The sequence below is a fragment of the Lepidochelys kempii genome, chromosome 3 (assembly GCF_965140285.1).
Source record: "Lepidochelys kempii isolate rLepKem1 chromosome 3, rLepKem1.hap1, whole genome shotgun sequence".
Lineage (NCBI taxonomy): Eukaryota > Metazoa > Chordata > Testudines > Cheloniidae > Lepidochelys > Lepidochelys kempii.
The window spans coordinates 20,559,906-20,631,994 of record NC_136382.1 but is presented as its reverse complement, the minus strand read 5'-3'; positions in this window follow the sequence as shown (position 1 = coordinate 20,631,994).

Below are 72,089 nucleotides of genomic sequence, written 5' to 3'. Positions count from 1 at the left end.
CAGTTTATTTGGGATGTTGTATGATATTCCAAAACTCCTCACTATACCTGAAGAAGACCTACACCAGCAATGCCGGGCACTAGAGACAGTGTTGACACATGATGACATGCGCAATATTGATGTGAGTGATTTAGGTGATGAACTGAAAGTCCCTTCAAGATACATTTCAGCAGGATCAACTCCAAAGGCTGTTCTGTAATACATGTGCACAAATAAGATGACCACCCTCTTTCCAAATGCTTTTGTTGCTCTACGCATACTTCTAACACTTCCTGTAACAGCTGCCAGAGGAGAACACAGCTTCTCCAAGCTGAAGTTAATAAAAACACATCTATGCTCCACAATGACATAGGAGAGGCTGGTTGACCTTCCAACCATCTCAATAGAGCATGAGCTGGCCCAAACTGTTGACCTTCAGCAGGAAGCAGTTCAAATCTTTGCAACCAAGAAAGCATGGAATGCACCACTTTGATTATTCAAACAGATAAAAATGCCAGTATTTACTATGCATACAAGAAAAGTTACATTTGCTGTTCAGGCATTTGAAAGTTAAGTGTTACTTAAAGTTTTTGAATAAGTCATTTTAAGTTGTTAGTTCTCCTTTATCGGGGTAGGTAGCAGAGCAGTATCATGAGAGGAGTAGAACAGGAAGAAGGCAGAATTGAGACCTTTCAAAGTTTTGGCCCAAGCGAGGGGGCATGGGGGCGTCATTTGAGCTCCCTGCCTCAGGTGCCAGAATGTTGTGGGCCAGCCCTGGCCATCAAGTGCACACTCTTATTAAGAATTAAGTGCCTTTTTTCAAGCCTTTGGGTAATGGTGCCCTGCTAATGTACATTCATATAGAGCACAAGACACACTGAATCATGTACTCATGAGGTGAATAACTTGGACAATGCCCTGCCTGCCAAAAGTGTGAGAAGATAATGCTTTCAGAAGTGGTGACTTATGCAAAACATTCTCTTCAAAAGCTTTCTTGCAATGATCATCAAAGGCCGAAAATTATTTGTCTGCAATATGTCTCCTGTTCTTTATCAGTTAGTCATCAATGTTAACCACATCAATGTGTTGTCAGTTTGCATGTGACGTAGACAAACACACAAAAATGGTTATAACAGAATAAAAGAGAAGTTCACATCATGTTACACAATTCCACTGTCCCATTGTTAGCAGTCATAATGTAAACACAAAAAGAAAAGGAGTACTTGTGGCACCTTAGAGACTAACCAATTTATTTGAACATCATGCTCAAATAAATTGGTTAGTCTCTAAGGTGCCACAAGTACTCCTTTTCTTTTTGCGAATACAGACTAACACGGCTGTTACTCTGAAATGTAAACACAGTAAGCCTCAATTGTTCAATTAGGAACATAGAGAAAATTACTTTCACCTACAGTGGGTAAGAGGCCTAATCCAAAGTTAACAGAAACCAGTGGGAGTCTTTCCACTGACTTCACTGGGCACTGGCTCAGACCCAAGGTGAGGAAGCGAAATTAGACAGTTAGAAAGGCACAGTACATGTACAGGGTGAATCAGAGTATAAATGGTGGATGAAGAAATATAGGCCCCTAAACAAGAAGGGTTACAAATTGTCATGTGTTAAAGTAAGCTTGAACTTGTTTACTGCCTTGAAGAAAGAGAAAGAAGCTCTGAAGAAGTATTCTGCTTGGGATCCAAGCCTCAGACCTGAGCAGCAATCATTAACTATCCAGTTCCTTGCTCTCTATTTTATTAATACTGAGTTCTGGTTGGCTGCAAATTCAAACTCCATGACTGGGTCATTGAGTTGCCATGTGGCGCAATAGTAGAGCTGGCTGGAAAATTTCAGTGAAAACAACATTTGGATGGAGAATGTTAATGAACATTTTTGTGATTTTATTTTATTTTTCTGACCAGCTCTACATGGAACCGATCAAGATACTGTGGTGATGAGAGCTTTATAAGATTAAATAGACTGAGTGGATGAGATGGATAGATTCAGTCCAAATGTAGGCACCTAAATAAGTGGTCTTGTTAAGAGAGCAAATCCCTACAGCTATCATAGAAATCCATAGTTGGTGTAGGTCCTTGGTACTTCAGCAAATTAGCCCACTTTTATTTAGGTGTCTGACATTAGGCACCAAGGCCAAGATTTTTGAAGTGATTACTGATTTTGGATGCCTTGATCGTCAGGTGCCCCACTCAAGACATCTTAAAGAAGCTGATTTTCAAAGTTTGGGTGCATAGAATATCCTGAAATTCAGGCCCCTTCCAGGTGTGTCCGAGAAACCATTAGGTCAGAAGGAGTTATGCATGACATCAATAGCACCTGGACATATAGGTTTATAAGACCTTTCGGGACAACAAGTGCTCAGGACTTCTGATTTTACATCTCTTCTGAAAAATCCAGCAGAGGAAGATACACAATAGACACACACCTTTAAAAGCAGCAAAATATGACAGCAGCCATGGCAATTGGAAGTGAAAGTGACAGCAAATGAATGTGTCTAGCAGCTGCTTTGTGTAATGTCAATTATCTTTTTTTCTGTATGAGAGCTGTAAAATGTTCACTATGGCACTACAATAGACTGGTAAGAGATACATGGTGATAGGAAATAGTGTTTCCATGGCTCTGTCTGTTTTCAGTTTAAATGCATGCATATTGACTAGCACCTCTACGTTCCAAGCAATAGCCTGCAGCCAATTTTTGCATTCACATTTAGCTGTGGGTAAAACATCATACAACATTTCTTTGCTAAATGAAGAAATAACCTAGGTTTAGTGATATTTAACCTTTCTAAACCTTCTGCCCTGTGCTTTTAAGCAGAACTACCCAATGAATGAAATGAGCAGTTCTGCTCAAAAAATAATGATATAATGTGATTTTCTATTTCTAACAGCATAATGGGCATCAACAAAAGTGACATTTTCAAAGTGTTACATGGGTAACTTTAGATATGTGGTAGTTATCAATGGGAGTCAGTGCTAAAGGTAAAGGTTTGCTTACCACTGAAAATTTAGCCCTGTTTGTGATAATGGCCAGTTCTTTCCTTTGCAGCTCCTCTTTAGCCTCAGAAGAAGAAACAAATTGTTGTATTTAATAAAGAGCGACGGTTCAGTTCAAAAGTGCTATTTGAATATTTCAACCCATTCCCTGGCTGTTAGGAAAGAAGAAAGAGGTGCTGTGCATTCTCAAATAGACACTGGTGAGCAGATGGACTCCAGCTAAAAAGCCTGGGTGAGAGAAATCACAAGTCTTTCATTTCCATGTGTGCTGCATTGGCAACACAGACCCTGGTTCTGCTCAAACGGGCAGATTACAAGAGTGTAGAGTGGGAGAAGGGAGACCTCAGCACTTACAGTGAAGCTTTACGGAACCCAAGGTATTGTGAAAGTGCAGAATGTATAGAAAGAAAGCTAGAGAAGAAGGGAACATTATCAGGTGCAGGAGTGTAATTACCAACTGGAAATCTGGGTATTCATGCTGGCTGATTTGTTGCCTCTTTGCTCTGAAATAGTCTCATAACCATCCAAGGTCCATCTGTCAAGGTACAGAATAGCCCAAAGCCTGAAGTCAGTACACTGGGTCAGATTTTCTAATCGGATCCAGCTCCTTTGCACCAGCCAAGAGGCACTGAGGGGACAGAAACTGGCAGCAATTTAGCAGCAGAGGATTATTTATTATTAACTATTATTATTATGGCAGTGCCTTGGGACCCCAGTCATGCTGGGTGCTGTACAAACAACAAAGAGACACACTCTGACGTGATGAATTTACTCCCTGCTGGCACAGTTGTGGTAGCTCTGGGCTCTGCACCTTTGATTCCCCACTTCTGACATACAGGGACATGTCAGGTAGGGAATGTTTCAGGGAGCGGGAGAGGCGAGATGTCTGGGGGTGGTGGTGTGCCAGAGCGCCACCCTGACATGGAAATCATGGATAGGTTCAGGGTTTATTGTACAAGTAAAAACTGCAAGTCAGCAGTTTTACGTTGCTCTGGCATGGTGCTTACCCACAGAATCAGGGAGTCAGCTCCCTCACACACACCCCTGCTCGCCACACCATCCCATCTTGGAAATTCTCAGAGCCAGATTACCTGTGCACAGGAGGAAGGCGGAATGAGCCTTCCTCCCCCACCATTCTCATGCTTCAGGCAAGGGCCAGAGACAATTTGGATCCCTGCATTAGTGGGAATATGAAGCCTGCTTATTTTATATCCCACAGGGTATGGCAAGCAGAGAGGAGGAGGAGAAAGGGCCATGGCCCCACATCAGTCCACACTGGACTACAGAGGAGGCCCAGTATACTCCCAGTGTGTAGAGATGAGCACGTGTAACCCACACACCTCCTGGCTGTGGTGTTCTGTCCCATATAGTGGCACTGAGACCACTTAAAGAGAGAGCTTAATGAGTCTGCTCTACAGTCTTACAGTTGGCTTTTAGCTCATGCTGTAGACAGAGGCTCATGCACTAAGTTCCAGAGGTCCCAGGTTCGATCCCGCCCGCCGATGACCGGGGTCTGTTGGTGTTATACATGGAGGCATAAATCATCCCTGAGCTTCCCTTGGGTAGGTGCAGCTTTGTCCCCCTCCCAGCTCAGGGCGCAACTGCGCCCCCAGCAGGAGTTTGCTTGAGTAAAGAACTGCAGGACTTGACCCGCTATCACCACTCACATAATGGATGAAAACAACAGAGTCCGTTGGCACCTTAAAGACTAACAGATTTATTTAGGCATAAGCTTTTGTGGGTAAGAAACCCACTTTTTCAGTTGCATCTGAAGAAGTGGTTTTTTACCCACGAAAGCTTATGCCCAAATAAATGTTAGTCTTGTTGTTGTTTTTGTGGATAGAGATGAACACGGCTACCCCCTGATAATGGATGAAAGCAGATGACATGATCAAGCAATATCTTTATAGGCAGCTTGGGGAAGGAAAAATGCCTGACAATTACCACCAGAAAGACAGCCCCCAGGGAAATGTAAGTCACATACTGGGCCACACATGGCATTTGTCTGCTTATACTCAGAGGCTGAGATAAGTATTTCTCAGTGTACAGATCCTACTCTGATGTACGATAGAGTTCTCATTGTTAAAACATTGCTATTACTTGTGCCATAGCAGCCTGTTAGTGTGATTTACTTTGCCAGGTAGCAATGGGTACTTTATTGTTTGACCCCTTGTGCCCTGGCAATGTAGGTTTATTTTTTTTCCATAGGATCTATTTGATTTAATTATACAACAGGTGTGTAGTGGGGTGGTCACCACGCTCCTGCCCGGAGGGGTTAAAAGCAGCCCCGGGGGAGGGCTATGGCTAGGGAAGTCTGAATGGAGAAGCAGCCTTAGGTGTGGCCATGTCCCAACCAGGACCCAGCTGGCCCTTATAAGGTGGTAGTGGGCCAGGAGCAGACAGTCTCTCTCTATCTCTAGAGGGAGAAGGGTGTGGCTGCTGGGAAGCTGAACAGAGTACCTGAGGGGAGCAGGGCTGGGGAGCTCCTGCCTGGAAAAGCCCCAGGCTGCAGCCTTGTCAAAGGCCAGAAAGGTACTAGGGTGCAAGGTTGCAGCCCAGGGTAGGCAGAGGCAGCTGGTCCAAACCCCCTGTGCCTGTGATGATTGGCTTATACACTTCAGTCTGCCCCAGTGTGCAGGGGCTTGATGGTTACCTGCAGTAGCCAAAGACTGAGGTGAGGTGGGGATAGTGGGTGGGGGTTCCCCTGGGTGGGGAGACCCAGTGAGTGGGTGTACTGCCAGGAGGCAGCACCCAAAGATAAGGGGCAACTGGGGTCCTTGAGGGTCTCAGTGGCAAGTGGGACACTGGCCTGCAGAGGGTGCTCTGGAGGCTGGAAATGCTAATTCCCTGGATGACCAGCAAGAGGCACTGCAGGGGTGAGTCCCACCCTGCTACAAGGTGGTATTGAGTCTCCACCTCATTTTTTTTCTCTTGCTCAGGTACAGGCTTAGAATAAATAATAAAATCCAAATATATTGAGGCTCCCATCTAGGCAGGCAACATTGCATTTAATCAAATCAAGGTGTGGAATATCTTTTAAAATGTACATTTTAAAAACTATTCAAGGCTGCCCACCTTTTCTTCCCAGGTGGAATTGAGCCGAAGCCCAGTGAGTCTTTTCACTGACTTCAATGGTCTTTGGACTGAGCCCTTAAAAAGGCAACTGTAGCAATTGCAGGTTAGACAACCTATGAGTTGGCTATAAAAAAGTCATAAACATAGAAATGTGAGTCTAGAAGGCACCTTGAAAGATCAGCTGGAACAGTGCCCTGTGCTGAGGCAAGATGAAGTATACCTAGATGATCCCTGACAGGTGTACGTACAACCTGTTCTTAAAAACTGCAGTCTGGAAAGCAATGACTGAAAGAGGTTTTAGGGGTCATAGCCACCAACTGAATATGAAGTACCAGTGTGATGCTAAGGCAAAAACACTAATGCATTCCTTGGATGTATAAACAGGGGAGTGGTGGGTAGGAAGGAGCTGGGAGATAATTTTACCTTTAGACAGCACTGGTGAGACAATACTAGAATGCTGTGTACAGTTCTGGTGTCCACATTTTAAAAATGTGGAAAAATTAGAGAGTAAAGAAAAGATCCACAAAACTATTTGAGGGCTGGCAAAAATGCCTTACAGTAAGTCTTAAAGAGCTCAATATGTTTAACTTATCAAAAAGATTCAGAGGTGCCTTGATTACAGTGTGTAAGTACCTCATGGGGAGAAAATACCAGGTATTGAAAGGTTCCTTAACTTAGCAGAAAAGGCATAGCAAAGGACATTGGGGGAAGCTGAACCCAGTCAAATGCAAATAAGAAAAAAATGGCACACATTTTGAACAGTGAGGGTTATTAACCATTGGAAAGTAGTGGATTCTCCACCTTGTGCAATCTTTAAATCAAGACCGGATGCCTTTCTGAAAGTTATGTTTTAGCCAAATGCGAGTTATTGGGCTCAATACACAGGTAACTGGGTAAAATGTAATGGCCTGTGTTATGCAGGAGGCCAGACTAAATGATCTAATGCTCTCTCCTGGCCTCAAACTATGATTGTTGTTCACTGACCACTTGACTATGCCCTCACCATGTCCCAACATACCGCCGTCCCTTTTCAGAATTCCACTGCAGACAGCCTTCCTCTTTACAGTGCAGTGGGTGGGCCCCTCTGTGGGCTGTCTGCTCTGTACAACAGAAACATATTGTTCGCGTTGCACTTTGGGCCCAGGGCTTCTAAGGCTGTGCAAGGTGGGTCTGGATTTGGGCCTACACTTTTTTTTCTCACCACAATGTTCCTTTAAGTATATCTAGTGCAGAGAGGGGGGGAAAAATGGAACATTCAATGAGTAATTCCCCCAGATCAATCATCTGATATGTATGGTCTTGTCAGGTTCAGGTTCAGCTGCTGTTTTCATTGTAGCTCTTTTTAATTTCTATCAGGCCCCTAGTCATCCTTTTAATTGTGCCTTGCATTCAATCTGAATCAATTTAGGCTCATCAGGTCTCAAAGTTTTAATTCAACAGAAAACGTTAATAAGTGGAAGAATTAATTCCAGGACAGAGTAGATCAATCAAAACCTCAGCCTGAGAGCTACTGAGACTTTACTGTCTCCCTCTCGGGTCAAAAAAGTCACCACCCTGCTACTATGGCAACAACTGCAAAAACCAGTTAAGAAAGAACCTGTGACAAGAGAGATGCTGCAATTCTGTTTGCAAACAAAAAGTGTTGAACTTTGCTGTGGTGAGGAAGAAGATTTCTGGGGGGAGAGAGGAAAGTTTGGTTTGACCTAATTAATGTATTCTCTGGTTGTGAGTCACATGATCCTTGAGTGCAGGGTTTTCAGAAAGCAGAAGCACAGTATGTATTTGATCAGATTCCTGTATCCGAGGAAACAGATGGTGCAGGTGCATTCAGTGAGGCAGGTACACTGCGCAAGAAGTGCTTCCCCTCCACACTCTCTCTCACACATGCAAACACACACAGCACATTTGAGCAGCAGCCAAACTCACAGGGGATTTATCTGGCCTAGATGAGAATGGAAAAGCTCCACCTCTACCCCTGACCACCCCATCGAGCTAGCCAAGTTTTTATAAGGTCACCCATCACCATGTTATCTGAGCCCCTTTCCATACTGATTTTCCACAAACTAGTCCCTTGCTCCCTTCAAGCAAATCACTGGAAGAAAAACTTCCTCCAACATCATCACCATCTTGATTTAACAACATTTAGGAAACCCTGGCAATGGCAAAACTCACCTTCTGAGTAAGGGTTAGAGCTTACCTCTAGGCACAGTCCTAAGGCAAGAGTAGCTTTGGAAGGCACTGTGCCTGTGAGATTTTTCTTTGGGCCATAGTTCCTATCTTGCTTCCTTCTTGTTCCAGGGGGAAAGTAATTTGCTGGCCTATGCCAGTAATAAATTATAGCACCATCATATGCTGGCTTGCAGTGCTGGCTGGCTTATTGCTGGGGGAGCCAAGGCTCTGCCCACTCCTCATCCACCTGCTCTGGAGTGGCTGCCACGTTTCCTCTGTGTCCAGCCCCAAGGTCCTGGAGGTCCATACTGGAGTTGAAGGGGAGCTCTTACTGCCCTGTGCAGGCATATAGTCCAAACATAGTCTAGACCTAGACAGTGTTGTAGAAAGGTGGCTACCTTAGACTGAATCTAGAAGAGCATATGTCAGGACAGCCCAGGGACCAGCCACGTCTTCAGTAGGATCAGGCACAGGCTTGAGCAGGACAAGTTTGAGATCTGTGGATCATGACAGATAGATCACCACAAACTGCTCTGGGACATTTCTAAAAAATATCATTGATCAAGTGTTGGGCTGTGACACTGGAGAGATGGGAAGACGTATCGAGGTACTCAAAATGGCCATGAGGAGCGTGAAAGGTGGTTTTCTAATCATTGCCATCCCAAATGTGGACTAGATTGTAAGTGCCACAGAGATGGAGCTTTTTAAGTCCCTTGCCTGAATCACCCTTTTGATCAAAAGCCAAGGATGCTTGTTCCTAATATTGAGTTTGATCAATGCATAATAGACTACACAAAGATGCAAGAAGCCATTTTTTTTAAACAAACAAAATCACAGCTTCAGTGGGAGACATGAACAGACTAATGAAATGTTTTGCTAGATTCTTGTCAAGGTATTCTCGTAAGGCCCCGAGTTCTAGTTCTGATAAGGGATAAATCCATCCAAATGGAATTCTGGTCTCTGGCTGGAGGTCGATGGGGCAATCATAAGATTTATACAGGGGTAAGATGTTGTCATTTATTTTGTGGCAGTGACCTTTCTCTCCCCCTGTACTTCTTGTTTTATGGACTCCTGACTTGTCTAGGCACAGTTGACAGGAGTAGCTCATCTTGAATCCTCTCTCATCTTCCAAGAGATGTCTGGATCAAGCACAGAGAGCCAAGGAATGCTGAGCCTGATCAGGAAATGTGGCGAGTTGATTAAATGAAACTGCAGAGTTTCCTGATGGTCCTGGATTTTGACCTTAAAGGGTGAGGTTTCATCGGTGACTGGAACTCAGGACCGTTCGCTGCCATCAATTGACTCCACTAGGTCTGGGGTGAGGTTCTTCTGCACTGGCAGTTGGTTAGCTTTCGCGAACCCCACTCCATTAAATTACTAGAAGCACCAGAATCTGGATACAGCTCCCCTCAGGTGTAGCTGGGACACAGAGGTGGAGCAAGACCTGCAGGAATGGAGGATGACAGTTTGTGCCTGCCAAAGCCATGATGAAAGAAGGGCCCTGTGTGTGGAGTACTTAATTCCATGGTTACATCCAGCTGCAACCCCTCTGGATGTGGTCGTTTCCCAGATTTGCTAACAGCCAGGATTTACAGGGATACTCAGTAGCAAAGTAGTATATAGGCACAATATAGGCACAGGCCATTCTGCTGCCAATACTGCTGTTCCTAAGCAGTGAGATACTTCATGCTGGATCAGTCTGCATAGTCTCCAGCTCTGGAACAGCCTGTGTGAATGGCTGAAGCTGAGCAGGGCTAGGCTGGGGTTGTGTGTGTGCCCCCTTCTTTCTTGGCATCCTCCAGACAGAGGACTGTCAATACAGCTGCACAATTTGATAATGAGTTCAGAATAGTGAGGAACTCGCCCTGGGCCAATTCATCTTTTATGTTGTTGTCCAGATGCTGGTGGAAATGGGCTGCCTCGTTCCATGCCACATTGGCAACCAGACACTAAAAGTGGGCAATGTGTGCCAAGATAGGATGATGGCCTTGTCTGAGAAACTGCAAGGCAGTTTCTGTAGTCCAAGTACGATTTGGATAATTGAATAGGATGGAAGAAGCATGGCTGAATTGATCAAAATTAGTAAGGGTCGGCTTGCCTGTTCCAGAAATGGTGAGGCTCAGTCTGGGGCTTCACCAGTCAATAAACTGATAAGCCCCGCTTTAATCTGGTCACCAAGATACATCATGGCATTATTTAATAAAACTACAGAACTTCTGGCAGTTCCCATCAAATCTTTCTAGCAGTGGAACCTTTCTGCCATGTTCCAGAGGGACTGTACGCGGCAGTACTGGAAGTGCTGGGATGTGTGAGTGGAAGGGAGCATTCTTCCATTGCAGCTGGACATGTTGATTCTGAAGGTTGTGGACCAACTCTGTCATCTCAATGACAGACATGCCAGGGGTTTCCGTCTTGGTTGCTGGAGCCAAGAATATAGGGACCAGTCTGCTCAAACTACCAGGACAGCTGGATGACTGGCTGTGGCATGAGCAGGAGCAGGCAGAGGCTGGAACAGGAACAGGAGTAGTCTGTCGGAACTACCTTGTAGCATGGCACATTCTCAACAAGGTAGTGACCTTCAGCAGACTGGAGTGGCTGCTTTCATTAAAAGCCTATATACCTTCTTTGAGGTCACCTGCTTAGAGCCTTGCTTCTGGATTGGCTGGGCCCTCAGGTTTCATGGGTAATTATCTCAGATGACTCATCCGGCGCAGAGCACTCAGAACTCTCAGGCTCAGGGATGACTCATCAGGCTCACAACACTCACCACGGGATAGCTCTCCAGCACTCTAGACCACATAGTCATGCTTCATTTTTTGGTTTACTAATTAGTGACATGTAGATAGTAACTGTTAGTTCTTGTTTAGTAAATGTCCTTTTTTTCATATTATTTCTAAGTGTTATTTACACTTTTGATTGATAAGGTTCTCTGGAGTGATCCCACTCTTATTTCTCCTTCTCCCCCCCCACCCCCAAGGTCCTGCATCACAGCAGCCCAGCCCTTACAGCTGAGGAAATCAAGAAGGAAATAGCTGCTGCAAGATTTGATCATTGTCACTGTTAATGTCAGTCAGAGGTGCTCACTGAAGGGCAGCGCAAGGTGTTTACTCCTTAAGCAAGTCAGATTGAAGTCACTGAGAGCCCTGGGTACATCCAGGAGCAAAATTTAGCTCTAAATAGTATGTGTGGCATTTTCAAAAGCATTCAGCATTGGCCTAATTCTGCTCCTATTGGGGCCAATTGGAGTTTTACCCTTGACTGCCAAGCATGCTGAGTCAGACCAACCCTGAGCTCTTCTGAAAACTCAAAACTTATATTTTCAAGTTGTTCTCAGAAAAAGTTCCCCAAACACCTCATTTTCATAGTATTGATTTATAAGGGCCAATAATTTTATCAGTAAATCAGGGTTTTAGTCATTAAAGTATTACTTGGCACCTTTATAGCAGTTTTCATCTGACAAACTCTATCCACTACATGAACGTTAGGAATTAAGCTTCCCAACATACTTTTTATTTCGTTCAGAGATGAAAACCAAGGCACCCTAGGCACTCAGTTTTTATTTTCCCAGGGGCTGCCCTGCCCCCACTCCCCCTGCTCCCAGAGGGCCTTGCCTGCTTGCTGCTCTCAGCCCTCCCTAAATCCCCTCTCCCAGCCACCAAACAGCTGTTTGGTGATGCCTTCAATCAGCTAATCAGGGGTGCTCCCAAACAGCTGACTGGGGGTCTGCAAAACAGCTGTGGCTGGTGGGTGCTGAACACCCCTATTTTTTTTCTGTGGGTGCTCCGCTGGAGCACCTATCGAGTCGGTGCCGATGCAAGGCACAGAGAGGATCAGTAACTTCCCTAAAGTCTCACAGGAAGGCATAGATTCATAAAATTTAAGGCTAAAAGGGACAATTAGATCATCTAGTCTGACCTTCTGTATAACATGGAACATAGCCTGTAGGGGCTCCTGGATGAAATTCTAAGAGTAAGTTACCCAATAATAAGGCTGTGACCTCTTCTAAAAAGACACCCAGTCTTGATTTGAAGACATCAAGAGATGGAGAATCCACCACTGCACTTGATAGTTTGTTTTAATGGTTCATCACACCCTCTGCTAAAAATTGTGCCTTTGTTTCCATTTGAATTTGTCTGGCTCTAATTTTCAGGCATTGGCTGTTGTTAACCCTTAGCCTGCTAAATTAAAGACCCCTTTAACATAGTCAATGGCAGAACGAGAAGTAAAAACCTGACAGCCAGTCTTGTGCCTTAATGACAGACTCATAGGCTTGCTATAGAGAAATCTAGGGAAGGAATCATCTGGTGAGACTCCTTAGACTAGCTGAACATGTTGAGTATGTTTTTAAAATGTCCTGGACATGCTACATTATGGATGCACTGCATTATACCCAACCGAAGCTAGCAGTGAAGTAGCCCGTCATCTTGTAAATGACAAAAGAACATCTTAAAAAGAGCACATAGATATTTCATATTCTCACTGACAGTTTGGATAGCCTCCCTAGGCACTGACTTTAAAACCAAAAACAAAAAAACAACACTGCAAGAAATGAACAATTTATGCACAACATCATCATCATTGTCTTTATTTTTATATTCAGCTACTACTTCAGTATAACTCAGGGTGATAAATAGCTCATGCTAATTACTTAAAAATCCATTACATTTGAACTCTTATACCCGATGCAAACACCATTTCAAATGTTCTCATTGTGTTGCCTACATGATTCATGACCATTATCTTTGAAAACTCGTCGCGAACGGGGGAAGTCCCGGATGACTGGAAAAAGGCTAATGTAGTGCCAATCTTTAAAAAAGGGAAGAAGGAGGATCCTGGGAACTACAGGCCAGTCAGCCTCACCTCTTCCAGTTCCCGGAAAAATCATGGAGCAGGTCCTCAAAGAATCAATCCTGAAGGACTTACATGAGAGGAAAGTGATCAGGAACAGTCAGCATGGATTCACCAAGGGCAAGCCATGCCTGACTAATCTAATCGCCTTCTACAATGAGATTACTGGTTCTGTGGATGAAGGGAAAGCAGTGGATGTATTGTTTCTTGACTTTAGCAAAGCTTTTGACGCTGTCTCCCACAGTATTCTTGTCAGCAAGTTAAAGAAGTATGGGCTGGATGAATGCACTATAAGGTGGGTAGAAAGCTGGCTAGATTGTCGGGCTCAACGGGTAGTGATCAATGGCTCCATGTCTAGTTGGCAGCCGGTGTCAAGTGGAGTGCCCCAGGGGTTGGTCCTAGGGCCGGTTTTGTTCAATATCTTCATAAATGATCTCGAGGATGGTGTGGATTGCACTCTCAGCAAATTTGCGGATCATACTAAACTGGGAGGAGTGGTAGATATGCTGGAGGGCAGGGATAGGATACAGAGGGACCTAGACAAATTGGAGGATTGGGCCAAAAGAAATCTGATGTGGTTCAATAAGGACAAGTGCAGGGTCCTGTACTTAGGACGGAAAAACCCAATGCACAGCTACAGACTAGGGACCGAATGGCTAGGCAGCAGTTCTGCAGAAAAGGACCTAGGGGTGACAGTGGACGAGAAGCTGGATATGAGTCAGCAGTGTGCCCTTGTTGCCAAGAAAGCCAAAGGCATTTTGGGATGTATAAGTAGGGGCATAGCGAGCAGATCGAGGGACGTGATCGTCCCCCTCTATTCGACATTGGTGAGGCCTCACCTGGAGTACTGTGTCCAGTTTTGGGCCCCACACTACAAGAAGGATGTGGATAAATTGGAGAGAGTCCAGCGAAGGGCAACAAAAATGATTAGGGGTCTGAAACACATGACTTATGAGGAGAGGCTGAGGGAACTGGGAATGTTTAGTCTGTAGAAGAGAGAATGAGGGGGGATTTGATAGCTGCTTTCAACTACCTGAGAGGTGGTTCCAGAGAGGATGGTTCTAGACTATTCTCAGTGGTAGCAGATGACAGAACAAGGAGTAATGGTCTCAAGTTGCAGTGGGGGAAGTTTAGGTTGGATATTAGGAAAAACTTTTTCACTAGGAGGGTGGTGAAACACTGGAATGCGTTACCTAGGGAGGTGGTAGAATCTCCTTCCTTAGAAGTTTTTAAGGTCAGGCTTGACAAAGCCCTGGCTGGGATGATTTAATTGGGGATTGGTCCTGCTTTGAGCAGGGGGTTGGACTAGATGACCTCCTGAGGTCCCTTCCAACCCTGATATTCTATGATTCTATGAACCCTTATTAGAATTCAGCCTTATACTGGGAGTTTGGTGTGTGAGCTGTACTTTCCAAACTTTTGTGCATTACAGACAGACTGGAATACACTCATTTAGATCCACAAGAGGAAGAGTGGCTGTTCAACGGCTGTGCTCAATTGTCCTATTGATAGAACAAATGACAAAGAAGCAGCTGAACGAGCGAGCAAATTTGCTTTAGCTAGTAAACTGAGAAGACCAAATAGTTTAAAAAATACTAGCTCTCCATGCAGACAAATGAGGTATTGAGATAATTAGTATTGTTAGCACTGTAGTTAAGAACCTCGCCCCTCCTTCTCGCAGGTGCCCTGCTCTCTCCCCCCCACACCCCCAAAGAGAGAGAGAATGTAATAAAAATAGATTTCAGTTAGCAATTGACAAAATGCAAAAGGTTCAACATTTAGGTTTCACTTTAATGCTCCTAAAGGTTTTGGGGGCCAGGCCCCCCCACTGGTGTAAATTAATGCAGCTCCATTGATTTCAATAAACTATGCCAATTTACAACAGCTGGCAATCTGGCCTGTGATTTTTATCTGAATGATATGAACCTTATTAGCCCCCATCCCACAGCCATGTCTTGGCCTGGCTCTCGTCTTCACCACATAGCCCAATTTTTCCAACATGTCTTGCTCCAAGATCATTCTGGTCTTCTTGGCATAGAGGCTGAGTGGGCTAGTACTTTCAGGGTCTCCATAAAGTTTGGAGGAATTCCCAAAAGCATCCTCCTCTCCCATGTGTCTCCATACTTCTCCTCTTTCCCTGTTCTCTGCAAAGGACTGGTCTGGAAAGCTGAGTCAACACAGGCTGTTATGTTATTCCTGGAGCAAAAGGAGAGCAGGGAAGAGATCCAGGCTCAGTGTGACATAGTTCCTTTCATGGGATGTTCCTAAGGCAGGACAGCAATGTGCAGCCCCTTACTTTGGGCTTTGCCCAGGCAGAACAATCTAGCCCACCATGACTACAAGAGGTTTTGAATATCTTCTCACTCCTATTAGCACTGCAAACACAGCCCTGTGAGAATGTGCTAGATTCTTCTCAGGCTCATTCACTTCTAATTAGGCCCAGCTGTGTAATCATAACATAAGAACAGCCATATTGGGTCAGTCCAAAGGTCCATCTAGTCCAGTATCCTGTTTTCCAGTAGTGGCCAATGCCAGGTGTTCCAGAGTGAATGAACAGGAAATCATTAAGTGATCCATCCTATGTCGCCCATTCCCAGCTTCTGGCAAACCGAGGGTAGGGACACCGCCGAGCCATCATTATTAATGGTGGCAAGCAATAATGTAGAGCATAAAAAATACAGTCTGACATTCACATTGGGTGCTGATTTTGCATAGCCAGCAGTTAGAAAAACATCCTTTTACCGGTAAATGGAACAAATGTATTATGGGACTGAGTCATGAGAACTGAACATGGAACCCTGTTGTGCCAGTTTTCACAGCTGAGAAGGGTGGGGCACTACTCTAGGACTCAGGAAATCCACGTTCAAATCTCTCCTCTGCCACAGACCTTCTGTGTGACCTTGGGCCAATCACTTTGGGTGGGGTTCACCTTGGTACCTAGGTTTCATTGTGATACATAAAACTCCCGTTGAACCCTGTCAGTGCCTAAACTCTCTTGACACTTAGATTTCTGCCTCTGGACGTGTGTACTGCTGCCTCACTCTAGGGGCACCTATCTTCCAGCTAAGGCCCACAGTGATCTGTGAATCAGGGGAAGCTAGGTGGGCAAACACCTACCTTGCTTGCAGGGCCTGATCTAATAGGTGTGTTCAGAGGGCACCTACCAGATTGGGTCCCATTCCCAATCTGGCTTTGCCTAGTGGTTACAGCACTCAATTCCCTCCTCTTCCAGAGGGGGTAAAGGATTTTAACAGAGATCTCCTACCTTTCAGGAGAGTTCTCTAACCATTGAGCTAAGGGATATTCTGGAAGGGGCCCTGAGAGGTCAGCAAGTCCAGCCCCATCCCCAGTTGAAGCTGTTGCAATGTGAATAAATAATTAGTCATTGGAGCAGTGGGACTGGACTTCAAGTTTCCCGCCTGGGTGCCCTAACCACCAGGCTACAGAGCCATTCTTGTTTTCTCTCTGGCCCAAAGACTCTTTAATTGTAGTGGACAGCTAGCGGAGATAGGTGCCTCCCTGTAGCCTGGCATCTATAGATGTGAAATGGGTGGGATTTAGAACACACTCTCTGCTCAGCATCTCCCATAGCTAGCTTAGGTGGCTCCCCTCCTCGCATGCTGGCTTTTGTGGATCACATTCTTAGGTGCCTATCTCTCTCCCTTTATTGTATAGGGAACCCAGGCACCTAACTCTGACTTCGTGGATCCCAATATTGTTCTAGGTGCCTAAAAGGTGCCCCCCACACACCCCCTGAGTGCCAAAATGCCTAAGTCCCTTTGTGAATCCTGGCCTTTGTTTTTCTGGATGAAATCTTGGCCTCATTGAAGTGAATAGCTTTGCCATTGGCTTCAGTTGGGCCAGGATTTCATTCTCTGTCTTATAAGTTCCCCAATAGTAAAATCAAGATAATAATACTTCTCTACATAACAGGGGTGTAGCAAGGATAAATACATTAAAGAGTGTGGGGCATATGTATACTATAGTAAGGGGAACCATATCAGTACTTAAGACAGTCACTTTTCAGAGTGGAGCTGTGCTTTCAAAACAGATACCCAAATATCGATTTAAACACCAGGTATGAAGATCTGCTGGTTTTCATACTCAGATTCAAAACTCTGCTTTGCAGAGCTTAATGTCTGGTAGGGAAATGGATGCAAAGTGTGCACAGCAGACAGTCAGCATATTTTAGTGTTCTTTATACATATTTTAAAAGCTTTCATATAATACTTTGGTTATTTCTAACTTTTATGCTTCAATTCCCATTCTATGCTGTAATATTTTATCTGACTTCTTGTCTGATCTTGCAATTTGATAGCAGTTGAAAAACCTTTGGGAAATTGATCTAACACCTTCTGCTCTATTCCATCTTTAGTTTTTCTTCAGTCTATTTGTTTAGTTGTACTTATACTTAACCTGTACTTTAGTTATACTTAGTTAGTACCTTTAGGCATAACAAATAAGTCACATTTTCATTTTTTTTCCATCGCCTAGAACCATAAGGTCAACTTTAGCTAAGGGACGAGATGAAACCAGTAGCAAACAATTCAAGGCTGTGGGCAGCAGGGAGCTGAATTAACAGGACATTGTGTAACCCACACACCTCTGGGGTGTAGTGTTCTGTCCCATCTAGTGGCACCAAGACCATTTAGAGAGAGATTAATGAGTCTGTTCTACAGCTGTAGCTAAAGACCATATGGCTTTTACCTCATGCAGTTGAGGCTCATGTATTTAGCTCCAGAAGTCGGAGCTTCGATCCTGCCCGCTGACGACCGGGGTCTGTCGGCGTTACAATTGGGGGCTCATCTGGGATTTCAACTGGGAAGTCTCTGAAGCTCGGGACGCACCTTCTCAGCCAGGGGGAGTATGTAACATACACACCTTCTGGGGGTGGTGCTCTGTCCCCTCTAGTGGCACTGAGAACACTTAGGAAGAGATTAATGAGTCTGATCTACCACCTTAGCTAAAGGCCATATGGCTTTTATCTCATGCAATAGAGGCTCGTATATTTAACTCCAGAGGTCCCAGGTTTGATCCTACCTGCCCGCCGATGACTGGGGTGTGTTGGCATTACAATTGTTCCTCCTTTCTTTCAGACCTCGTGGAAACCTCTCCCTACAAACACTTTGGTCCCAATTCTCCCTCTCCCCCCACTGCCAGACCCATCATGTTGAATAGTAACTTACTTCTTGGATAGTTGCACTGAACTCTTGAGGAAAGTCCTGCTCAGCCTGGTTAATGGGACAAAAGCTAGCCCTTTGTGGGGAGAGATTCCCCCTTCCCAAGAAACCAGAATAACAAACTATCTAGAGCAACCCTCTGGCAAATGCAGAAATAGCAGCTTCATCAAAATCAGTAAAACCATCACACTACTCTCCTTCATATCTCTCCTTAAGACTCAGCTCTGCCATGACATCTACAAAACAGGATTGTCTCATTGCCCTATGCAGAAAAAAACTCATTTATTACTGCCATGAACCCACTCCTCCAACACACATGCTCCTCATCTGCTAGTCTCAGCCACCTGATGCATCTTATCATAAGCCTAGATAATAAATTATTTGACTCAGGGACTGTCTTCCTGTTACAGCAGGGATCTCAAACTCAAATCATCCCATGAGGGCCACATGAGGACTAGTACATTGGCCCGAGGGCCGCATCATGGACACCTTTTTATATAAAGGTACAAAAGCCCTGCCCCCACTCCAAACCTTCCATGAGGCCCCGCCCCTCCCTGCCTCTTCCCACCCCTTCCCCGCCCCCATTCCAACCCCTTCCCCAAAGTCCCCAACCCAACTCCGCCCCCTCCCTGCCCCTATTCCAACTCCTTCCCCAAATCCCCACCCCTTCCCCGCCTCTTCTCTGCCTCTCCCCTGAGTGCACAGTTCTCCGCTCCTGCCCCCTCCCTCCTGGAAAGAGCTAAGTGCCACCAAACAGCTGTTTGGCAGTGGGAAGTGCCTGGAGGTAGGTAGAGGAATGAGGACGTGGCGTGCTGCGGGGGAGGGGGAGTGACGGGTGAGGGGAGCTTGGCGGCCACAGGAAATAACTCGGGGGGCGCAGGGAGCGTGGTGGGCCACAGCAAATAACTCCGCGGGCCGTGTGTTTGAGACCCCTGTGTTACAGAATAGGGTCTTTATCCTGGACTGGGGCCTTGAATCTCAGAGGCACAATACCATCTGGTGATCCTCTGATCCCGGTGCTCCTGTATATTCACTTCTCCCCCTACCCAGGGCTGTAAACACACCAGTTAATTTTTTTCTTGAGTGCTTATGTGACTTAGGAGCCATTTGCAAAAGTGCCTAATTTCTTAAGTACATAAATCACATTTGAAAATGAGGCTTAGGATTCTAAATCTCTTGTACCCACAATTTAGCCCTAAATGAGGGCTTTACTAGAGTAAGGTCTGTAGGTTTGGGCCCTTTTAAATAGACCTCTATGGTCTAATTAGGATTTCTTTCATTAATATAGTGCATCTAAACTGACCTTCATTAACTACACGGGAGATTTGAATACAGTAAAACAAGGAGTGAAGCTATATCCTCTGGAATTTTTTAAAGCAAATAAAGTATTTTAAAATTAAAGTTATTAAAGATACCTGACATTGGGTCTTTTAAAAGGAGATGTTCAATCATCTTGCCGTAAATGCTTTTCCTTTTATATGGCAATGGTTAGTTCTGAACTGCTAATAACATACTGACCTCTTTCCTGCAGTTTCAGAAAATCATTTTTCCTTCTGAGATCATATCACACTTACGATAACTTCAAGTTCCAATATTTTACTAAATTTAATCTGTCAAAGGAGAATACACTGATGTCATTCTTATCCACCCTGCACATTGGTTTGTCCTTTCTCCCATTATGCTTATAGTCTACTAAATGATTTACACTTCTGCCTGCTTTATTACATTGTAGAGAAGAGTGCTGCTGAATCAGAACATATATTGCAATGTGATAAAATTAATTTCCATGCATAATGCCACTTTTGTATTATAACTGTGATAATCTGGGCGGAAATGACAGATTCCTACTGGCTGGACTTCTTGAGCTGTTATGCTGAGTTAAACTATCTGGCAAAGTTATATTTGGAGATTTAAAAGACCTTTGGATTGAACCTCATCTCAGATTTGTCTTCCTAATTATGATAAAATTACTCCTGCTCTATCTCAGAGGATTTCTTACATCAGCAAAAAAGAGGGTTTCTTCAAACTATGAATAAAATGGGAAAAGAATAGCTTCCTCTAAAAGTTAAATTTATATTCTAGGTATGTACTTACCGGCAGTCCTATAGTAGCTGAGCACCCAAATAGCAGAGATATCAGTTTAAAAGACCACCAGAATGAAAGATGCTGGGACATTTTGGGGGGATTTCATGTGGTTTTCTGGTAGAAGTGTGCAAGACTTTAGTTCCGGAACTACACAAGGCATTAGTCTTGGATTTCCTTCCAAACACAAAATTCAACCCAGGTCATCAATGTTCTTCTTGTCTTTTGTGAAACAGGGCATAACCTGTAGTGAGTCTGGCCTGATGTAAAGTTTCTCACTGAAATCTAATGAAACAACCTGAAATTTAATTTGACGAGGTGGGTGAGGAAATATCTTTTATTGGACCAAATTCTGTTGGTGAGACAAGCTTTTGAGCCACACAAAGCTCTTTTTGAAGTCTGGGAAAGGGATTCCCAGCATCACCGCAAAATGCAAGGTGCATACTTCTGCAGACAGCAATGAAATTGAGTTTGAAATTTGGAGTTCCAAAATTGTTTCTGAAAATACAGTGACCCTAATATGCTTTTTAAATGAAGTACAGTGACTTTCATTAGATCAGAATAATGACAAAACTATTCCTAAAGTACCAACAAACATGAACTGAGCTAACTATCAAAAGGGTCCTTGTATGTGTGGGCATTGGGCACCACTTCATTCTTGATTGGAGGGGTCAAGCTGTCCTGCAGTGGCTCAAGAGAGTGTAAACTCCTCAGGCACTATAACAGACTTTACATGAAGTCACAGGCAGCCCCTTGGCTACTCTGATCTATCTTGCCACACAGGTAAGCCTGCCTTTGTTATAGATCGGCGATTGGCAGCCTTTGGCACGTGGCCTCTCAGGCAAATCTGCTGGCGGGCCGGGATGGTTTGTTTACCTGTCCATGCCACTTCCCACAGCCCCCATTGGCCTGGAATGGTCCACTGCAGCCAGTGGGAGATGTGATTGGCCAAACCTGTGGACACTACAGGTAAACAAACCGTCCTGGGCCGCCAGCGGCTTTTCCTGATGGGCCACGTGCCAAAGGTTGCTGATCCCTGGTATAGATGGTCCCTGTCAAGGTTCCTTCCCCACTCTGAACGCTAGGGTACAGATGTGGGGACCTGCATGAAAAACCTCCTAAGCTTATCTTTACCAGCTTAGGTCAAAACTTCCCCAAGGTACAAAATATTCCACCCTTTGTCCTTGGATTGGCCGCTACCACCACCAAACAAATACTGGTTACTGGGGAAGAGCTGTTTGGAAACGTCTTTCCCCCCAAAATACTTCCCAAAACCTTGCACCCCACTTCCTGGACAAGGTTTGGTAAAAAGCCTCACCAATTTGCATAGGTGATCACAGACCCAAACCCTTGGATCTGAGAACAATGAAAAAGCATTCAGTTTTCTTACAAGAAGACTTTTAATAGAAATAGAAGTAAATAGAAGTAAAGAAATCACCTCTGTAAAATCAGGATGGTAGATACCTTACAGGGTAATTAGATTCAAAACATAGAGAATTCCTCTAGGCAAAAACTTAAGTTACAAAGAAGATACACAGACAGAAATAGTTATCTATTCAGCACAATTCTTTTCTCAGCCATTTAAAGAAATCATAATCTAACACGTACCTAGCTAGATTACTTACTAAAAGTTCTAAGACTCCATTCCTGGTCTATCCCCGGCAGAAACAGCATATAGACAGACGGAGACCCTTTGTTTCTCTCCTTCCTCCCAGCTTTTGAAAGTATCTTGTCTCCTCATTGGTCATTTTGGTCAGGTGCCAGCGAGGTTACCTTTAGCTTCTTAACCCTTTACAGATGAGAGGAGCTTTCCCCTGGCCAGGAGGGATTTCAAAGGGGTTTACCTTTCCCTTTATATTTATGACAGTCCCCTACACTAAAAATCACAACCATATTCAGTTATTCCCAGCCCTGTAGGACCAGTCACTTATCCTAGTTCAATTACATCTTTGATGTCACACAGAAGATGCTTCTAGCCAATTCTATAATAAACTATCTGAAAATTTTGTTAACAAGGAAAAAGAAATGAGAGGTATTTACAAGGTTAAAACATGTAGACATATATGCACACAAATGAATTCCAGTCTTAAGTTTAAAAAAGTAATAGAAGTTTCTATAATAAGCAAACTCTATATGTCCTTTAGGGCTAACCCAGGCTAAGCACAAGGAACATTGGCTTATGCTTAGTAATCCTTGCCCCTCAGAGTCCAAGCAGCATAAAAAATACAGTTCCTCCTTGTTAGGACTTTTTATTCTTTCTCTCTTTCTGCTTCGAGTTGCTAATTCAGCTGTTGGGAGGAATTCAGTTGCACATCTCTTTGTCCTCTGATGTTCCACAATGGTTCATCTGGTGTTGATGGGCCTTCTTTTGTTGGGCAGAAGATAACACCTTCTGTTTGAATCTAGTATTTCACACTCATTAATGCTCCTCTCCTGCTTGGTGATTCACAGTTACAGAGAAAACACTCAAATATTACCATATATCATGGGATACAGATATTAGAAGTGAGATTAATTCATGCAGCAACTTTTACAAGCATTCCATAAAGTCTAAACATTAGTAACATTTTTATAACTCTACTACCTATTTTAACAATCCTAACACACAGGTGAGCCAGACTGGTTCCAGCTACATATTTGCCAGTGTTCAGTTAAGATCTAGGGGCTTTGGCATGAGCTGGCACCTTGTCTGCCAACATCACAGGAGCTACTACAGTAATAGAAGTTTAAAAAATCAACCTCAAACATTGCACCCACCCAGAGTAACCATGGTTGATGGCGTTGCACCAGACATCTTGTAGTGAATTTCCCAGACCTGGCTCAATCCTACAAACGCACAAACCTCTTGTGGGGGCCGGGTGTGGGGCACTCCAGGTAGGGTCAGCACATGCACCCCTTCACGTGTCAATGGAAAGTTCGAGAGCATGACGTGCTGCGATGGTTTTGTCCATTCTGGTGACATGGCTGAAGAGCGTGCAATGCCACTTTTTAATGTAAAGAGAGATTGAAGGAAGGCCAGATATTTGCAAAATTGTGATTTTTCACACAAAAAAATGGGCCCCAATTGTGGTTTGGGCACCTAGGTGTAATAAAAATAATAATGGATGTAAGAGATGCATAATTACTGTGTTGGGCCTCTGTACAGGTGGTGGATTTCATCCCTATGTGCGTGTGTCTCATTTTCTCTCTCTTTCTCTCTCTCTATGTATATATATATATATGCACTGACATTACTAAGAAGAGATAGTGTTATACAGTTATTCTATCCAGTGCCAAAGATTGTAATGCTAATAAAAAACTAGTATAAAGTTCCTCCCATTACAATCAGAAAATGATTTGCTGTTCCCTGTTCTTGCCAAATAGAGAGATCTATCATCTCACGTGAACAAATTTTTTTTATATTAGCTATTTTTCATTTTCTATTAGCAATCGCTACTATTGCTAACTGTAGTCTGTAATGTACTAAGGACTTATAATATAATGTTTCATCTTTATTGTCCCATCAGTATTGATTTCTAACTAAGGCAATATGATCATTTTATGATGGATGACCTCATTAAAAAAACATTAATATAAAATCTTCCCATTGTAGCAACCATTCCAGGACATTCAGATGTAGGTAGCATCTAGCCAGTGAAAAGGGCACCTGCCAATGATGGCATGTTATGATGGAAAATATGGCTGACAAAAATAATAACTGGATAAGTGAAGCAGACACTCAGGCCAAATCTGAACTAAGATTTTTCCAAGGTTCCATTTATCTATTTTATTATTTTTCCACACCCTGTACATTGTTCCATACCAGCCATAACTGGAATGCCAAAATATCACAAGAAGGCTTGTTTTGTGAGATTTTCCAATCTAATTTTATACCCTCAGGAGGTGCAGAGAGTTCAGAGAATATCTTGGATGATCATTTGAATATTCTGACTACTCGTCCAAACCAACCTCATCCCATTTTGCAGTGTGCCAATCATGAACAATATGTGATGCCCATCTATTAAGATTACTCTGGATTTTCAGAAACACAGTTTAGGCCCTGATCTTGCAACGATTTATACAAGAGCTTAACTATACACAGGGAGAATAGTCCTCCTGACCTCAGTGTGATATCTGAAGTGTATAAACTTAAACATGTACAAAAATAAGTCTTTGCAGGATCAGGGGCCTAGTTTGTTCTTACAGTGGAATCTCATATGCGCCTGGTCCTACAAATTGTTACTCCCTACTCCAAGTAGAGTCAAACTGAGGCTCTAGACAGTATGATCATGGAAGCTTTTGTAAATGTCTAAGATAGACACATCCAATAGGTATTTTTCATGTCTAATTGGTGCTGCTTGGAAAATGAAAAATGACAAAAACAAAATTGTAACAAAAACCTGAAATGAAATATCACAAAAAAGTCAAGGGGTTTTTTTTTTTGTCCATTTTTATGACTCTCTCTTCTAACTTCTATGCAGTTCCACACTTAGTTACATGTACACTGTCTACAGCTATCAGTAACCACTACTAGGGTCAGATATATTGTTTAGATAGTGACCTAGGTATATGAGGCTATGTCTACACTTTCAGAGTTTTTGCGCTGTAAGTTTCACCGGTGATAGGGATGATGAGAGCAGCGCTCTAGGGCAGCTATCCCACAGTGCAGCTCTCTCCAGTTTGACGATGGGTCTTGTGGGAAGGGGGGATGGGTTGATTGGGGGGCATCCTGGGTCCCTGCACAGCCTCCTCTTCCCACACACTGATCAGCTCAAGTAGCTCAGCATTGCTCCAAGCAGGGGATCATTTGCTCCGTGGAGCAAGCATTGTCACCTGGCCAGATAAGTGAGCATTTGCCAAGAAAGCAGGAAGGGGAGTTTCCAAGTTCCCAGGAATTTATAGGGGGAAGGGTGGATGCCTGATTACCAGGCAACAGAGCAGCAGAGCTGCTGGCTAGAGTGGTCACCTAGGCACTGTGGGATATCCTCAGGAGGCCAAAAGCTGTGTAAACAGGAAGAACATGTCTTCACTTGCAGATCACTGCAAAAGCATCACCGGTAAGATCTGTATGCCTCTGGTGGAGGTGGTTTTCTTTTTGTGATGAAACTTCTGAGTTTCACTGCAAAAAGTCATTGGCAAGTGTAGACACTCCCATGGTTTTTGCACAAAAAAGGGACTTTTTCTGCTTTAAATGGCAAATGTAGACATGCCCTCAGACTCTATGCCTGATTCACTCTTGACTTCCACCTTGTACCATCATTTATACCAATGCAAACTGAGTGCAAAGTGCTAGAAAACTGATTTGGTAGTATTCTGTACCCACTTTGCATTTGTATGAATGACAACACAAAGTGTAGGGCAATGGAGAGTCAGGTCCTTAATCCATTGTTGCCAGTCCTTGAAGCCATACAAGCCCAAGTTAAATGCTGCCTAAACAGTTTGTTGATGAGCTCAAAAAGCTAACTTTTCCAGTCTGAGTTTTTCTTGCTTCCCTTACTATTGACTTATAATGGTTTTAGGAAGCAGGATTAGGACTCTAGGCCTGCTACAATTGTTTCTTTTAAATGCTGGACATTTCCTGTATAAGGACAATGTGTTTTAAATGTCCACAGTGTCTACACCAAAACCAACATAGCTTAATAAAATATACTTTGGGAATAATAGAAAGCTGTAAGCATTGTAAGGAATTCCGGCCATGGATGGTCAAACCAATGAAAGGAAAAGTTACACTCATCTGAACAAGGGTAGAGAACACTACAGTCTTTAAAATATTTCAGCAAGTCCTTTTTAAATAACAGACTATTCCACTGAGTTTCCATCATCCATTTTCCACTGGCTTCAATTCTTTTATAAAAATTGATTTAGAGGTACATCATTTTTTTCATGTCAGTCAAATCAGCCCTATCATGGTAAGTTGCCAGCTACCAATGCAAAATTAGCACCTGCTGATACATCATCTTACTTTAATATAGCAAAAACAACAGGCCTAATTTTCAGAGCAGTTATGGAGCTTTTATTTTGATTCTCCTGGACAAAATTATTTCAGGCATGGGTCCCTCTTAACAGAAAGCAGTAGACGTCATAGGTTCCCTTCAATCTGTAACCCTTTTTTCCACTGATATACAGTTGGTTAATTTGCCAGTCTGTTGCCAAGGGAACATTGAAAAAGAAAAACTAAAGTGAGCCAGCCAAAAAATAAAGTGTTCCTGGATCAGTTACAAGCAAAGATATGGGCAAGATCCTTAGCTGGTGTACATTGACAGAGCTTTTTTAACTTCAATTCAGCCATGTCAGTTTACACCAGCTGAGGATCTGGCCCTGTAGTCTTTGCTGTTGTGCTAAGACTGATACATATTTCTCATTGGATTCTTGCCTATATAGAGCCTGATTTTTAGCGGTAGTGAGCACCTAGAATGAACAAAGAAATCAATGGGAAGTGCAGTTGCTTATCATCTCAGAAAATCAGGCTTTTACTAGGGATTTTGCAGGCCTGTTTATTTATCATGGTAGAGTCTCTCTGTTTTCTACAGATGTATAGACAGCTGCCTACCAATCTAATACCGTGTTAATTGCTTTATTTTGGAAAACAATGTTGGACTGATACTTAATCCAGAAAATGTTTCTACAATGCTAAAAAACAATCAACATGGCACATTTATAGCATTAAAGAATTCCATCTAGATGTCTTTAATTAATTCATCAATCAATGGGAAAATAAAAAATCTTGTCTTTTTACCTTTGTTCTCAGATCCTAATCAAAGGCTTGCTAGTTTTAAAGAAATCAGCATGCATCCTGGCAGCATTAGCACCTAAAATCAGGTAATCCTGACTCTCCATGTGGACGGAGAAAGGTGTTGATGAAGCTTCCCATGTAACTGGTACTTTAATACACCTTTCCCACATATAGACTTTAAAGCTTTAGACATTCAGGGCTTGTCAACACTGGCACACTAAATCAGCACTGCTGTGATCAATGCAGTGGTCACGATTTAGTGGATCTGGTGAAGACTTGATAAGTTGATGACAGAGCGCTCTCCCGTTGACTTCAGTAGTCCACCTCCCCAAGAGGTGGAAGCTAAGTCAGCAGGAGAGAGTCTCCTGCCAACATAGAGTGGTGTAGATATTGCATTAGGTCAATGTAATCTACGTCGCTCGGGGGATGTGTGATTTTTTCACCCCCCTGAGTGACATAACTTACATCAACGTAAGCAGCAGTGTAGCCTGGGCCTTGCTTTAGATAGGGAGGGCAGAAAGGAAGGATGGCATAGTTCTGAGCAGGAGTGACTCACTGGACTGAAGAGAGTTAAAGACAATTTTTTTTAAAAAGTAAGACTGAATTTGATTTAAGTTTTGTATAGAAGCTCAGGCAGATTGGAATTTCATTTGAATACAGATTTCCTCACTACACAAAATGCAGCTCACAAAGCCCAAGGTGAAGTGCATGTGAGGAAGGACAAAGTGTTCTTGGTTGAGGGATCCAGCTATGGAACAACTTCTCTAGGAAATGCAGCAAAGCCTTCATCTTTGAAAAAACCTTTGCAATGTAGGAAAAATGACTCTCACCCAACATTGACACGCCCCATCTACCCAAATCCTCCCCCTAAAAATTTAATAAATACATACATAAATAAAAGCCCTGTAACATACAAACATATCAATCAACCCAAACAAACCAAAAACAATACCAATAAAAATACCTCAAACTAGGTTTTTACCCCAAAAAACAGGAGAGGAAGAGACTCCAGGAAGTCCACCAGGGACTTCAGTATTGCTATTCAGTTTACATGGAAGGTGATAGTGATGGGAGGCAATATAAAGCCCCAAGAGAGGAGGTAGAGCCTTTTGTTCAACTTTATTTAAAAGATCATGCTTGTAAAATATCTTCAGCTTTATCATTTGTCATATACAGCATGTTCATTTCCCCATCATTGAGCTAGACCTCATTTCCATTCAATCATTCACTACAAGGAATGTGGATTATTTCGACATAGCAGGAAGTACTGAGTTTTCCATTGTTGCCTCAAGTGCAAGGTGGGAGGCTGGGCTCATTCTTAACAGATCTATTAGGCCCCACAGTTTGTGCATACTCAGTAACAACACTGATCACATTTTCTAGGACACAGATGAGATGTTGTAATGATTTCTTTCAAGTTGTTTCATGAACACCTGCTTTATGGATGGCTGGTTAGCTCGTTTCTGACCTCTCCCATCAAGTTTATCCTACTTTCGCCTTATTTTCTATATATCAGACATCTGGTACACCAACAAATTGCTGGACCCTGCTCTACAATCCATAATTCTAACTTGTATTGTTTGGTGACCTTTTGTACAAGCACTTCAGCAGCAATTAAGTGTTCTGTTCTTTTTGTGCCATGAGATAACCCAGACAGTCTGCTTGCTTTCAAGGGAGGAGAACACGGTGCTGGTAAGAGAAACAGCAGCAGTGGCCTCCTTTTTAATTTGCAGCAACAGTGAGAAAAGTCAGAGAAGGCAAAGCAGCAGCAGTAGCTGATACCAGCCTGCCAGTATTTTAGCAGGAGTGTAATTTGATTTCTGACTGTGAAGCAACACCCGCAACACATACTTGTAAATTTTGTATTAGTGCATAAATAACACTGCTCAAATTCAACAGTCATATTTTTGCCTATTGCAATGAACAGGGAGCTAATTTCCACATCAGATTTCCCTGTGTAGTGGTGCACATGTCCTAAAGGCCTTTCAGTACTAAGTGGGGGTAATCAATTATAATTGATTTGCCATATAATAATTCAGGTAAAAAGGAAATAACTACTGGAAGCAGGAGGGCTGCCCCACATCCCTTTTCTCTAGCTCCTTACTTTGGCTGACACACACAAATCTGTGCAGCCCTGGTAAACTGGAGAGAAGGTCAACTATATAGGCTTTTTACGGCTGGGTAAAAGTTGTTGGCTATGTACTATATCTCCTTGTCAAGTGTCTGAATTATAATAGTGAATCTTGTGTGGACTGGAATTAAAGATCATCCTACTGTGAAGAAGGGCATGCCAAAACCTCCACAGTGACTACAAGATCACTTTAAAAGATCAATGTTTCTTTTAGAGTCTGATGCCATATTGCATGTACACTGCAGTGCCTACGTTTCATTGCATTGTAAGATCTGACTTAACATGGTATAGCACTGAAAAATGCTATTTTGTGAAAATATATCATTTCCATGACAGTTTTCTCAGGAAGGCTTTGTTGTTCAGGATGAAATGTCAAGGGGTAGAATCAGAGAGACTCTCTATAACCTAGTGGTTTGGGCACTAGCATGTGGTGTGGCATAGCAAGTTTCAAGACCCTCCTCTAAATAATTCTCTCTTTCCTTTTTTGAGACAAGTTCCATTCTGCAGAGGAAAGAAAACCGATTTGAGAACCATGCTATGGATCACGAAACAGAATTGCTGTTTTCTAGCTAGCTCTAACTACTGCCTCTGCTGTTATTAATAATAACTGTATAGCAATAACACATAACATTTATGCAGTGTTTTACAGGCTCAAAGCACTGGACAGGCATTAACTAGTTAATCCTTCTAACACCCTGTGAGGTAGAATGACTAGTATTATTACCTCATTTTACAGCTGGGGAAACTGATGCAGAGAGCTGAAGTGACTTGCTCCAGGTTGCACACCAAATCAGTGGTGGAGCTTAGATTAGTAGGGTCTCTTACTATGTGTATGGATGGTGTCTTGCACAATGGGATTACTGAGCCTGTAAACTCTTTGTGGGAGAGAGACCATGTTTGTAGAGCGCCTAGCACAACCGGGTTCTGATCCATGACTGGGGGTAGGTGCTACCACAATACAAATAATAAACAATAATATACAGTAACAAAATGGGGCTTTGACCTCATTTGGGGCCTCTAGGCATGACTGTAATGTAAATAATAATAATGAACATTTGATTTAGAAAGTGCTTTAGAAATGAATCCAGCAGTAGCAGAGTATCCAGTATCTCCCCTGTAATTTTATGGGGAAACATACATTCCAGGGCACAGAAAAGAAAGTTAATGCAGTTGTAATTTACCCTGACCCAAATGATAGCTGATAACTTGTTTCCTTTCTATCATGAAAAATAAAAAAGTATTGAAATTTTCTTCTGATTAAAATTTGCTTTTCTCATTTTTTTAAAAGAAGAAATATTCTGTTGTTCTGTAGCTACCCATGAGTATTCTGCCTTTTGATTATTTTCACAGTGCAGATCCAGCAAACAAACCACTGTATGTGGAGAGTCCTATGGACTTCTGTTTTTTAAGATGACTGAAAAATAAATTAAAGGCTGAAGTTATTCTTTGAAAAAAGAAAAGGAGTACTTGTGGCACCTTAGAGACTAACCAATTTATTAGAGCATAAGCTTTCGTGAGCTACAGCTCACTTCCTCAGATGCTTTGGTGACTCAGGCAGCCTTTACTTTGATTTAGCACCAGGGATATTTCCTTCAGTATGCTGTTCTCCTTCAAAAATACTTGTTTTGATCGCTTACTTGCCTTTGTTAAAGCTCTTCAAAAAAATCCTCTTTCCATACTGTTTAGGGAGCTTGTTTCTGTAGTTCTTGTATTTCCGTGGTTCATTGTTTTGCTTCTTTTATCCACAAGCTGTAACTCTGTTAAAGGATTTTATAAGTTGAGTGGTATGTGTTAGAACATAGGAACAGCCATACTGGGTCAGACCAAAGGTCCAGGTAGCCCAGTATCATGTCTTTGGACAGTGGCCAAAGCCAGGTACCCCAGAGGGAATGAACAGAACAGGTAGTCATCAAGTGATCCATCCCCTGTTGCCCATTCCCAGCTTCTGGAAAACAGAGGCAAAGGACACCATCCCTGTCCATCCTGGTTAATAGCCATTGATAGATCTATCCTCCATGAACTTATCTAGTTCTTTTCTGAATCCTGTTGTAGTCTTGGACTTCACAACATCATCTAGCAAGGAGTTCCACAGGTTAACTGTGCATTGTGAAAAAGAATACTTCCTTTTGTTTGTTTTAAATCTGCTGCCTATTAATTTCATTTGGTGATCCCTAGTTCTTTTGTTATGAGAAGGAGTAAATAACACTTCCTTTTTTACTTTCTCCACACCAGTCATGATTTCGTAGACCTCTATCATATCCCCCCTTAGTCGTCTCTTTTCCACGCTAAAAAGTCCCAGTTGTATTAATCTCTCCTCATATGGCAGCCATTTCATACCCCTAATCATTTTTGTTGCCCTTTTCTGAACCTTTTCCAACTCCAATATATCTTTTTTGAGATGAAGTGACCACATCTGCACAGAATATTCAAGATGTGGGCGTACCATGGATTTATATAGAGGCAATACGATATTTTCTGTCTTATTATCTATCCCTTTTATAATGATTCCCAACATTCTGTTCGCTTTTTTAACTGCCGCTGCACACTGAGTGGATGTTTTCAGAGAACAATCCACAGTGACTCCAAGATCTCTTTCTTGAGTGGTAATTTAGACCCATCATTTTATATGTGTAAGCAGTGTCAGGATGAGCTCCACCCTGACATCTGGTGGTGAGGTGTGGCAAGTTGTGGAAAAGAACTTCAGGGGCCGATCTCATTTGCATAGGCACACCCACCACGCCTAGAATGAGACCATAGCTGCCCAAATGGTCACTTTGGCTGCTGTGGGATCCCCAGTGTCTCTGTTATTGGGGCAGGAAGAATAAATTGTTATTACCCTGATTATGGGAACTGTGCTTGGAACTGTACGTGGCCTTTTGTTATGATGGAGGGATTCACCATCAACTAAGTAGCACTCGCTAGGCAAGGGTCATGGGTTCCAAAACTGTGTGAATGGAGAGAGGCTGGGGACAAGTATTAATACTTGGTGGCATGGGCCCCTTGGTGAGGGCCTTACATGCTAATTGCACTTCCTCCTCTCTCCACTGTGGAATATCAGAGCTAATTTTGATTTCATTAGAAGTCTAGTTATAGGCTGCTGAGCTCACTTTGGGCTGACAGTGCACCAGCACTGGGGCTCCCCTATTATAAGCTGAATTCACCTAAGAGCTGAAATCACTGAGTGTTGTGTTAAGTAGTGGGGGAGCCTGAAGATATATTGTGGAGCAGTTTGCGGGACGGCTGGTGAAGCAGTTCGACGCGGAGCAGTGTGTGGATGGCAGGAGCTGCTTGTGGGCCGTGGAGCTGAGCGAAGGAGTTCGTGGGGCGGCTGGCGGAGCGGAGCGCAGCTGAGCGAAGGAGTTTGTGGGGCGGCTGGCGGAGTGGAGTGCCGCTATGGGGCGGTCAGCTTCAGATCACGTAAGGTACCTCTTACCCCCGTCCCATTTCCACCCAGGTTGGGAGGTAAAGCTCCGCAGATAAACTTTCAAACTCTGGGGCTGCCCTGACCAGGGACAGAGACTTTTGGGGCATTGGACTTTTGGGACTTTGGGTGATTTGGGGTTGCTGGACTCAAGAACCAAAGGGAAAAGGGCATGCCCCAATTTGCCTGGGGTGGGTTTTTTTTGCTCATGGGTTGTGTTATGAATCCTGTTGGTGGTGTTTCCCCAACATAATGCCACATTGTTTCTCTCTGTTATTAAAAGACTTTTGCTACACTCAGACTATGTGCTTGCGAGAGGGGAAGTATTGCCTCTTGGAGGCGCCCAGCGGGGGTGGTATATATTTGTCCCAGGTCACTGGGTGGGGGCTCGAGCCGGTTTGCATTGTGTTATTGGAATGGAACCCCTAGATATTGAACCCGGCCCTTGTTGCTGCCAACTCTGACGGGCAGAAGGTTACATATGTATATTAGGGATTATGTTTCCCAATGTGCATTACTTTGCATTTACCAACATTGAATTTCATCTGCCATTTTGTTGCCCAGTCACACAGTTCTGAGAGATTCTTTTGTAGCTCTTCTCAGTCTGCCTGGGACTTAACTATCTTGAGTAGTTTTGTATCATCTGCAAATTTTTCCACCTCACTGTTTACCCCCTTTTCCAGATCATTTATGAATATGTTGAATATGACTGGTCCCAGTTCAGACCCCTGGGGGACACCACTATTTACCTATCTCTATTCTAAAAACTAACCATTTATTCCTACTCTTTGTTTCCTATCTCTTAACTAGTTACTGATCCATGAGAGGACCTTCCCTCTTATCCCATGACAGTTTACTTTGCGTAAGAGCCTTTGGTGAGGGACCTTGACAAAGGCTTTCTGAAAATCTAATTACATTATAGCCACTGGGTCCCCCTTGTCTACATGCTTGTTGACCTCCTCAAAGAATTCTAGTACATTGGTGAGGCATGATTTCCCTTTACAAAAACCATGTTGACTTTTCCCCAACAAATTATGGCCATCTATGTGTCTGACAGTTTTGTTCTTTACTATAGTTTCAACCAGTTTGCCTAGTACTGAAGTCAGGCTTACCAGCCTGTAATTGCCAGGATCACCTCTGGAGCCCTTTTTAAAAATTCTCCAGTTCCTAATAAATCTAAACCCCTCCTCCCTGTACCATCATCTCATCCACATATTGAGACTCCGCAGTTCTGCCTGTCTTATTGGCCCTGCACATGGAAGTGGAAGTATTTCAGAGAATGCTACCATAGAGGTCCTGGACTTCAATCTCTTACATAGTAGTCCAAATTTGGTCTCCAGGACCTGTCTCCTATCCTTCCCTATGTCACTGGTACCTACATGTACTGTGACCACCAGCTCCTTCCCAGCACTACACAGAAGTCTAGCTAGATGTCTCGGGAGATCTGCAACCTTTGCACCAGGCAGACATGTCACCATGCGGTTCTCCCGGTCATCGCAAACCCAGCTATCTGTGTTTCTAATGATCGACTTGCCCATTACTAATACCTGTCTCTTCCTAATAACTGGAGTTCCCTCCCCTGGAGAGGTATCCTCAGTGCGAGAGGAAACCACAACGTCATTTGGAAGGAGGGTCCCGACTATGAGATCTTTTCCCTCGGCTCCAGTTGGATGTTCTCCTTCCCTGAGACTTTCATCCTCTTCAACAGCACAGAGGCTGTCAGACCGGGGGTGGGACCATTCTACTGTGTCCCAGAAAGTCTCATCTATGCACCTCTCTGTCTCCCTTAGCTCCTCCAGTTCAGCCTCTCTAGTCTCCAAAGCCCATTCGCGGTTTCTGAGGGCCAGGAGCTCCTTGTGCTGAATGCACACATATGCCACCTGCCCATAGGGCAGGTAATCATACATGCTGCATTGCGTGCAATAAACTAGATAGCCCACACTCCGTTGCTGGACTTCTGCCTGCATTATCTTTTAACTCCTGAAGCTCGTTCCTTTGTTGTTCCTTTGTTTTTATTGGGGGTGTTTTTGGCTTTAAGTTTAGAAAAGTTTAAGGAATGTTAAGTGTATCTAGCTCCCCTCATACTCCCCCTGTAAACTCCCTCACAAAACTCCCGTGTTAGCCACTCCTGTTCGCTAGCTCCTCTGGTCTCTCAGAAGCGGGCTCTTTAAAGCCCTGGTCTTCCTGAATAGCCCCACCCCCCAGTTAAGGGTTGATGGGTGCTAAAGGGCTTAGGGACCAAAGCCTCATCAAGAAGCTCTCAGCTCTAAGCCTTGCCTAGCAGGCCGCTAGGCTCAGCACCCACATGGTCAGCACATGGTACCCCAAATAAACAGACTACACAGTATATTTCAGTCGAGCAGCAAACACACCACAAAACACAAACACTACAGCCAATGAACTTACCCCAAGGGTCATGTAATCGCTCCTCCTTCACCTGGAGAACTTCCTCACATAAGTCCCCTGTTAGCCACTCCTGTTTGCTAGCCAAGCGTGTTAAATGTCGCTAATGCATTGGATTCCTAAAGGCGTTTGTTATTATTAGTGTTGAGAAATAGCTAGAGTCCCCCTATAGTCCTCTCCTGGAGTCCAAAGACCTAGTCTCAGGAAATAATTTATTTTCTTCAGGATTTTTATTTGTGGGAGAGTTCATGCAAAAACTAGAGCAGTATGAAATACCTGTATCAAGCCTTAAACCCATTTGAAGTGAGCCTTGAAACTGAGCTTTGATGCATTTGTGAAAATTAGCCCATGCTTACAGAAAACAAAATAGTGACACTCTTTGCATGGCTTGGGAAACTGGCCAACCTCTCTCCACCAAACAGACATTCCCTTTCCCCCAACAACATGACTAACACCAATGAGTCCATGGGGCTAATCCCATGATGAGCAAAGCTAAGCACATGATCAAGTGCTTTGCAGAATAGGGGCTGACATTTATCCAGATGGAACCAGGTGGCTTCCAGGACCTGTAAGTCAAATCACAGGATTCCCTTCACAAACTCCTTCATTCTGTGTGTTCAAATGAGCCCAAAACATTCTAGCAAGTTCAGGGAGTCATGTAAAAAGCTGATCCTGCAAAGCCTCAAATGTGAAAGGGTCTAGTCCATACTCTACATCAATCTGCAACCGAATGCCTGTAAAGAAACACTCCAAAATATTTTTCTAGTATTATGTGTTAAATAACAACAATTTTCTCAACATTGGACAATCCACGAATATCAAAAGTGCTTGACCCACAAAGCTTTCATCATAGAAGACATAAATGGAAAGTTATGATGCGATGGAATAGCACATTTGATAATGTTCTTATTTTGTATTTATTTAGTAATTAATTAATATTATTAATAATCAGCCTACAAAAATTGGATAGACTGCAAACATGCTGCCATTCCATGCAGGAAGTTAACTTTATTATTGTTAATTTCAAACCCCATCTGTTTCCAGAATGGTGCCTAATTTTATAGTTGAAACATTTATCTTCAGTACGGCATAAAGAAAACAAAAAAAAAATCACCACTAAATCACATATTTGTAACCATCTATAATCTGAAGCAACAGATCACTAATGATTAATTATCTTCTCCAATGACACCCTTCAGGTGGACCATGCAAATAACCCAGAATAATTTCCAGCTCTACAATTTTCTCCTAGTTTGTAATATTTATTTCTATATTTACGAAGGGCGTTGATTGTAACCTGGTCCTATTTGGCCACATGAGATAAGACCACACTCTCCCCTCTGCCTGGCTCATAAGTAAGGCTAAGATTTTAATATGGGTGTTTTTATTAAAAGTCAGACAGGACACGGACAATAAAAAATAAAATCATGGAAATACACACAGGTCTGGCAACTGCCTGGGTCCCCACACCAGAGCGGGTTCCTCAAAACTAAGTTACGGGTGGTGGGTCTCGGGCTTCAGCCCTAGGTGGCGGGGCTTAAGCCCAAGTCCCACCACCAGGTGCTAAATTAGTAGAATTTTGAGGAAGTCATGGAGGTCTTGTAAAATCACGGAATCCATGACGTCTGTGACTGACTTGTCGCCTTACTGCAGTACTTCCTTACTTCATAAGATATTGTATGGATAATATATTAAAGACTGGTCCCTGCTCAGATTCAAACATCAGAACTCTATGTGCTTGCACAACATCAGACCTCTCTCTCCTGATACTCATCAACAACAGTCAATAGGTGGTCTTGAACCTCCTGGAGGTAACATTTTGTCTGTTGTTTTTGCTGATTCATTGAACAAATTTTACACTTCACCTTGTGACCTTGCACTACCCTCGTTAGTACTATACTGGGCTGATCAGCAGAAACCACAAGATGGGAGCTGTACAAATACATAGATAAGGTTGATGAATGCCTTAATCCAAGGCTGAGCTCTATGGAATCCAGTTCTTATGGACCAGAGTCTTGGTTGAAGAAAAGTCTTCCTCAGAAATCTTTTTCTGATCCGTGAAGGACAGATGTGCATGGGACAGAAATGGAACCAGAAAAATTATCCAAAAGCTAAACCAGGCTCTCCATGGACTAATCACAAAGTGATCTTCCCCAGCACTCAAGAAAGCCACATTGAACACAAAGACAGCAGTTTCTGCAGCATTAACATCAGAGCAACCTACCCTGGAGCACCCAGAACTAGAGATTCTGGGTGCTATTGAAGAGAATGAGGCTGAGGAGAAATTGGATTTCACAGAAAGTAATTATACAATTTAGACACCAAACTGACCTTCTTGCAGATGTCGAAATGAGGATAGGCAAGTGACCAAGCACAAAACCTGGGCTCCACAGATAAACACCTAAGGAAATTACATTGTTGAAACTAGAGGAACTGGAAAACAGGTCAGGAAGAAATAATACCAGAATAGCAGGCCTACCTGTGGGTGCAAAATCTCTTAAAAAGGGCAAATCTCCATTATTGAAAGATCCCCACAGGATAAAATTCCCACCAGGAAAAATGGCCCCACTTGGATACTCAACACCTTGATCTTCTGTGATATAAACTACAAGTAGAAGGACACAATGCTGTGATTTGCCGGAGGAAAATCCCACATTAAACCTCAACACAGCATGCTTTATTCTTTTATCCTGACATCAGAGTGGAGATCGAATGCAATCAAAGGGTGTTTGAAGAAGTTAAGAGAAAACCGAGAGAAAATAATATCAAGGGTGCCACACTAAGGAGTGAATTAAGTGACAAAATTATTTTTCAATGACCAGAAAAGATCCTAAACCACATGCAGTGCAAAAAAACAACCCCCAAACACCTGAAGATTTACTGCAGCCCAACCTATAGGCACGCAAATAGAGCCGATAAAGCCACTGTGCAAAAGCATAATCCAGAAATCTCAGGGCAAGCCTTCTAATGTATGGATACCCATCGCAAAGCAGACATGGGGTGAGATTCTTTGCTGTGTCTCTTAGCGGAAAGGAGGTTTGAAGCCACCTTTTCTCACTTCTGAACCTGGGCTGTTTCAGGGGCCTGAGCAGTCCCAATGCAACTTAGATCTTCCTGCTATGGAAGTCTCTCCAGGATACTTTATAGGCTGTAGTATAGCTTGGAATGCCCAGAGTGCTGTGTGCTGCAGGCCCACCCCACCACACCTGCTACCAGTATACCTCCCAACCCCCGGCATGAAAATTTTCAAATGTGCCCGATACCATGCCTGTGCCAGGGAATCTTCCCCCAGCTGGTTATGGGGCTTTTAGATCCCCTTTACTCTGCTCATGTCCCTTCACCACACATAAAGGGGCTAGAGTGAGGATCTCACCCATGATCAGTAAAGCTCATAGTTATATACCTTTAGGTCTTTTTTTTTTTTGTTATAACCAGGGTCCAGTGGCTGAGGTCACAATTTGGTCAATATGTCTGGAGCCATAACAGAGATCTGATACCTTACCTGTAACCACCACAAAGTCCATGAGAGAATCCTGAGAAGTCAAAAGACCAGAGGAGAGGAAACCAATGGGAAGATGGGAAGGAAACATCTGTATCATGATGAGATGGTGCATAGGGAAATATAATGAAAATGTTTACAAAGGCCTAAATGAGAGACTACAATGGCACTGACTGGAAAAAAAAAAAAAAACCAAGAGGAAATGCTAAAGTTTCTATATTCGTGTGTGAATTACAGAAGACTTTCCTTACACAGTTAGTGTGGTAACCTACAAGATAACAGATTATTAAGGGTGACAGTCCTAATATATGAAACAGGTATTTTACTTTATGATGGATCAAGTGGAAGCTTTTGAAAAGCTACAATCTCTTAATGATAAGAAATGATCTTTAATGTTGCATGTAATTGTGGAAGCACAAAGTACTAGACTTGTAAATGAAAGGAAAGTTGGAATTGAAGAAAGATTGACTGGAAAACTCCTGGTACTTTGTCAACCATGAGATATGCAGAATGGAATCTTGAGACTGGTTTCCAGCCTTGACTCCCCATACAAATTACCCTTTTATTTTCAGTAGTGTTCTGGTGGTTTGTAGCATGCCATGTCTGGGTAAATTAGCTTTTCAAAAACATTGCAATGCTACTATTCAGAATATACTGTAACCATGTCACAATGTACATTGCTTCCACCATGCTATCTGCTGATTTATGTCAGTGAATTATATAGCACTTGACCCCTTAAACAGAGTGGCATGTTTTGTTGTTTGCAAGAGTTGTCTGGTGTGTATTCATAACTGCACATTTCACTAAAATGCAGCATACATAGCAGTGCAGAAATGAGCTTTCCAGATAACAAGTCATTCATGCACAAAACAGGATTTTCTCCCCACATGTATGGAAAATACAGATATAATATCGCTTGGTCATAATGCGTGACAGAAATAATAAAAAGGCTGTGAAGCATTTGGGAATATGTTTCTAACTCTTCTCTTATGACCCACATCTATTTGTATTGAATGCTAGGCCCAACTACTATTGTATTTTGCTTTCTTCTACTTGGATTCCGTAGATGACTGGAAATCTGTTGCTTCTCCACACCTGGAGGATTAAATTCAAGGAATTTTATCTTCATGGTCTTCTTTACCAGACTGAAGCATCCCTAAATCCTACAACGTATGGGACTGGGTGACATAATTTCCAGTAATCTATCAGTAGCTGTAGGGCAGAATCACTGTGTTGCATTATACTGCAGACTAGAACCAGTCCATGACAGTGCTGTATTCAGTAATCACCCCATGACAATGACTCTGACAGAGGTCTGCTTAATTCAGTATCTGAATTTTAACTAATCAACATTGTTTGTTTCCTACTCTTTTATCTATGACACTAAATAACCAAGGGAGAAAGGATGGTTTGGGGATTGAGGCTGGAATTTAGTTAATCTGGATTCAATTCCTTACTCTTCCAGAGGTTTCGTGTGTGACTGCAAATCTCCTAATCTCTTATCTGTAAAATGAAGGTAATAAAACTTCTTGTCTTCCACACTTTGTACATCTTATGTACTTTGATTGTAAACTCTGGGTCTTCTACTTGATGCTTAGCATCAGAGTGGTAGCTGTTTTAGTCTGGATCTGTAAAAGCGGCAAAGAGTCCTGTGGCCCCTTATAGACTAACCAATACGTCTGTTAGTCTATAAGGTGCCACAGGACTCTTTGCTACTTGATGCTTGTCAACCACTAGCACAGTGTGGTTCCTGACTTGGTTGGAGCCTCTAGGTACTACTGCAATACAAAAAAATAAATAAGAGCAATCCAATATTAATGGAAATTAGTGAAAATATTTCTATTCACTGCCACTGTAAATATTTGGGGTCTAATTCTCTGTTGGAATTACTCCACAGATTTCAATAGAGTTTTACCAGCAGAGATTTTGCTTCTTGAGCACTGAAGGCTGGTTCTAACAGTGTCATAGGAATCTCTAGGGGTTTCATTAGAGCTGGTAGGAATTTTTGTTTTTCCTGTGAAAAGATTGTCAAAAATGATTAACATGTTTTTCAACAGCTTTTGAGGGCCTTCATCATTTTTATTTTCCGTTTTCAGGATTAGGGATTCAACAAAAACCCAAACATTGATGAAAACAGATTTTTGTTCATGAATATTTTAGTTTCACCAAAAAGCCATTTTCCATCAACAAAAAATGATAAAATATTTTCGACAAACTCTAGGTATCCTGTGTTTGTAACAGTTTGAGGGGTCATTCATGAACCTCTTATTGAGAGCCAAATTGAGAATAACAGTGCAGATTTTTTAAATCTTATTCTTTAAATCTTATTCTTGACACACTAGGTAAAAATAATCATGAGTGGTTTTAAAGGTCTCCTGTTTCAGAGTCCCCATTTACAGAACTTGATGTAAAACTTTGACTCTCTCTCTCTCTTGTAAGAATGTAAAATAGTTAAAAAAAACTGATTTAATTTGATGGCCGTGCTCCAGTCCCTCACTTCACCAAAGACAACAACAATATTTATGGGTTTGTTATTTTTACTTTTAAAATATATTTTACAGATAAAATGGAGGCAACCAGCAATTTTTTTCACTACATAATAGTGCAGCAAAAACATGCCTCCCTCTATACTCACCTTATTAAAGCAGGAATATCAGGGACACCTGTCCCCTCAGGTGAGTGAAAGAGAGCTCTGCCACAGGTGAAATAATGAAATATTCAGCTTGTACACCAATAGACAACTCCTTCTTCCTTCCACTTATTTATGGCTCTGAAAGTCAATATATCTCACTTCACAAAGATGAGTGGATGCTCTCAGACAGTGCAGTCAAATATGCCACCCTGGAGTCTTCATCCTCAAAGAACACATTACAGCATGTGTCACTGGAGTATCAACCTCATGTTCTAGGTGGGGCAGTGGGGAGGAAGCTATTGTATCTTGCCTAACCACACATCTGATGTGTTGTGAGTAAGATACACCTGTGTGTTTGTTACTCAGCTTCAGGCTCACTAATGAAATAGACATCAAGTGTTTCCCGCTGATTTTACTGTGCAACTAATTAATTATTATTATTACTATTACTACTTCAACAGTGCCCAGAAGCATGCGAGGGCATGCAGTAGAAATACATATTATATATATATATATATATAAGTCTTATTGTCCACTGGTAAAAACAGCATTAGTAATCCCAAGCATTCAAAATTCACGAATAAGGCCCCCAAAATAATCAGATTGCCTTAAAAATGAGATTTTTTTTTGTAAAGGAATATATTTTATTCACCTTTTGGTTTCCAAGTTTTTACAGTACACTGTGGTCATGTTTGAAAGGTTTTTGCTGAAACCATGAGGGTTAAAAATTGAGTTTCTCATCTAATCACATGCCTCCAGGAGCTGAGGCTTTAAGAAAGACATCAAACATGGTGAGACTAATAATAAAATTGTGTGACATCACTGTATAAATCAACATAGTTCTATTGATATCAATGTAGTTAAGCTGATTTATACCAGCTGAGAATCTGGTCCATGTTCTCTACGCCAGAGGATTTACAATCTAATAAACATATTATTGTTTCATTAGCAGTAAATGAGGCAGCAGACAGGCAGAGTTGAAGGAAAGAAATCTCCCCTGAGCATGTATAGTAACATGTATTATATAGGGCTGTCAATTAATCGCAGTTAACTCAAGCGATTACTTAAGACGAATTAACTCAATTAAAAAAATGAATCACGATTAATCGCAGTTTTAATTGCACCATTGAACAATAAAAGAATACCAATTTAAATTTATTATCAATACTTTTGGATGTTTTTCTACATTTTCAGACATATTGATTTCAATTACAACATAAAACAAAGTGTACAGTGCTCACTTTACATTATTATTTTTATTACAAATATTTGCACTATAAAAGGATAAGCAAAAGAAATAATATTTTTCAGTTAACCTCAGACAAGTACTGTAGTGCAATCTCTTTATCGTGAAAGTGCAACTTACAGTGGAGATTTTTTTTTGTTACATAACTGCACTCAAAAAAGCAAACAATGTAAAACTTTAGAGCCTACAAGTCCACTCAGTCCTACTTCTTGTTCAGCCAATCTCTAAGACAAACAAGTTTGCTTACATTTATGGGAGATAATGCTGCCCATTTTTTATTTACAAGTCACCTGAAAGTGAGAACAGGTGTTCACATGGAATTTTGTAGCTGGCATTGCGAGGTATTTACATTCCAAATATGCTAAACATTCATATGCCTCTTCATACTTCGGCCACCATTCCAGAGAACATGCTTGCTGATGACGTTCATTAAAAAATAATGCGTTAATTACATTTGTGACTGAACTCCTTGGGGACAAATTGTATGTCTCCGACTCTGAGGATTTACCTGTATTCTGCCATATATTTCATGTTATGGCAGTCTCAGATGACAAGCCAGCCTATGTTGTTTGATTTAAGAATGCTTTCACTGCAGATTTGACAAAACGCAAAGAAGATACCAATGTGAAATTTCTAAAGATAACTACATCACTCGACCCAATGTTTAAGAATCTGAAGTGCCTTCCAAAATTGGAGAGGGATGAGGTGTGGAACATGCTGTCAGAAGTCTTAAAAGAGCAACACTCCAATGCAGAAACTACAGAACCTGACCACCAAAAAAAAAAAGAAAGAAAATCAAATGATGGAAATAAATGTGCGTCAGTCCGCACTGCTTAGGATTGTTATTGAGCAGAACCCACCATCATCATGGAAGGACTTGGTAGTGATAACGGACTTCAACTACCCAGACATCTGTTGGGAAAAAGCAGGGCATAGATTATCCAACAAATTCTTAGAATGTAATGGAGACAATTTATTCATTGAGAAGGTGGAGAAAGCTACCAGGGGAGAGGCTGTTCTAGATTTGATTTTGAAAAATAGGGAGGAACTTGTTGAGAATTTGAAAGTGGAAGGCAAATTAGGTGAAAGTGATCATTAAACGGTAGGTTTCAGAGTAACAGCCGTGTTAGTCTGTATTCGCAAAAAGAAAAGGAGTACTTGTGGCACCTTAGAAGCTAACTAATTTGTTTGAGCATAAGCTTTCGTGAGCTACAGCTCACTTCATCGGATGCATACTGTGGAAAGTGTAGAAGATCTTTTTATACACACAAAGCATGAAAAAATACCTCCCCCCACCCCACTCTCCTGTTGGTAATAGCTTATCTAAAGTGATCACTCTCCTTACAATGTGTATGATAATCAAGTTGGGCCATTTCCAGCACAAATCCAGGTTTTCTCTCCTCCCCAACCCCCCCCCCCCCCCAACACACACACAAACCCACTCTCCTGTTGGTAATAGCTTATCTAAAGTGATCACTCTCCTTACAATGTGTATGATAATCAAGGTGGGCCATTTCCAGCACAAATCCAGGGTTCAACAAGAACGTCTGGGGGGGGGGGCAGGGTAGGAAAAAACAAGGGGAAATAGGTTACCTTGCATAATGACTTAGCCACTTCCAGTCTCTATTCAAGCCTAAGTTAATTGTATCCAGTGGTAGAGTTTATGATTGTAAGGAATGGTAGGAGGGAAAACAGAACAATAAAGATAATGGATTTCAAGAAGGCAACTTTAGCAAACTCAGGGAGTTGGTAGGTAATATCCCATGGGAAGCAAGTCTCAGGGGAAAAACAGTTCAAGACAGTTTTTCAAAGAGACATTATTAAGGACACAAGAACAAACTATCCCATTGTGTAGGAAAGACAGGAATGACCCTGGCTTAACCAGGAGATCTTCAATGATCAAAAACTCAAAAACTACAAAAAGCGGAAACTAGATCAAATGACAAAGAATGAATAGAAACAAACAACACAAGTATGCAGGGACAAAACGAGATCAAACTAGCTAGAGACATAAAGGGTAACAAGAAAACATTCTACAAATACATTAGAAGAAAGAGGAAGACCAAGGACAGGGTAGGCCAGTTACTCAAGGGTGTCGGGGGGGGGGGGGGTAGGGGAGAGGATAATAACAGAAAATGTGGACATGGCAGAAGTGGTAAATGAGTTTTTGTTTTGGTTTTCACCAAAAAGATTAGGAGCAATTGGATGTCTAGCACAGTGAATGCTCGTGAAAATGAGGTAGGATCTGAGGCTAAAATAGGGAAAGAACAAGTTAAAAATTATTTAGTCAAATTAGATGTCTTCAAATGACCAAGGGCCTGATTAAATATATCCTAGAATACTCAAGGAGCTGACTGAAGAGATATCTGAGCCATTAGCGATTATAAAGTCATGGAAGACAGGAGAAATTCCAGAGGATTTGAAAAGAGCAAATGTAATGCCAATCTATGAAAAGGAAAATAAGGACAACCCAGGAAATTATAGACCAGTTAGCTTAACTTCAGTACCCGGAAATATAATGGAGCAAACAATTAAGCAATCAATTTGCAAACATCTAGAAGATAATAACGTGATAAGTAACAGTCAGCATGGATTTGTCAAGAACAAATCATGTCAAACCAACCCAACAGCTTTCTTTGACAGAGTAACAAGCCTTGTGGATGGCAGGGGGTGGAGGGGCGCGGTAGATGTGGTATATCTTGACTTTAGTTAGGCTTTTGAGACTGTCTTTCATGACCTTCTCATAAACACAACCTAGATGGAGCTATTCTGAAGTGGGTGAAGAGCAATGTAGAAAACTATTCCCAGAGAGTAGTTATCAGTGGTTCACAGTGAAGGTGAAAGGTGTATCAAGTGGGATCCCGCAGGGAACAGTTCTGGGTCCAGTTCTGTTCAATATCTTCATCAATGATTTAGACAATGTCATACAGTGTACACATATAAAAGTTTGTGGATGATACCAAGCTGGGAGGGGTTGCAAGTGCTTTGGAGGATAGGGTTAAAATTCAAAATGATCTGTACAAACTGGAGAAATGGTCTGAAGTAAATAGGATGAAATTCAATAAGGACAAATGCACACATACAAAATGGGAAATGACTACCTAGGATGGAGTGCTACAGAAAGGGATCTGGGGTCATAGTGGACAAGCTGTGATGCTATACGATTGAAACATGATCAGTTATATCATTAATATCGCCACTGTTAGTCAATTGCAAGAAATCTTGTACAAAGTATACCATGTAAGGTATTAATGGAAAAGTTATGACTTGCTGAAAATGACTATCCTATTTGTAGGCATGTATCATTTTTGTAACTGAAGTTATGAATATTGACCATGCCCCAGGGCCATGTGTTTGCTTCTTGGGTAACACCAAGTAGGTAGTTTACATCCATTGTGATGGACCATTCAAGTTGATGGCCCATTAATGAACACAGTGGGCCATAGAAGTTTATCCCACCCAGTGAGTCTTCCTGTGGACGCCTTAGCCAGAATATGGGTATTGGCTGATCCTATGACTCATCAAAGCATGCAAGGGTATGTGACTTGCTCATGTGACCCTGGACTCCATCTTGTACCTGTAATTTTCCACAAACTAAGACTGAAAGCATTCCCTCCACATGGGAGAAAGTATAAAAGGCCACAGAAACATCTCAGTTTTGCCTCTTTTCCTGCTCTAATCTCTGGACTATGGAATTACACTTGAAGGAATATTCCAATCAATGCACTGAGGACCTTCTAAGCTTTTAGAAGTTACCAGAGACTTTAAAGCCAGCAGTTTATTTCATCACCGCTACAAACCTGATCCAAGAAATTTGCAATGAGTGTAGGTATTTGTTTTTCTTGACCATTATAACTCTCTCCTCTTTCTTTTCTCTTACAAATAAACCTTTAGATATTAGACACATTAAAGGATTGGCAACAGCATGGTTATTGGGCAAGATCCAAGTTATGTATTGGCCTGTCTGTGTGGCTGATCTCTAGGGGTTAGAAGAACCCTTTCTTTCATGAAATTGGTTTTAAACAAACACTCATCATTAAGTCTAGTGTCTCAGTAGTGAAACAAGGGCTGGGATACCTAAGGAGATTGCATTTCTGACTTCTTGTTAGTCAGTGTGGTGAGACAGAAGTTTACTTTTGTTATTGGTTTGCTATATCTTATGGAAGAATAACCACCAGTTTGAGGTGCTCCATTTCTCAGCAGTTTGTTCTGAATTTAGTATTCTCAGCTGTGATCCACTGAGGCATGGTGACACAACCTAAATATGAGTCAACAGTGTAACACTGTTGCAAAAAAAAAGAAGTGAACATCATTCTGGGATGTATTAGTAGGGTAGGGGTTGGGGGGGAGGGATAGCTCAGTGGTTTGAGCATTGGCCTGCTAAACCCAGGGTTGTGAGTTCAATCCTTAAGAGGGGCCATTTGGGATCTGGGGCAAAAATTGGGGATTGGTCCTGCTTTGAGCAGGGGGTTGGACTAGATGACCTCCTGAGGTCCCTTCCAACCCTGGTATTCTATGATTCTAGCTTGGGATGGGGGGTTTCCCGGCTCCCACTCGCATGTCCCTGCAGCTCCTAGGCAGAGTGGTCCAGGGGCTTCGTGCGCTGCCAACGCCCACAGGCCCTGCCCCCACAGTTTCCATTGGCTGCAGTTCCTGGTTGAAGGGAACTGGGGAGCCAGTGCTTGTGGCGGGAGCAGCATGCGGAGTCCCCCGGCCTTCCCTCCCCCTAGGAGCTGCAGGGACACATGGAGCCAGGTAGGGAGCCTGCCAGCCCTGCCAACCTCCCCTCCCCCAGCACCAGCAGGGGGCCCGGGCTGTGCACTTCTACCCAGCCCTCCCTCCCAACACCAGCAGGGGTCCTGGGCCATGTGCCACCATCTGCGTTCCCCCGCCCCAGCACCAGCAGGGGTCCCGGGCCACCTCCCCAAGCACTTGTGGCACCCTTAAACCGCCCCCCCCCAGAGCACCCATGGCTCCCCGCCCATGTTTTAGTTAGGGGTATATAATAAAAGTCATGGACAGATCACAGGCCCTGAATTTTTGTTTATTGCCCATGACCTGTCCATGACTTTTACTAAAAATACCCATGACTAAAACATAGCCTAACCCATAACTTCTTGCTGAGCTAGTGAATATGCTTTAGGAAAATATTCACACTGATTTAAAGACTTCAAATTCTGGAGAATCTACCATATCCTTTGTTAATTTGACCCAATGGTAAATTACTCTCACTGTTTAAAAAAAAAAAAAAAAACGGAATATTTTATTTATAGCCTAATTATCTAGCAATAGCCACATACTTAAAGATAAGCACATGATTGCATTATTCACTGAACTGTTACCAAAAAGAAAAGGAGTACTTGTGGCACCTTAGAGACTAACCAATTTGTTTGAGCATAAGCTTTCGTGAGCTACAGCTCACTTCATCGGATCCATACTGTGGAAAGTGTAGAAGATCTTTTTATACACACAAAGCACGTATGCATCCGATGAAGTGAGCTGTAGCTCACGAAAGCTTATGCTCAAATAAATTGGTTAGTCTCTGAGGTGCCACAAGTACTCCTTTTCTTTTTGCGAATACAGACTAACATGGCTGTTACTGTGAACTGTTACCCTAGTGCATGTAGATGGAGGTGAGGTCTGCAGCTAAAAGAGATGGTCCGGACCTTCTGGACAGGCACAGATGGCAAAACAAAAAAAAAAAGGAACCAAACACTTTGGGTCTCTACACTCACTGTCTTAGACCAAATTTTCAAGCCTGCGCCCTAAACAGAAGTAGGCTGATGTTCAGAGATGCTGGGGGCCACATTTCAGGCCCCTAGTGCTGCGCAGTGACGCAACCTCAGCTCCTACTGCAGTCAATGGGAGCTGCAAGTGCACAGTACTTCCCCCCCCCCCACAATATAGGAACCCAACTAAGTATTTAGGAGCCTAACATTAGACACCCATGACTGAAACTTTGGTTTCATTTTTCTGAATTGTTTTGTTTGGATTTCTTTTGGTCTGCAAGGATTTAAAGCTAAATCTAGATAGCTGGTGTCTTAGACCCTTGATGAATTAAATGAGACATATTTATCCAAGGTGCAAAACCATTTCAAAGAAGATAACGATTGAATAATAACAATCTTAGGGACAGCAAGTTTATTTTAATGGTCTTCTTTCATATTAATCGTGATACATGTACAAAATCCCACACATAGCAAAATCCTCATTAATCCTGGATAATACTTTCTCATGGTTGCCTCTGTTTAAATCCTTGACCTTAGCACTTATGTATACCCCCTAATACTTGAAGATTGTTGCGTTTCATTTACCTAGCATGACCAGTTGTGATAGTTGACTGATGGTCTTTGTCCACTTAACATAAGAGCTTATGATTTTGATTCATTTATTTTCTAGCCAGTCATCAAATTAATACTCTGATTCTGTAAACACAATACATTTGCATAAGGGAAAAAATTATTATCCTCAGTGTATTAAAAAAATCTTGTTTTGAACATTATTTATTAAGATTTCACAAAGCTTTTTGTTTCCTTTGGCCAGGATAAATAGTAAAATGGGAGAGGATGTTGAGCACTTCTACTAACCCTTGTGGAAGGAGTTGGTGACACCACCATCAGACACAGATCTCAGGGGCTCCACCAGAACCAAATGGATCTGCCACAAATTCCCCCTTACTACACCCCTTGGAAGTATGAATTTCCTGGCTTCTGACTGTCACCAGAATGGTATGAAATGGGGAGCAGTCACGGAGTGGACAGTATTCATTTATACTACTGCGGATATATGGAAATGGAGGATCTGGCACAATTTGGCCAGCCCACCCTACCCCTTCTGTGCTTTCAACTGTCCCATTTGTTATATCAATATCGTAAAGAATTCAACAGGACTGAAAGAGTAGTTCTATAAAGGCCAGGTCAAAAAAATGCATCAAAACTCGTTTTCAGTGGAAAATTAGATTTTTGATTAAACAGATTTTTTTTTTTGCAAAAAATGTCAACTTTTTTGTTAAAAATGGAACATCCAAAAACTGAAAAATGTCAGCCAACACCAAAAAGTATTCCAAAGCAAGTGCTTGATTGGTTGGCTGAAAAGGGCGGGAGTTGGGAGTGTTTTGTTTCAGGTGAGCCTGGCTTTTTAAAAAAGCCAGTGCTCCGCGAACCAGTTGAGCAGCGGGGAACCAGCTGAGCAGCGGGGGACAGAAGAGCAGCAAACAGCAGGAGTTTGCCTGGGATCTGTGTTGGTGAGTATCTGGGTATCTGAGTGTGTGCTTGGTGAGAGGATCGGAGTGTTTGTAGTGAGGGCAGCTTGAAAGTTTGAGCGAGTGCTTGATTGGTTGGCTGAAAAGGGCGGGACTTGGGAGTGTTTTGTTTCAGGTGAGCCTGGCTGTTTAAAAAAGCCGGTGCTCTGCGAAGCAGCTGAGCGGCGGGGAACCAGCTGAGCAGCAGGGGACAGCAGAGCAGCAAACAGCAGGAGTTTGCCTGGGAGTTCACCTGGGGTGAGCCCACTGAGGCTTACACCCTAACGACTTCTCTGAGTAATTACTGCATCTCCTATGGAAGCTCGTAGTAGGACAGTAATATGGATGGGGAGTGTTCAGCTGTTGTGACCTGCACTGGATGTGCCATGTTTGTCTTTCTTCCACAGGACAGAAGTAAATTTGTGTGTACAAAGTGCAAGATGGTCTCCATATTGGAAGAGAAGGTTCAAGGTCTGGAGCAACAGGTATCGACCCTGTACTGCATAAGAGAAACTGAAGATTTTCTGGACAGACGTCAGGATATGCTTCTATAGGCACAAGGTTCTGAAGATTCAGAGCAGGCTGCGCAGTGGGGACAGGAGGACGGTGAAGAAATTTGGCAACATGTGACCTCCAGAAGAAGAAGGGGAAATGTCCATGTACCAGCAACGCAGATACAGGTAAGTAACCGTTTTCATGTTCTCTCCACAGATACCATTGTGGGGAGTGGCCCAGATGATACGTCTGGGGGAAGGGAGCAGAAGGAGACTTCACCAGTTGAAAGGCATGAGATGCACTGTCCTAAGGTTGAGGGTTCCATGACCACCACTCCCAAGAGAAGGAGGCGGGTGGTGGTGGTCGGGGATTCTCTCCTCAGGGGGACTGAGTCATCTATCTGCCGCCCTGACCGGGAAAACAGAGAAGTCTGCTGCTTGCCAGGGGCTAAGATTCGCGATGTGATGGAGAGTCTGCCAAGACTCATCAAGCCCTCGGACTACTACCCCTTCCTGCTTTTCCACGTGGGCACCAATGATATTGCCAAGAATGACCTTGAGCAGATCACTGCAGACTACGTGGCTCTGGGAAGGAGGATAAAGGAGGATGAGGCGCAAGTGGTGTTCTCGTCCATCCTCCCCGTGGAAGGAAAAGGCCGGGGTAGGGATCGTCGAATCGTGGAAGTCAATGAATGGCTACGCAGGTGGTGTTGGAGAGAAGGCTTTGGATTCTTCGACCATGGGATGGTGTTCCAAGAAGGAGGAGTGCTAGGCAGAGTCGGGCTCCACTTAACGAAGAGAGGGAAGAGCATCTTCACAAGCAGGCTGGCTAACCTAGTGAGGAGGGCTTTAAACTAGGTTCACCGGGGGAAGGAGACCAGAGCCCTGAGGTAAGTGGGGAAGCGGGATACCGGGAGGAAGCACAAGCAGGATTGTGTGAGAGGGGAGGGCTCCTGCCTCATACTGAGAACGAGGGGCGATCAGCGGGTTATCTCAAGTGCCTATATACAAATGCACAAAGCCTGGGAAACAAGCAGGGAGAACTGGAGGTCCTGGCAAAGTCAGGGAATTATGATGTGATTGGAATAACAGAGACTTGGTGGGATAACTCACATGACCGGAGTACTGTCATGGATGGGTATAAACTGTTCAGGAAGGACAGGGAGGCCAGAAAAGGTGGGGGAGTTGCACTGCATGTAAGGTACCAGTATGACAGCTCAGAGCTCAAGTATGAAACTGCAGAAAAACCTGAGAGTTTCTGGATTACGTTTAGAAGCGTGAGCAACAAGGGTGATGTAGTGGTGGGAGTCTGCTACAGACCACCGGACCAGGGGGATGAGGTGGACGAGGCTTTCTTCCGGCAACTCGCAGAAGCTATTAGATCGCACACCCTGGTTCACATGGGCGACTTCAATCATCCTGATATCTGCTGGGAGAGCAATACAGCGGTGCACAGACAATCCAGGATTTTTTTGGAAACTGTAGGGGACAATTTCCTGGTGCAAGTGCTGGAGGAACCAACTAGGGGCGGAGCTCTTCTTGACCTGCTGTTCACAAACCGGGAAGAATTAGTAGGGGAAGCAAAAGTGGATGGGAACCTGGGAGGCAGTGACCATGAGATGGTCGAGTTCAGGATCCTGACACAAGGAAGAAAGGAGAGCAGCAGAATACGGACCCTGGACTTCAGAAAAGCAGACTTTGACTCCCTCAGGGAACTGATGGGCAAGATCCCCTGGGAGAATAACATGAGGGGGAAAGGAGCCCAGGAGAGCTAGCTGTATTTTAAAGAATCCTTATTGAGGTTACAGGGACAAACCATCCCGATGTGTAGAAAGAATAGTAAATATGGCAGGTGACCAGCTTGGCTTAACAGTGAAATCCTTGCTGATCCTAAACACAAAAAAGAGGCTTATAAGAAGTGGAAGACTGGACAAATGACCAGGGATGAGTATATAAATATTGCTCAGGCATGTAGGAATGAAATCAGGAAGGCTAAATCACACCTGGAGTTACAGCTAGCGAGGGATGTTAAGAGTAACAAGAAGGGTTTCTTCAGGTATGTTGGCAATAAGAAGAAAGCCAAGGAAAGGGTGGGCCCCTTACTGAATGAGGGAGGCAACCTAGTGACAGAGGATGTGGAAAAAGCCAATGTACCCAATGCTTTTTTTGCCTCTGTCTTCACGAACAAGGTCAGCTCCCAGACTACTGCACTGGGCAGCACAGCATGGGGAGGAGGTGGCCAGCCCTCTGTGAAGAAAGAAGTGGTTCAGGACTATTTAGAAAAACTGGACGTGCACAAGTCCATGGGGCCGGATGCGTTGCATCCGAGAGTGCTAAAGGAATTGGCGGATGTGATTGCAGAGCCATTGGCCATTATCTTTGAAAACTCATGGTGATCCGGGGAAGTCCCGGAAGACTGGGAAAAGGCTAATGTAGTGCCCATCTTTAAAAAAGGGAAGAAGGAGGATCCTGGGAACTACAGGCCGGTCAGCCTCACCTCAGTCCCTGGAAAAATCATGCAGCATGTCCTCAAGGAATCAATTCTGAAGCACTTAGAGGAGACAAAAGTGATCAGGAACAGTCAGCATGGATTCACCAAGGGCAAATCATGCCTGACTAATCTAGTTGCCTTCTATGATGAGATAACTGGTTCCGTGGATGAAGGGAAAGCAGTGGACATGTTATTCCTTGACTTTAGCAAAGCTTTTGACACAGTCTCCCACAATTATTCTTGTCAGCAAGTTAAAGTATGGTCTGGATAAATGGACTAGAAGGTGGACAGAAATTTGGCTAGATTGTCGGGCTCAACGGGTAGTGATCAATGGCTCCCTGTCTAGTTGGCAGCCGGTATCTAGCGGAGTGCCCCAAGGGTCAGTCCTGGGGCCGGTTTTGTTCAATATCTTCATTAATGATCTGGAGGATGGTGTGGATTGCACCCTCAGCAAGTTTGCAGATGACACTAAACTGGGAGGAGAAGTAGATATGCTGGAGGGTAGGGATAGGATATAGAGAGACCTAGACAAATTGGAGGATTGGGCCAAAAGAAATCTGATGAGGTTCAACAAGGACAAGTGCAGAGTCCTGCACTTAGGACGGAAGAATCCCATGCACCGCTACAGACTAGGGACCGAATGGCTAGGCAGCAGCTCTACAGAGAAGGACCTAGGGGTGACAGTGGACGAGAAGCTGGATATGAGTCAACAGTGTGCCCTTGTTGCCAAGAAGGCCAATGGCATTTTGCGGTGTATAAGTAGGAGCATTGCCAGCAGATCGAGGGTCGTGATCGTTCCCCTCTATTCGACACTGGTGAGGCCTTATCTGGAGTACTGTGTCCAGTTTTGGGCCCCACACTACAAGAAGGGGATGTGGAGAAATTGGAGAGAGTCCAGCGAAGGGTAACAAAAATGATTAGGGGTCTGGAAAACATGACTTATGAGGAGAGGCTGAGGGAACTGGGATTGTTTAGTCTACGGAAGAGAAGAATGAGGGGGGATTTGATAGCTGCTTTTAACTACCTGAAAGGTGGATCCAAAGGGGATGGATCTAGACTATTCTCAGTGATAGCAGATGACAGGACAAGGAATAATGGTCTCAAGTTGCAGTGGGGGAGAGTTAGGTTGGATATTAGAAAAACTTTTTCACTAGGAGGGTGGTGAAACACTGGAATGCGTTACCTAGGGAGGTGGTGGAATCTCCTTCCTTAGAAGTTTTTAAGGTCAGGCTTGACAAAGCCCTGGCTGGGATGATTTAGTTGGGATTGGTCCTGCTCTGGGAAGGGGTTTGGACTAGATGGCCTCCAGAGGTCCCTTCCAACTCTGTTATTCTATGATTCTCTGATTCTATGAATCTATGATTCAATCCTGAAGTGTCACAGTATTTGTAGTTCATCTGCCTCATGCCCCGGTTCTCCTCTAGAGCTGAGTTCCCCGGTGGGTCAACATCTCCAAAGACACCATAATTGCATCAGGAAGAGAGACTATGGTGAATCATGGGAAATGTAGTCTGGCCAGGGAGCCCAATGAACAGAGGAGAATGGACGCAGGAGGCACCCGAACTACAACTCGCATGAGGCAAGGTGATAGCATTTCTCAATCAAAATTTTAGGTGTTCAGCTAAACATTGATGATTTTTGTCCAACAACGTTTATGTTTCCTTTATATTTCACTCACTCCCTCCCCCCAAAAGAAACCTAAAAATTTTCTGTGGAGAGAAAAGCATTTTCCTGACAGCAATTTTTCTATATAAATTCAATATATTACTATAAAAACCTATATAATCTACCATATAAAGAATGACATTATTTCCATAGAATTAAATAAAGAAATGTATTCTGCTATTGAGTTCTATAAGTTAGTTCAAACTGTATTTAGAAAGATTACTATTTTCTATAATATGTCCCCACGAGATATAGGGCTTCTTGGTGGGAAATGGGGCTGTCACTGAAATAGCACTGCATTTCTCCTAGATGTAACACCCAGTATATTAATTATTTTTTATTAGGTGTTTTGTCTTTTGGTAGCACCTAAAAGCCATAATCAGATTGGAACCCATTGCGCTAGGTGCTGCTAAAGCATAATAAATGATAGATCCTGCCCCAAAGAGTTTACAATATACATGATGCAATATAATACCCAGCTGAGGCAAAGTGGGCCAGGGTGGTATTGGGGAGATGGGGTAACATGTAAATAAAACAGGATATGTACAATCCTTAGCCTGTCAGTAGTAGCTATCACAGCGATCCACCTGCCAACATCGGTGGGTCTTAGGGCCATTCCTTACTATTGTTCTATGTGTGGATGTCCCATTTTAAGTGTAAGCAGTGTCAGGATGAGCTCCACCCTGGGAGTTTTGTATAATACTCAGTGATCTTTGCACTAAACTGTAACCTATTTTACCTGAGAGAGGAGATACGATCGGAACAAATTCTCTTAATTTATGGGATAAATTCAGATGGGAGATTCATCAGAGATGAATATTGCATGTTTACCAGTCCCAAAGCTTTTCCAGTATCTGAGGGTAAAAATATGTGGCCTTTTTAGTTTACCCATAAGACAAAGAAGCCTCCTGAGAGTATTTGAGTTGATTCTGTTTACAGCAGAACAAGTTTGTTCTAGATTAACAAGTAATTTAATCACAGACTTCAAGCTTTTAGTGACTTAAAGATTTTAAAATCAATATTTAGTAAAGATAATGCTTACTATGCCCCACACAGAGTGGGTTCTTTCTTTCTTTTGAAATAACAGAGCACAGCTCTCTGCCATGTCTCCAGGAGTTACACAGAGAAATGAACAAATCCAGTGGGGCCCAAAGTATTATGAACCTCTTTCAGCTGGCTTTGCAAAACTAATCAAAGTCCAAGAACATCTTTTCCTAAAATTTAACCTCCTCATCTCCCTCAAGGGAAGAAAACAGTTGTTTTCCTCACTAAAGGGAACTGTGTGCGATGAGAAGCCACAGAAACACAAATGCACATGTGCACAGCAGACTAAATTGTGCCCTGTCTTTCTGCGACAAGCAGAGGAGTTATGGGGAGTAAATCTCCTATCTCTGTTGCTCAGCCAATCTGGATCTTCAGTATAAATCTGGATGTGGGCACAGCCCCTGCTTAAAATGAAACAAATGAGCGAAGAGGGATAGGGAGGGTTTGGAGGCCTGAGTCTGCTCCTCCACTCACTCCCTAAGAACAGGGGGTATACCCTGCAGCCTTTCTAGAGCTGCTGTGAATAATTCCAACCTCTTTCCCTCCCTCATTACCAATAGTGAAGGGATTTTTTCTCAGATTCACAATGCCAGTTACAGGCTGCTCCTGAGACAGCGCAGTTACATGCTGCCCCTTATTCAACACTGAGCCAAAAGGTTCAACCTAGTGCAAAGCTAGACTGGCATACTGGAGTGATTTGTATAAGGCATATATGCAGTACATCGATTTTCCTAGGATGTTATGTCTTTCCTTCACTCAGCTCCTTTTTCACAGCCTCTCTGTATCTTTTTCACTCCGCCCTCTCTGCTACCCCATTATCAAACGTGGCCACATCATACTTTAAAAGTGGATCTAGGTGAACAGTGGTTTGTTTTCCCAAGGAGAATGTCAATAAAAACATAATTTTCCATTGAAAATATCAATTTTTGGCAGAAATTTAAAAACTGAGGTATTTTGTCCATAAACCAAAACAGTTCAGTCAAAACCTGAAATATTTCTTTGGGTTTCATCTGAAATATTTCAGTTTTTAGGAATTTATTTTAGCAACATAAAATCAAAATTCTCCACAGAAAGGAGATACTTTTTCTGTGAAAATTTCATTCTCTAAAAAACAAACCAACAACAAAATTTTCTGTGGAAAAAAAAACAGTTTCAATGGAAATTTTTCAACTGGATGGTTAGGTGTAAATTAGGCACTATGAGTTTATCTCTAGTTAATTTCTGTCAAGTTAATATACACCAGCAATACTAGCCACAAGTGGAAGTAATTCTTCATTAATGCCCCATGGCTGTTCATGCTATACTAATTTAAGCCTGGCATTTTACTGTCTTTTACGAGGTATAATTGTCTCTTCTGTTTCTTCCAGGGAAGTAGGTTCTTTCAATATTTCCTTCTGCAATGCAATGAATAAAGTTCTGAATATCTCTCTATTTTATTGTAATCGAGGAAATCACTACACAGAGTCTTATAAAAGGAAGTAAAAATCTTCAAGATCAAGTATCTGTTGTGTCAAAGAGAGTTTAATTTTAACTGCTGTTCCAGATGCTTTTTGCTTCTGAAAGTCTGATTGCTCTGTTGCCTTACTCATATAAAAGTTGATGGGTAAATGTAAATTCCTTATTCACTTCATCATTATGTAGTTTACTGAAGGTCTCACTAAATTAGCAAATTTTCTCACTATTTTGACATTGACTCTAGGCTTTTTGTCAACATCAGTTTCTAATTTCTTATTATTTTTCCTTTATTTTTTAAACATATGTGGGTGTGTTTCTCTCTCTCTCTCTTTCTCTCTCTCTGCAATCCTCTGCTCTACTCTTAGAATCATAGAATCACAGAATATCAGGGTTGGAAGGGACCTCTGGAGGTCATCTAGTCCAACCCCCTGCTCAAAGCAGGACCAATCCCCAACTAAATCATCCCAGCCAGGGCTCGGTCAAGCCTGACCTTAAAAAATCTAAGGAAGGAGATTCCACCACCTCCCTAGGTAACGCATTCCAGTGTTTCACCACCCTCCTAATGAAAAAGTTTTTCCTAATATCCAACCTAAACCTCCCCCACTGTAACTTGAGACAATTACTCCTTGTTCTGTCATCAGCTACCACTGAGAACAGTCTAGATCCATCTTCTTTGGAACCCCCTTTCAGGTAGTTGAAAGAAGCTATCAAATCCCCCCTCATTCTTCTCTTCCTCAGATTAAACAATCCCAGTTCCCTCAGCCTCTCCTCGTAAGTCATGTGTTCCAGTCCCCTAATCATTTTTGTTGCCCTCCGCTGGACTCTCTCCAATTTTTCCACATCCTTCTTGTAGTGTGGGGCCCAAAACTGGACACAGTACTCCAGATGAGGCCTCACCAATGTCAAATAGAGGGGAACGATCATGACCCTCGATCTGCTGGCAGTGCCCCTACATATACATCCCAAAATGCCATTGGCCTTCTTGGCAACAAGGGCACACTGTTGACTCATATCCAGCTTCTCATCCACTGTAACCCCTAGGTCCTGCTCTGCTGAACTGCTGCCTAGCCATTCGGTCCCTAGTCTGTAGCGGTGCATGGGATTCTTCCGTCCTAAGTGCAGGACTCTGCACTTGTCCTTGTTGAACCTCATCAGATTTCTTTTGGCCCAATCCTCCAATTTGTCTAGGTCTCTCTATATCCTATCCCTACCCTCCAGCGTATCTACTTCTCCTCCCAGTTTAGTGTCATCTGCAAACTTGCTGAGGGTGCAATCCACACCATCCTCCAGATCATTTATGAAGATATTGAACAAAACCGGCCTGAGGACCAACCCTTGGGGCACTGCACTTAATACCGGCTGCCAACTAGACATGGAGCCATTGATCACTACCCGTTGAGCCCGACAATCTAGCCAACTTTCTGTCCACCTTCTAGTCCATTTTTCCAGCCCATACTTCTTTAACTTGCTGGCAAGAATACTGTGGGAGACTGTGTCAAAAGCTTTGCTAATGTCAAGGAACAACACGTCCACTGCTTTCCCCTCATCCACACAGCCAGTTACCTCGTCAGAGAAGGCAACTAGATTAGTCAGGCATGACTTGCCCTTGGTGAATCCATGCTGACTGTTCCTGATCACTTTCGTCTCCTCTAAGTGCTTCAGAATTGATTCCTTGAGGACATGCTGCATGATTTCTCCAGGGACTGAAGTGAGGCTGACTGGCCTGTAGTACCCAGGATCCTCCTTCTTCCCTTTTTTAAAGATGGGCACTACATTAGCCTTTTTCCAGTCGTCCGGGACTTCCCCGGATCGCCATGAGTTTTCAAAGATACTGGCCAATGGCTCTGCAATCACATCCGCCAACTCCTTTAGCACTCTTGGCTGCAGCGTATCCGGCCCCATGGACTTTTGCTCGTCCAGCTTTTCTAAATAGTCCCAAACCACTTCTTTCTCCACAGAGGGTTGGCCACCTCCTCCCCATGCTGTGCTGCCCAGTGCAGTAGTCTGGGAGCTGACCTTGTTAGTGAAGACAGAGGCAAAAAAAGCATTGGGTACATTAGCTTTTTCCACATCCTCTGTCACTAGGTTGCCTCCCTTATTCAGTAAGGGGCCCATACTTTTCTTGACTTTCTTCTTGTTGCTAATATACCTGAAGAAACCCTTCTTGTTACTCTTAACATCTCTTGCTAGCTGCAACTCCAGGTGGGATTTGGCCTTCCTGATTACACTCCTGCATCCCCGAGCAATATTTTTATACTCCTCCCTGGTCATTTGTCCAATCTTCCATTTCTTGTAAGCTTCTTTTTTGTGGTTAAGATCAGCAAGGATTTCACTGTTAAGCCAAGCTGGTCACCTGCCATATTTGCTATTCTTTCTCCACGTCAGGATGGTTTGTCCCTGTAACCTCAATAAGGATTCTTTAAAATACAGCCAGCTCTCTTGGACTCCTTTCCCCCTCATGTTATTCTCCCAGGGGATCCTGCCCATCAGTTCCCTGAGGGAGTCGAAGTCTGCTTTTCTGAAGTCCAGGGTCCGTATTCTGCTGCTCTCCTTTCTTCCTTGTGTCAGGATCCTGAACTTGACCATCTCATGGTCACTGTCTCCCAGGTTCCCATCCACTTTTGCTTCCCCTACTAATTCTTCCCAGTTTGTGAGCAGCAGGTCAAGAAGAGCTCTGCCCCTAGTTGGTTCCTCCAGGACTTGCACCAGGAAATTGTTCCCTACCCTTTCCAAAAACTTCCTGGATTGTCTCTTCCTGCCATGGTGAAAGTAGATTCAAATAGGAGAGATCTCTTATCCCATTAACCAGAGAGGAAGGGGAGATGTAGCGCACGTAACCCGAATTCACTCAGTGTAACACTCTGTCCCCCTCTACTGGTTGCTGATACAGATACACTTTTAGGAGCCTGTGCCAGCAGTAGGGGACACAGCACCTCAGTGAGTGGGTTATAGCAATGGTTCTCAACCTTTCCAGACTACTGTACCCTTTTCCGGAGTCTGATTTGTCTTGCATCCCCCGAGTTTCACTTTACCTAAAACTACTTGCTTACAAAATCAGACATAAAAATACAAAAGTGGCACAGCGATACTAACACTGAAAAATTGCTGACTTTTTCATTTTTACCATATAATTATACAATAAATCAATTGGAATATAAATATTGTACTTACATTTCAGTGTGATACCTGAGCCTGTTTTTCACTTCTTAGCCTTGTCTGAAGCCCGAAACCCAGGCGCTGGGACTGAAACCAAAGCCTGCCACCTGGGGCTGAAGCGTGTAACTTAGCTTCTCAGGACCCACTATGGCATGAGGCCTTGGGCTATTGTCTTGCTTGTCTCACCCTAATGCTGGCCCTGCACTTGCAACCCCCCTAAACCCGTCCCATGACTCCCCTTGGGGCAGAAACCCTCAGGTTGAGAAACACTGATCTAGATGAGTTGAGTACCCCTGGAAGACCTCTGCATACCCCCAGGATACACATATTGATTGAGAGCCATTGGGTTGCAGGAAACTGCTTACTTAAGCCCGGGAGGGGAGGAGGAACCTTCCTTCTTGAGTTAGCAGAGAAGGGGGAGATGTGCTCTCCCTCATTCACCCTTACTTTAACCTCTGTCTTCACACAATATCACTATGATTGCTGGCAAAGATTCCTCTTCTGCTCTCTGCAACAGACTTCCTATATTTCTCTGCCTCATTTACATTTACTCTCCATCCCTTTTTAAACCCTCCCCCCTCCCAAACATGTGGGACAAGATCTTCCATTGTTGTAACTCAGTGTTGCCAACACTCTTGAGTATCACAATATTTGATAAAAAGAACAGAAGTACTTGTGGCACCTTTGAGACTAACAAATTTATTTGAGCATAAGCTTTCATGGGCTACAGCCCACTTCATCGGATGCATGCAGTGGAAAATACAGTAGGACAATTTTATATACATAGAGAACATGAAACAATGGGTGTTACCATACTTACTATAATGAGGGTGATCAGTTAAGGTGAGCTATTACCAGCAGGAGAGAAAAAAAACCCTTTTGTAGTGATAATCAAGGTGGGCCATTTCCAGCAGTTGACAAGAATGTGTGAGGAACAGTAGCGGGGAAAAATAAACATGGGGAAATAGTTTTACTTTGTGTAATGACACATCGACTCCCAGTCTTTATTCAAGCCTAATTTAATGTGCCAGCAATGCCCTTCTGCCATGTACATTGGCCAAACCGGACAGTCTCTACATAAAAGAATAAATGGACACAAATCAGACGTCAAGAATTATAACATTCAAAAACCAGTCGGATAACACTTTAGTCTTCCTGGTCACTCGATTACAGACCTAAAAGTCGCAATATTACAACAAAAAAATTCAGAAACAGACTTCAGTGAAAGACTGCTGAATTGGAATTAATTTGCAAACTGGTCACCATTAACTTAGGCTTGAATAAATAAGTGCCTACGTCCTTTTCCAAAAGCTCTTCAGGAAAGGCAAGAATACAAATATTGCAACTCCTAGTATAATGTTTTGCAGAGGCCCTGGAGGTTTTTCGCCTTCCTCTGTAGCATGGGGCACGGGTCACTTGCTGGAGGATTCTCTGCTCCTTGAAGTCTTTAAACCATGATTTGAGGACTTCAATAGCTCAGACATAGGTGAGAAGTTTTTCGCAGGAGTGGGTGAATGAGATTCTGTGGCCTGCGTTGTGCAGGAGTTTGGACTAGATGATCATAATGTCCCTTCTGACCTTAGTAACTATGAATCTATGAAAAGAAACATTAGCAAGACCTTCTGAGAGAGAGAGAAATAAAAAAGTAGACACAGTGGTAGCGTACATGGTCAGCAAAAATTGCAGCTCTGTTACCATGGAAGGCTGTATATCTTCAGAAATCCTGAGCAAGCTAAGAACTTGATGATATCAGTCATGGATGAAGAAACTGATCACAACTGAAGTAGGAGATGAGATTATCTCATGGGTGATGTACTCTGGATTACTGTTACTTTGTCAACTTTGGAAAGCCTGTAAAGGTCCCAGAGAACTGTAGTCTCTTGCTTATTGATTCTATTATTTCATCTGAAATTGAATGCTGCTATTTTTTGTTTATTCAGTTCACTGTAAATATTTTGCCAACCTTGATTAACAGCTATTTTCGATATGGTTAAACTGGGAACATAATTTGATTAACTAGCAGTTTTTCATACATTTATGGATCCTGTTGAAAACATAAGAAAAGGTAATGTGGATAGTTTAATAGACACAGCTTCAGTTTTAATATTCCATCTGAGGTAGATAAATTGAATACCATGCAGCTTTTTGTGTGTGGCTCTTTTGGATACCTGCAAGAAAAACTTAAAAAATAAAGTTTTCCCTCTTCTCATTGTTCTGAGTGCCAGTCAGTTGACTCTTTCCACCCCAGAGGTGATTGCATTGCAACAGTACTGTATTTGTGTATATCACTACCCTCTTTGCATCCATCCATTAGCTCCTTCTTATCTACCAGATCAGATACAAGCTTCCTTTCTTCAGTATTCAGTGCTGCTTTTCATATCAGATCTATTCTCTTATCCTAACATTCAACCATGCCATTTGTCCACCAACATTGTCATCCTAGATTGTCTTCTAGGTGTTACCTCCTGGGGAAGGAGGTGTCATGAAAGGGGGTTTGTGAAGTATTTAAAAATGTATTACAATCTTTAGATTGCAAAGAAAAGCTCCTTCCCCTGTCCCTACACATCCATATTCTTCTAGGTCAAGGATTCTCTCTCAATCTCTTGAAAAACATACACACAGAGAGAGAGAGAGTAAATGACACAGACTTAAATTTAATATAATTGATACAGATTTTACTCTTAATTTTATGTTATAGGTCATGAAAGTCTTTGATTTTGAATAAATGGGTCATCAGCCAGAAAAGGAAAAACATGGTTCTAGTGCACTTCTCCAACAAACTTGTATAAGTAGGGGCATAGCGAGCAGATCGAGGGACGTGATCGTTCCCCTCTATTCGACATTGGTGAGGCCTCATCTGGAGTATTGTGTCCAGTTTTGGGCCCCACACTTCAAGAAGGATGTGGATAAATTGGAGAGAGTCCAGCGAAGGGCAACAAAAATGATTAGGGGAATGGAACACATGAGTTATGAGGAGAGGCTGAGGGAGCTGGGATTGTTTAGCCTGCAGAAGAGAAGAATGAGGGGGGATTTGATAGCTGCTTTCAACTACCTGAAAGGGGGTTCCAAAGAGGATGGCTCTAGACTGTTCTCAATGGTAGCAGATGACAGAACGAGGAGTAATGGTCTCAAGTTGCAGTGGGGGAGGTTTAGATTGGATATTAGGAAAAACTTTTTCACTAAGAGGGTGGTGAAACACTGGAATGCGTTACCTAGGGAGGTGGTAGAATCTCCTTCCTTAGAGGTTTTTAAGGTCAGGCTTGACAAAGCCCTGGCTGGGATGATTTAACTGGGAATTGATCCTGCTTTGAGCAGGGGGTTGGACTAGATGACCTTCTGGGGTCCCTTCCAACCCTGATATTCTATGATTCTATGAAACTCCTTGTTATGTTCTTTAGTGGCATACCTTATGCATAGGAAGACTTCCCTAAAAAAAACAACAAAAAACTCTAAAGTTATCACCCTCCTTCAACTCCATCCTTAAAACATACCTCTACTTCCGTAACATTCCCATCTGACCATGGATAGGCAGGTGATGAGCTGAAGCCACAGCTTACACAAAATGTTTTGTTTTATGATTACCACAGCCTCCCATTCTCCTGACTTCCCCATTGGTCTGTTTCCTCCACCTGTTGAATTTGGTCTTCATTCAAGATTGCTGATTGTTTCAGGGACTAATTTTTTTACTATAGCTCCTACAATAAAGGAGTCCGGGTCCCTTACTACCAATGTGGTAAAAATAAAAATAGTAATGTACCTGTGTATACGTTATTAATTGTTTTGGTAAATTCTGACTCTCTATTGAACCATCACGCCTCAGCCAATGGAGAACACACTCACACCTGCTTTGTTACACAATATTTACTTTTCTATATGTGTCATAATACTTTCATGACTTGCAAACAAAGTTAAAAATTTACAAAAAAGTAAAGATTTCCTTTAATAGCATTTGAAACTAGAGATTTGGTTTCTTACACTCACTTGCTATAAACTTAATGTAGACCCAACAATTTTCATTTTTAAAAATTGTTAACATTACATTTCTGCATGGCTGAGAATTTTTATGCCAAGTTTCAGCCCAAAGTAAACTTTTTTTTAGATGAGTTGCAATCCCCAGAAAATACTGGTTTGTAATGTAAATGCTGACAAGCCTTTAACTATAGAAGCTCTACTAGACTTTGCTATATTGCAGGGTCCCTAACTGAATTTTTACTCTAATTTGATGAGAGGATTTTGCTTCCAAATCACTTTTAAAATCCTCCTGCTGTGCTTTCCCTTGGTTTAAGATAGCAACATTATATTCCAATTCAATTATATTCATGTTCATATGGCTTTTTATATTAAATTGTTATGATGTCTGCACTTTTTAAAATGTATTGGGATCTACTCACTTCCCTAATTTTGCCATATCATAATGTTTCCAGTGATGGGATTGTTATATCTTTAAGCTTATTAATAAGATAATAAAATACTACGTTTTGAGCTTATTTCAGAATCTTGAACAAAAATTAACTAATTAAAGTTTGTGATACCCCCATGGGGCAGTGTAGTTAGCATAATGATCCCCATTTTACAGATAAGGAAAGTAAGACAGAGGATAAACAGGGCATGCTGTTTCCTTTTAACATTAATGATTTTCATAGTGTTTGTTCGTTTGACATACACACACTACTGGACACTATATGTCTGGGAAAATAGCATGTGATTGTAAACACATGGGGCAGAATTAAAGTTGAACACACAACCTTAACTTCAGCATTTCCTGACTATTCAATCTTGAGTACAATCCTGGAGGGGGGCCATTTAGGGATCTGGGGCAAAAATTGGGGATTGGTCCCGCTTTGAGCAGAGGGTTGGACTAGATGACCTCCTGAGGTCCCTTCCAACCCTGATATTCTATAATTCTATGATGACTATCGAGCACTCAGCTATGTGACTTTAAACTTGTATTAATAAATAGATGCAAGCAAGCCTTTTGGTTTGGATTTTTTTGTTAGTTACCTAGGAGTAAATATTTGCCATTATAAAAATATTTACATTAGTAATGAGACCAGCCCAATTCAAAGTCCAGAATCCAGAAACACTCAAACTTTGAGAAATTTCAGACTCAGATCCAGACTTTGCCTCTCCAGTTCAAATTAATGAATACAATGGTTTAAAAAACAAACATTATATGTGGCTTTACTGTGAAACCATGCTCCTTGCCACAGTTCAATGGTGCCTGACAAAACAGAAATCCAGATGGAAGAACTTTTTCAGGCTACAAGACATGGTGTAGCAGATAATGTGATTCATTGTCACTTTGAAATTGAAGTCTTTCGACAATCTGCTACAGAAGGTTTAAAATGCAGGACTGACTCATGGAACATAGCTCAGTTGAAAGCTCTGTTGTTCCTTTGTCATGTCACCCTTTTCCTTTCCCACCTGCTTTATTTCATTCTGCATTTCCTTGCCTGTACTCTATCTCCCTGCCAATGGATATGCAGGTAGCCAGCAGTCATTTCCAGTAACCATTTAACATATTTCAATAAGTGGGTCTAAAGCTCCCGCCCCTTCAAAATTATCATTACACCACTGGATGAAATCCAGCGCTATAAGGATTTATTTGATTAGTATCTCAGGGAAACTTTATGGACCGTGCAGATGGGAATCAGATACATCTATAATTTCTCTGGTCCCCTTCATCTGATAGTAGCATTAGTCTAGAATGACAGTATATTTTCTGATAACTTCTATGATCTTTTCCCTGAGGGTCTTACACAGCAGAGTGTATTAAACACACTCTCACACATATAGTACGTTGCTCTGTTCATCCATCTTGTCTTCTCTGGAGGGATTTTTTTTTTTCCATTTTGATATACTGCTCACCTTGTTACCACTAATTTTGTCGGCTATTTCCTCTGTGGTTTCAGACATTTTATGCATGGCTGCTTAGGTCTTGTTCTCAGATCCTTTCTGCCTATGCCTAGAATCACTTTTGTCAGTACACTACCACACTCCATTTCCCACATATAAAATTTTAAATTCCTTTTTTTGATCATTTTCCTCCTCCCTCTCAACCTGCCTAGGCTTAAATATAGGGGGTGGGGGATGAGAACCACCACAGAGACACAAGAGAAATAAAAGTGTAAGAAGACACGTAACATGATTTATTGGACCAACTTCTGTTAGTGGAAGGGACAAGCTTTTGAGCTTCCCAGAGCTTTTCCTCTGTGAAACTCAAAAGCTTGTCCTTTCCACCCATAGAAGTTAGGCCACTAAAAGATCTTACCTTGGCCACCTTGTCTCCCTCATATCCTAAGACCAACACAGCCACAACAACACTTTAAACAACACTTCCACCTTACTATGATGGCAGATTCATTTCTCCATTATAGTTAGCATTGTCTGTAAGTCTAGGTCTGATCCAAAGCCGATTGAAGTCCATGGAAAAAATCTGTTGCCCTTTTGCTGAGCCATAGCAGATTTTTAGGATTTGCAGGTCAGTTTCCCATTTGGATCACTAATCAGTGGCATAAATCCAGGGTTTTTTCCTAGTGTTGTTTGTTTACTTACAAAATCTACACAAGTCCTGTTTCTCTGACCTCCGGGGTCTCACACAAAACCAACCTAAATGGGGATCTGAGTGTTTATCCATCAACGGACCCAACAGGTGAGCCACTAGCCCTTTTCAGCGTAACAACTCCACACCACTTCAGTGGTCTCAGGATTGGGCCCTCTGCATTGTGATTCCTCGTTCCGGATATGTAATGTACAATCACAGAATACGAGTGGGATGAGAATGAGAGTCAGGTACATATCAGCCAATCAGCAGGCCCCATCCCCCTTTACTCAGCCAAGCGTTAAGCAGAGAACCAAAGAAGGGTGTTGTGGGGCAGTTCCCCACTCTGCCAAGCATGCATTTGGACTTCTCTCATTCCTCTACTGTCCAGTCAAAAGATCCCCCCCGCCCCAGTTAAGGAGGTAAAACGGTATTGTTAGTGTAACACCGACAGACCCTGGTCATTGGCGGTTGGGATCGAACCTGGGATCTCGGGAGCTTAGTGCATGAGCCTCTACAGCATGAGCTAAAAGCCAACTGGCTATTAGCTAAGGCTGTAGAGCAAACTCATTCATCTCTCTCTAAGTGGTCTCGGTGCCACTAGAGGGGACAGAACACCACACCCAGGAGGTGTGTGGGTTACATTAGCACCACTAGCTTCAAGCACTATTAAAATCTTTATGGTTGTCTACCGGGTTTAGAACCAGAGTGGTTAAGGGAAATCTTTCTGTTTGCTATCACATCATCATATTTAGAATACTTGAAATTGTAGTTACAAGTGTTCCTACAGTTCTGAATCACAAAAATAGACTGGTTGAAACCATCCATGCCTCTTTGCTATTATAACTTATTAGTCTTCCATAAAGACTATGCTGCATCAAAGGTTACCGCTTAAAAAAATCTTCCATGGCTCCAGAAGAAAGCTGGATATGTTTAATCCCTCGTATTCATGAAGACAAATTGCATTTTTAAATTCTCCTAATGAAGCAGTATTCATCAGACCTCCCTCATCTATCTTTTCAGATTGAGTTTCAGTGCACAGACAAGAAGATTAATGCCTCTGAACTTTCCAACACTTTTAGTTCTGTTATGGTACTACCACAGTGTGATGAATTAAATCAATATGATTACTAGTGAGTTCAGAAACATTTTAAATGTTATGATGTTTGCCCTTTTTGCCTTTCTATTTTAGAACTATAGAGCTCAAAATAAAGTTACTGCAATTTGGGGAGTAACTTTGAATCTCTCTTCCAGATTCACAGCCCTAGTTATGAATGGGATATGGGAAATGGAGGCAAATGTTATCAATATCATATTCCTTGCAAGTACCCAAAGATTTTCAAAAGTGACTTGTGATTTTGGATTCTTCTGTTTTGGGGGTCCCAATTTGAAACATCTTGGGTTGTGGTGGATTCTCCATTACTGACAACCTTTAAATCAAGATTGGATGTTTTCCTAAAATATTTATGATCTGGGAATTATCTTGGGGAAGTTCTGTGACCTGTATGACACAGGAGGTCAGGCTAGATGATAACTATGGTGCTCTTCTGGCCTATGAATCTATGAATGGACTTAATTTTCTGAGGGAAGGTGCTCATATTTTCTCAGTGCTCAATGCACTTCTACCATTTCCACATTTTCTGTTATTGTCTTTTCCCCCTTATTGAGTAATGAGCCTACCTTGTCCTTGGTCTTCCTCTTGCTTCTAATGTATTTGTTGAATGTTTTCTTGTTACTCTTTATGTCTCCAGCTAGATTAATCTCATTTTGTGCCTGGGCCTGTCTCATTTTGTCCCTACAGGTTGTGTTGGTTTTTTATATTCATGGTTCGTAATTTGACCTAGTTTCCACTTTTTGGGAGACTTTTTTGGTTTCAGATAATTGAAGATCTCCTGGTTAAGTCAGGGTGGTCTCTTGCCATATAACCTATCTTTCCTACACAGTGGAGTAGAACTGTGCCCTTAATAATGCTCTTGTGCCCTTAATAATGTCTCTTTGAAAAACTGCCAACTCTCTTGAACTATTTTTCCCCTTAGACTCGCTTCCCATAGGAGCCAACTCCCTGAATTTGCTAAAGTCTGCCTTCTTGAAATACATTGTCTTGATTCTGCTGTTTCTCTCCTACCATTCCTTAGAATCATAAACTATGTCATTTCATGATCACTTTCATGCACACTGCCTTCCACTTCCAAATTTCAACCAGTTCCCTCCCTATTCGTCAAAAAAATCAAATCTAGAACACCCTCTCCCTTGGTAGCTTTCTCCGCATTCTGAAATGCAAAATTGTCTCCAGTGCATTACAAAAACTTGTTAGATAATGTGTGCTATACCGTAATATCTTGTAATGTCCCAACAAAGCCTCATGGAATTAAGATAAATTTTGCAGAATTTAATTAAACCTTACTGAATTAGGGTTAACACTTTTGGGGCACATTGTATTAAAATACAGTAGTGTATGTATTGTTGTGGTGTTATATATATATATATCTTGTCTACTAAGGAGGGGGATGCTAAGGAACTTCCATCCAGGGCACAGAAGCAATGTCCTTCCCAGGGACTAGGTGAACAACCCTCTGTGGGAACTACAACAGTGGAGTCCAGCAGGCCACAACCAGGAACTGGATGCTAGTGCTTCTCATTTATTATATCCTTATCTTTGCTTTGAGGATGAGTCAAAATCAGAATATTGGGACTTGTACACTGCAAAAAGTACAACAGGTTGCCCAGGACCAATAATCACGACGACGCACAGACATCCAACTGCTAGAACACCAGAAACAAAATTCACCTCTGGAGGAGATTGAACAGGCTGTTGGAGTCAATCATGGGTTTGTCTTGGAACTTCATACCAATTCTTTAGCAAATTCTTCCCTGGACTCCCCTTTTTTTAATGTTTTAACTATTCTAAGTGCTAAATATTCCCTGCTAAATATTGTTTGGCATTGGAGAGAAAAGACGGAGATAAAACCTGAAACAGGGTCTGAGGTAATTTTGGGTTGGAAATATACATAAAAACAGGAAAGACCAGTAGCTACAACATGAAAAGAAATTGAATTTTCCGAAGGGACTAATGGGACTGCACTAACTTTACACCACATACCTTTACCCATGTCAGGTGGGAATTTGCGCAAGAACTCAATGTCCCCAATTTCCTGACAATTGCATTTGGTGGAGTTTAATCAGTATTAAACCTTCAAACACAAGAAAACAATTCACAAATGACCTTTTAGAGATTATGGACTTGGGCTCCAACCCTGAACTCATCCACAGCCCTATGCAACACATTAAGGGAATTAGAGAGGAAGATGTTTTGAAATAAGATACCTTTGAGTATAAGTTGGCAGAAGTAACTTCACTGCAATCTAGCAGCTGGAAAAATGTGTTGCCCATTCATAATGACTAAAAGGGGGGCGGATGTAAACCCTATGCCTCCTCAACTACAAATTCAATTTCTCTCATGCATGTAGGGTGACTAGACAGCAAGTGTGAAAAATCGGGATGGGGTCGGGGGTAATAGGAGCCTATATTAAAAAAAGCCCCAAATATCGGGACTGTCCCTATAATATCGAGACATCTGGTCATCCTACATGCATGAAATACCCTATGAGACTTGGCAAAATAAAGCCAGTTGTGATGATTCCTTAACAGGACGGAGTTTTACCTTACACAAAATTGAATATGAAGATGGGACCATATGAAGCATGTAGCACAGCCAATTTTAAGATGCCTAAATGTGGAAACAAAAAGTATATCTTGAAGGTGACATTTGAACTTAAGGTCTGTGATCCCATCATTGCTTCTGATTAGGATAACCCTGTACACAATGCTGTGACCTGTCCAGCTGTAGACCCAGGACCCGCAAGTGGTCTCACCTTGACTCCTGTGCCAGGAGTATTGATTAATCAGGTTCAGTTTATGCATATGCCTGCGGTGTTGAATTTGTCTAATTAGTATATGGCTGAATTCAGCTATTGTAAGCATAACAAGATAGCTTTCTTCTTTTCAGTGCTCCTGGTGGATAAGATTGCAACTTATCAGCAATGAGTACAAGATTTTCCCAATCTCGGGGTCCACAAATTGTATATTCCTAAAAAGAAATGTGGCTCAGATCCTTTTGGAATCTTGGGACTCATAGCAGGATTATTTGGCACAGGAATGTCAATTGGAAAATTGGAAAAAATCATGAAACATCAATTATGTGTTACAGCAGGAAACTTACCAGGTGATTAATCCAGTGTTACAGGGAATAAAGGGATTGCCACAGGAGGAGTGATTCACAGTTTATAACATGCCTGGCATAACCCAACTGTTTAACAAGACTTAAAGCTTAAAAAAAGAGATGGTTAAGGGGTGACTTGATTATGGTTTATAAGTACCTACATGAGGAACAAACACGTAAAATAGGCTCTTCAATCTAGCAGAGAAAGTGAAAACATGATCCAATGGCTCAAAGTTCAAACTAGACAAATTCAGACTGGAAATAAGGGGTAATTTTTTAATGGTGAGAGTAATTAACCATTGGAACAATTTACCATGGGAAGAGGGGAATTCTCCATCATTGACAATTTTTATATGAAGATTGGATGTTTTTCTAAAAGATATGCTCTAGGAATTATTTGGGAGAAGTTCTGTGGCAGGTGTTATAGAGGAGGTCAGAGTTTACTAGATGATCACAGTAGTGCCTTCTGGTCTTTTAATCTACAAACCACATAAGCTATGTTTCCAATCAAAACTAACCCATTCTGATCAGATTTCATACATAGCATATTTTGAGCAAGCTGTTTGTGAACAATCTGTAGGGCAAGAAGGTTTCATAGGCGGTATTTGGCAAATCATTTCAAATAATCAATACAATGGAAAAAAAATCACAATCTGCTTTGGGTCTCTGGGTATCACCTAAACACAAGTGTGACAGGGTTGGGGGATCTCATCCAGTGTGGGGTGAGTGTGCTCTGTCTCCCTTAGGGTGTAGGGGCAGGGCATACATAACCTGCATATATGCCTCCGTAGCCTTTCACAGATCTTGGGAGACAGGCCAGTCCTTGCTTACAGACAGCCCCCCACCCTGAAGCAAATACTCACCAGCAACCACACAGCACACAACAGAACCACTAACCCAGGAACCTATCCTTGCAAAAAAGCCCGTTGCCAACTGTGTCCACATATCTATTCAGGGGATACCATCATAGGGCCTAATCACATGAGCCACACTATCAGAGGCTCGTTCACCTGCACATCTACCAATGTGATATATGCCATCATGTGCCAGCAATGCCCCTCTGCCATGTACATTGGCCAAACTGGACAGTCTCTATGTAAAAGAATAAGTGGACACAAATCAGACATCAAGAATTATAACATTCAAAAACCAGTCAGAGAATACTTCAATCTCTTTGGTCACTCGATTAGAGACCTAAAAGTGGAAATTCTTCAACAAAAAACCTTCAAAAACACACTCCAACAAGAGACTGCTGAATTGGAATTAATTTGCAAATTGGATACAATTAACTTAGGCTTGAATAAAGACTGGGAGTGGATGTGTCATTACACAAAGTACAACTATTTCCCCTTGTTTATTCCTCCCCCCCCACTGTTCCTCAGACGTTCTTGTCAACTGCTGGAA